At 35.7% G+C, this 60948-nt stretch overlaps 2 protein-coding genes across 2 annotated transcripts; both read left to right on the forward strand.

Annotated features, from left to right (window-relative positions):
* The first annotated feature begins 3534 nt into the window (after positions 1–3534).
* On the forward strand, positions 3535–21242 carry LOC126815704 (cholinesterase 1). The gene is made up of 11 exons (XM_050541590.2): positions 3535–3857; positions 9933–10082; positions 10483–10645; positions 11751–11936; positions 12787–12992; positions 14134–14299; positions 14521–14699; positions 15925–16051; positions 16628–16790; positions 17374–17552; positions 19235–21242. Exons 1-11 carry the CDS (start codon positions 3600–3602, stop codon positions 19393–19395), a joined length of 1938 nt encoding a protein of 645 aa, XP_050397547.1. The 5' UTR covers positions 3535–3599; the 3' UTR covers positions 19396–21242.
* Positions 21243–42117: 20875 nt separating this feature from the next.
* On the forward strand, positions 42118–60613 carry LOC126815663 (transcription elongation factor B polypeptide 3). The gene is made up of 11 exons (XM_050541507.2): positions 42118–42191; positions 44315–44371; positions 44797–46875; positions 48565–48658; positions 49402–49488; positions 49972–50025; positions 51586–51683; positions 53798–53899; positions 55048–55126; positions 55777–55959; positions 57026–60613. Exons 1-11 carry the CDS (start codon positions 42123–42125, stop codon positions 57088–57090), a joined length of 2967 nt encoding a protein of 988 aa, XP_050397464.1. The 5' UTR covers positions 42118–42122; the 3' UTR covers positions 57091–60613.
* The last annotated feature ends 335 nt before the right edge of the window (positions 60614–60948 follow it).

Consider the following 60948-nt stretch of genomic DNA (forward strand, 5'->3'; position numbering starts at 1 on the left):
AATCTATATCAATTTCAATACGATTATTGATTATGGTCGCCTTAGTATAGTAACCTGTGTATTAAACAATCGAAGAACTGAAGCGAGTGTCGGGTTATAGGAAACTTGGGTTGTCTCCGAGAAAGAGGCCTTGGTCTGTGCAGGCCTAAATAGCAACAAACGATGATAATAGTGGTGGTACTTACGAAATAGATAAATAAATAAAGAATTTTTTTAAATATAATGAAGACAGGCTACGCCATAGAGTGTGCTATTGGGGAAATTTTGCCCCTACAGCAATTGAATTCCAACTGTCAATGGTTCTTTTACGTACACGTAACGACTCGATCACTGGACTGTCTTGACATGCTCTCCGTTCTGCACCACTAGTAAGGGGGAACCACGCTGGAAAACCCCGGAGGGAATTTCACGGCCAACACCAAGAACGAACACCGAACCTCTTGGTTAGTGAGCCAACACCTTACTCACTGCCACTGGACTACCGTGGCTCCCTAATCTCAAAGGGACCAGATAATCGGTCATATTCCTCGCAGTGTTTCGTTTGATTAGACCTAATCCCAGTGGGAGTTGCTTCAGGAATATGATAATCGGTATAAAAGTGGCTATAGTCAGGCAGCTTAGGCTTGTCTACGATATCATCCATGGTGGAAGTGGACGCAAAACTCCGAACGAACGGCAGCTTAGGATTTGAGATGTGCGTGAACGTTACGGACAAAAGCTCCTGATTTTCCTCAGATGCTGTCTATTACCTTCGCTTTTAATTTTTGATAGGAACCACTTCCTCCGAATATATTATGGCAGCCATCTTGGGTCTTCATGATTCCCGCTATGCAAGAACCTGTATCTACCAATATCTCAGCTTCCAAACCACTTAGGATCTTCGTCTTGGTGCCTAAACCTACATTTGTAGGGTCAAGGAATACACACGGTCGAACCCCACCCCACCCACCCTGCTCAGCTACATAATTATTTTTGTAAATCAACACTTTTGATTTCTCGGCCGTGTGATTTATCCTTTATCGTCAAATGTGGGACAGGATGGACACTCAAAGCACGAGATAATAGGCGTTTTTGTGAGTCGATTAGATTAGGTTTTGATTTGCTAGTACGATTTGGTATGATTTCGATTTGATTAGCTATGGTCCACAAATGTGAAATTTGATAATTACGATTTGGTAAGATGGCTGCCACCACGGACACCGATCAGAAAAAAAATTGTCTCTGCTAACATGACGAGGGGGGCGTGTGTTTCACGTGTAGTCCAAGTTACCTACAGATTACAGTGACACTGCTGGCACCCAGAGGGCCTAAAATTGCTTAGAGCCAGAGGTGATCTAACATTCTTGTGGACTATAAAGTTAACATTAAAGGAGCTAAATCGCTAACATTTGGGACCTAGAAATTGACAAAAGTGGGTCGCAATGCATATAATACAGTAATATGAATGTATATAAACTGATTTACATTCAATGGTTTCCGTTTTTACTCCAATTTCAAATCCGTTATGTTCGGCGAAATAAGCCAGCAGTCTCAAGCGAGTGCAAATTTCTAGCGTCTGGTTATTCCAGTTTACATACGCCGTTTGATTTGGTGCAATGTGTCTAGCCTCGTCCCTCGAGTCTCTTGATACAACTAGGGCTGAAGCGCATTATGGTACACGATTCGTGTACCAATGGTAAAATGTTTATTTTGTTTTAAATATTGGATATCAAAAGCCCATCTTTTCCCGTTAAGATCACAACATGAATGTTGATATAATTTGACAAATAAATCGTGTTTTCAATGTTGAAGATTTTGGATGATATTGAGTTAGAGACTTAGCTACTTTAAACACATCAAATGCGTTTTAAAAAAACAATTTTTATGGAGAAAAACAACAATAAGCATTAAAAATTACTTACGATGTCGAACATTCCGCCATTTTGAAAACGTCAAATCTAATCGCCTAAACACCTCCTGGGACGATTAGGTCGATTTGCCTAATCAGTTGAGTTAAATCGTCTCACAAATGTAACGATTAGCATAATCAACTTGGTTCACAAATGCGTATAATAGCTAATCGGTCTAATCTAATCGGTTCACAAAAACGCCTAATGATATCGACATTATTTAATATCACAATTAATGCTTTGCATCCATGAAATTGAATCACAATGTCATTGTATTAATTCATAATAAAAATTGACGTCAAACGAGGTGTTGAAGCTCAATGTGTATGTATATACGCCAAAATGACGATAGAGACCATGCGGGAGGGGGTGGGGGGAAGATACATTGTCTCAGGAACCTGCCCCCCCCCCCCTGCAAAAATTCCTGGATCCGCCCATGATACATTTATACCATCAGGAAAAGGATCAGATTGTTTTTATTGCCACAAAAAAGAAAGCATTCATACAAGTTAAAATCATTCTTTTCAAACTTCCAACATTCGTTACTTCCCTCAGAATAAAAAAAATTGATTGAAATTTTCAATATTACTTTTCCATTATCAGTTTTTAATCTGTCAGCCCTTTATCTACATCTAACATAATGCATCTCGAGGTGGTGATAATAATGACCGAGTTCTAATATTACTTTTCCATTATCAGTTTTTAATCTGTCTTCCCTTTATCTACATCTAACATAATGCATCTCGAGGTGGTGATAATAATGATCGAGTTCTAATAATAACACACAAATACAGGCAGTTTTTACCTGGAAAATAAAGCAAAAAAAATTAATAGGTAAACACGGTAAGAAGTAGTCATAGTGATTTTATTAGCTTTTAACGATCAGAACACCGAGAAACAATAAAACAAATTTAAAGGATGTTATAAAATTAAATGGGATTTAACGTACTACTGTTCTGCTCTGACTGGGCTAATGAAGGCGGGCATAGACCATTACAATGTGCAATATTGGGAATTTTTTGCACTACGGTCAACTGCCAAGGAATGTTTTACGTATGCACGCACGGGTTTTCGTCTTGCGCCATTATTGACAAGGGGGGGGGGGGGGGCACGCAGGAAAATCCCGTCAAACTTTCTCGACCAAGACCGGGATCGAACACGGGACCGTAACGTCTTGCTTACTCGCAATCGCGGTTCCCTAAAATGTCAATAAAGGTAGGTAGACGGATTTAATCAGTATATAATTTATCAAATATGAAATCGGAAGAGACGGAAAACCATGTTATGTGTAGAAATTTTGGAGAGTTGAATTGTTAACCTTTAGGCTAAAACGCAGCTGCCCGGGCTAATATACATAGATCTCCCGCCCGCCTCATGCACCTTCCGTGTGTATATGGATTTTTTTTTATGAATACGATATTATATAAAATTAATTATACATTTATTTTTTGTTTGAAACTGATAATCCAGGATAGCGAACAATTGATTTATAACTGTCAATTGATACGAATGTCACATATTTAAATCAGTGATTTCTTTTGAGTCACACCTTGACTGTTATAAACAGAAAACTTGATGATCATGTCTTTACAGGTGACATATTATAATAACTGGAAGATCGAGTGTTTACAGGTAACGGCCCAGGTGTTGTCACGTGACTGTGTCACTGTCGCCGCCATATTAGAAAATGACATCAACAATGTGAGAAAAATGAATATTCATTCGGCAATTTCTCGTTTAACGAGATTAACGGTACTATTTGCCGTTATTTTCATGAAGTTTGGACAATGTGCCTTTGATACACGTTTCCGAATAACGGCAAGGACCACGATTGGTGAAGTGGAAGGGTTTTCGCAGCCCTCCCAGTACATGGAGAAACCAAACCTTTGGACCAATATATTTTTAGGGATTCCCTATGCGAGACGACCAGAACAGTATGATGATTTTAAAAGGGATTTTAGGTTTAAGGTAACTTATTGCTTAATCTTGGTTTATTAATTCCAGAATAAATGTTAAATATAAAACGTAAGACATAATATGTATGTACACAATAAAAATACGTTTTATTCAAAATAGTTTGGTCAATAAATTTTGGAAATCTATCACTTTTTCGTATTTAAAGATGCATTCCCACCGTTCCCATGAATATTTATACGGTAGTTATTTCCAATGAAAGTATGTTAATTTGATATTAACAACATTTATAGAAATTATATTTAGAAACATCCAATAATCTTCCTAGAAAGATACTGGATTGACTGAAAAACATCTAAGGGGTACACACAATTAAGACAAAAATTTAAGTGTATCACTAACTAGTGTCACCTTGTTGTCTGCATCAGTGAATTATTGAGCGCTAGGTACATGTATGTGCTGGTCATATAGCTAGCGGTTGTGAAAACAGTGAGATACTAAATAGTGATGAGTGGTGAAAAAAACTGATGATTTCACTGTATGACTTGAAAGTATAGTTAATTAACTGTATTTTTTTAAAAGTAATTTTATAAAATTCTTAATCAATTCAAATATGTCTATAATGATTGTATTGATGAATTATTTAGCATGGCTCTAAAACAAAATGTATATTTGTTTTATATTAGGTAACCACAAAATGATGAGATAATTGAAGGCCATTGTTTGGTTTGTCACTTGTTACCTTTAGGTTAAGATATCTTTTAATCTAACTGATTGATTGACTGACTGAGTGATTGGCTGCAAATTAGCACTAATCTTACAATATACATCTTTTCAGAAATCCACTTTTTAGGTTACATGTCAAAAAAAGTCTTGCATGGACATAAAAAGTAATAACAGAAAATGTTTAATGCCTTCTTATTCTTCTTATAAATTTGTTAAAACTGATTTAAATCTTTTTTTTGTAAATTATAATAAATCAGATTTGTGTCAGACTTAATTTACTTCTTTGGTGCTATAAAATTTGAGGCTAGTTATTTTAGAAATATTTATATATGCCATGAAATGTAATTGAAAAGTAATTGAAATGTAATTCGCCATTACACGATTTCTGGAATGTAATTAATTACATTTCCATTACTTTTGAAATCTTCCATTACTCATTTCATGGCCATTACTTTAAAAATATAATGATTACATTCCATTACCCATTACCATTACCCCTGCCATGAAACCAAATAGAAGTTACAGAGAACAAAAATTTTACTTTCATGTAGTAAATTGACTTCAAGTAACAACAAATACAACCTGAAATGGACCATCTTTTGAGCATGTCAGTGACAACCAAGGCTGACAAATAATATGGAAAATTCAATAATAAAAAAATGAGAAAGGAATAAAGAAATAAAAAAAAATAATAATATAACAATAATAGTACTAATAGGCCGTATTCTCGGGGTGGAAATCTTGTCACCTTCGCTCCCGCTAAACCGGTCTACAAATCGGACTATCAATAATCGTACAATCAATATGTCAACAAAGTTCTCCAATAAAATTTGCCAATTTAATAGTTCAAGCTCGAAATAGGCTATAAATCGATGACTTATTTCTTTATAGTGCAGAGCCATATTTGCGTAGATGTAAGTTGGATCCTGCGCATCTATTTAAAATTTGGCCAATCAGCGGTCTCGCTTGCGGGGTTGCGGTCAAAAATTCTTGGGTCAAGTGCCAGGTCATAGCATTTGTAACCAAAGCCATGCGAACGATTTATCTTGCAAATCGCTCGCGGTTGGGACGAACAGAGATCAAATGAACCGCAAAAACGTCCAATCCATGTAGAGAAGTGGTGTATGAGAGCCACAAAAGGTATTTTGATCACACTGACTTAAAATGTGGCAGTCAGTCTGTTTTTTTCGACACTGATTAAGGATATTAGACCGGTCTACTTCACTAGAAAAATGCCTTAATATCAAGGGAGATTACAGAGAATGCAACAAGGTCACTGCTTCTATAAGTGTAATTCTAATAAAATCATTCATTTTACATAACAAAATACTTAAAACCTGTCTAGCCTGCTGCCTTCATAATGATCATGGATAGGCTAGTGTATAGCTAAGATTAAGAATGAAAAAACATATTTTGAAATAAAGGTTGAAAACTTAAAAAGTTGCAGAAATATTAAGAAGAAATGCTTAAATAATTTGAACTAGCTCAGAATTGTCAGGGAAAAGCCCATATGGACAAAATAAAATTTTGCATCTACAATGTATAGCTTACAATAGATATATGAATTCAAAATGGGTTTTGTCTGCAATTGCGAATGAACCAGATGCCCCCCCCCCCATCAATATGGGGCTCACCTACGTCATAGTTTACATGTAATCATCGATAAAAGTGCCATACACACTTTCAATGTTGGAATCTTGCTTCTGATTAATAAATATTCTGATTTCTTTAAACAAATCCAAAACTTATTACCTTTGATTTGAAAAATATTTTTGATCACCTAAGATAAATAAAATACAATTTAATGGAGGATTTACACTAAGAGTAAGACACTAACTCATTTAGTAGTTAGAATAAGGCTACCGGTATTTGTTTCACTGGACTTATCAAAACAGCAAAAGTGTTATTGGTGCTTTAAATAAAATAATAAAAATGCTGTTTTTATTTCGCACTGGACTAAATTGTCCCTCTTCTGTATGGCCCCCGCTCGAACATACATGTACTTGGATTTTTTCTTGCAAATTATACAGATCTCTGATAAAACTGACTTCTTTAACTCTGATGAAGTAGTAACAAGTACTGCACCATGATGTGAATCCTTTGGTGATATTAATGAAGGAGTAGGGGTGAATGAGACTCACTTTTAGTTTTTAAATTTGTTGAAGTACTAGGCCTAGTAGTAGGGGTTATGGACATAAAGGCCCTAAACCAAAATGGCTCAAGTATTTGGTCATAATGGTCAAACATTTTGGTCAAAACTACATAACGGTCAAAACATTAGGGTCATAATGGCCAAAAAGAACATTTGAATTTTGATATATTATGTATCAAATGATATTTATTAATATAAATATTGCATAATATAAATACCAATATTTCTTAATAGATAATATTTTCATATACATTTCTTTAATACATAAATTTAAAAACACTGTAGACATTTAATACTTACATGTAATACACTGTATAACTATAACATACATAATTTACAAGGACATCTATTTAATATGGAGGGTGGGTGGCGAATGGTTTAACATGTACACATGAAATCATAAGGTCTGTCATTGCGTCAATGACTTAGTTTCAATTCTCTGCTTGTACATGTACGTGACAAGGACTAGGGTCACTTGTTCAACCTTGTGAGTTTTCTCCGAGTCCCCCAGTTTCCTCCCTCTGCTACAGACCCTTACATGCAAGCAAATTATTTAAATAAAAAGGAACCGTGTCGACTGGACATTAATGTTCAGCTCATGTTATCAGTGGGGTGTGAAAGACTTGATTAGGGATTATCAAAAACTTTGATTAATTAGTATTCCCCTCTTTCCTTTGAATCACAGCATGCAATGTTCTGGGTTGACTTGGATGGTTATATCCAATTCTTTCATTCACAAATTTTTCTGGACTTATGATCTGTAGCCTATATATGATGCACCTTTATTTATTACATTTATTTATTACTTCTACTATTTGGAATAGAAGTGGTCATATCTTGTTGAAGGTTTCGTGAAACCGTGTTTAAAATATTATGTTATGAGTGAATCGAATGATTAATATACTAATAGTAAGTTGTTAAATAATGTTTGGTAAAATATATTATGACCACATCACAGTAATACTAATACTAATAGTCTGTATGTCGTGACAGTTTAGTTTCGGTTGGACTGAATGTAGACGCTGCCTTATCACTGAGTCACTCTCTTTCTTTCTCGCATCATTTAACTGTTTTGTTCTTAAAACATCTATAAAACGTTGGAGAAATCCAAAATCACTGCCGACTCTATCTTCAATATAATATCCTTCGTAATAAAATATCCATTTGTATCGAAAAATGCTGCAATGGATTGGTCATTTCCATCCAATTGAAACCAGTCTATAGCTACCTCACGACATTTATCTCACCTTGTGTTTGTAAAGGGTTCTGCACTTCCCTTATTAACACTGTCTAAGTGAACAATACAAGTTAATTGAGCCTTTGTCGCCATTTCGTGTAGCTTCTACATGTATAACTGCAATGTGTTCCTCGTGAAGCACGTCATTTTGTGTTTACCAACAACACACGCGAATGTAGACAATAACGTGATTGGTCTATGGTGGAAAAAACGATCACGTGACGCGGCGAACAACGCTGAATTCTGTCCAGTGACCTCGCGCACTATGAATTTTACTATCAATAAATAGTCCGGATTTCAACGAAGAATATCCACGAAGAACTATGGAATTTTTTGGAGAACATTACAACAAACGAATATCTCTATATGAACTATACACTGACAAAATTTCTTCTAGACCGGATTTGTAGGAACGAAAATATTTTTGCAACGACAATTTGTGCCCATGGAATGTGGCCTATAAGGGATTTGATGGGGTTTCTAGCACAACTGCTGTTTCAGGCATACTTGCCAGTCTTGAATGACTTGCAGTAAAATTGATTGACTGGAGAACTTAGATTTCAAGCAGTTTACATGGATTTCAATTAGAATTTATACTAAAAGAACAAAAATCTTTAAAATATATTTAAAAGTTGGGATAATTCTACAACTACATGTGTCTTGCTAATCTAAAGTAAACAAGATGCATTATATATTAAAAATTGATAGACTGACAAGAGTTCGAAGTGAAAGCCCTACAACAGACCTTAAATAACATTATCATTTTGTTATCTTTTACTGCTTTATTATGATGGATGAGTGAATATTATTCTGAGTACAGCTGTCATGGAAAAAATATATTTTACCTGTACATTTACAATGCATGTCAGTATAATTTATAAAGGAGATGTACATCTGTTTCTGTATCATTATAGCTCGGGGGATGCTTACACCTGGTTCCCGGATTCATTCACTTGATTTGATGTTTGTTCTTTATTTTTTTACAATGTCTGTAGTTTGTCTTATACACAAGTTTGTCTTGTCGGTTTTGTTTTGCGTGTAGTGCAGTTTTCCTCCACTTACTATTACAAAAGGTTCATGTAGATAATGATAACAGATATGTGTACATTTGTACATGTACTCGGATCAAATTCTTGGTGCTTCATTGAATGGCTATCTTAGTTAAAGAATGCGTTATCACTACTACCAGATAGTTCAATATGATATACATAAGCGTAATTAAAATGTGTTATACATGTACATGTATAGTAAATCTGTCAAAATTGTTTATTTTGTGTGCCAGAATTAGCTGTTAGTATTTTTTTCTAGTTTTCAAAAATGACCAACATTGAAAATTTTGAATTGGAAACCCGGGTTTCCACTTTTTCCACATGGCAATTGCTACATGTATTTCTGGTTTGAACAGCCAGTGACGTCATTAATACAAACTTCACTTTAGTGTGAGCATATGCATATAATTTGATTCTGATTTTGTACATGCATGTAGCTTTGATCATTATCTACATATTGTATCTATTGTAAATATATTGATACATTATGGGAGATTCGATAACGAGTTGGCAGTTCTCACTATAATTGTTAAAAACTAGATCATCTAAAGGCAATTTGCTGGAAATTTCATTCAAATTGATCCACTATGAACCAAGAACAAAGCGATTGAATTTCCGCCTAGCCTTTATCATCATTACTAAAGTCAGTACAATAAACAGCATAGTCTCGATTATCCATTTAATTGTTAAATCGCGAAGGAAAGTTATGCAGTAAATTGGCTCACAATCCACTAAGATCGCAGGCTAGCAATGCCATCTAGAGTTGATTATGGTCTGGATAGGTTAATTAATGTCTAATTAATAATTTAGATAACATTTCAGGCCTAAAGAAAGACCTGCAATAGGCAGATTTAGCTCTTGTATAATGTATGTTTAATCTGCCTGCTGTTATTGAATACAATGTGCTATGAAAAAAAAATTAATTTGTAGATGTGAACCTAAAACTTGGATGATATCGTTTTCAGAAACCAGATAACCCATCATGGACTGGCACGTGGGATGCCACATTTTATCGTCCGTCTTGTCCACAACAGACCTGGTTAATCCGAGAAACACTACCTGGATATTCTGATACAAGTGAAGATTGTCTTTATTTAAATGTCTTTGCACCAAATGTAAGTACAATTTTCAACATTTCAGCATATGTAGTTATTAGAATTGGTTCAAAATCCTGACTTGGGTTTACACAGAAAAAAAACTTTGAGATTTTCTTGCCCAGCTTTCAGCCTGTCATAAATAGCATGTGTGGGAATGGGTTAATATGATTGTCTAAATTCCGTCAATATTGTATATTTTATCTGATTGATTTTCATTAAATATAGGTTTATTTGAACATTTCTCATTTCAAATATATAATATCAGTTTTGCAGGAAAGGTGTTTTGTTGAATAATTATAGCCACAGAAAATGAACAAATAGCATTATGTCCCAAACTAAATTGTATTTTTGGTTAAAAATGAAAGCCCCTTTAGAAATCCACATATGTACACAGTAAAATTTGTTGAATTTATTTCAGATCAAAAATGAAGGCATCTCTACAAATCCACCGCTCTATCCCGTTTTGGTATTTATCCATGGGGGTGGATGGATCATGGGATCTTCTGTTCAATATCCAGCAATGTTAATAGCTGAGAGACTGGTTGTTGTTGTCACAATTAATTATAGATTAAATGCTTTAGGTAAGACCAGGTCCTTTTCAAAAAACATTTCTGTAGATAGACTAATATATTCTAAAATATTTTATCTTAACCAGAATTTGTAGATATCCTCTCATACTTCAAATTTTGTAATATCAGATGTTTTTATAGGTAATGATAGGGAGAACCAAAGTGTGTTGTTTATTATTGTTCTTGAATTTACCAGCTGGTGGAATCTCAAGGGGGTGTTGGTCGAGTGGTGTAATGCATACACCTTAGATCAAATATTGTCTGCTGTCATTCAGTCGTGTGGCATGATTTCGAGTAGGAGTCGGGTTCTGCGAATTGACCTGGTTTGTGTCATGCTGTAAACTCTCAACAAAGTTTTATTATTGGTGAAATGGTTATATGTACATACATACATTTGTATTAAAAAAATAGTAAAATTCAGGAGAACAAGGCAGCTGGTGGGAGTACATGAAGGTCACCTATATGCACCTTTAGAAAAACATGATATTATTTCCATTGGTAGTTGTGTGATTAGGGGGTTGATAAAGGTTTTCTAGTTGTTCATATGTATCCCCAAAAATGAACTCCCAAACACAAATTGGTAGTGCACAGCAAAAATGTCTGGATATTTTCTTCCTCTTGCATTGCTAATGAAATGGGCATTTAACATCTTAGTTTGTGCTCCATTCGGGCTAATGAAGATGGGATATGCCATGTAGTATGCCATAAGTGAAATTTTGCCTGGACAGCGACGCTGTGGCCTACTCTAATTTCCAATTTCATCTGTCAGGGGTTCTTTTACATGCATGCCAATGTGTACACAGTACCTTTTTTATCAATGTTCCTGTCAGACCCCTCCTTCCTGCACCATTGTCAAGGGTTAACCACGCTCTAAATCCTGAGGAACTTTCTTGACCACCACCAGGATCGAGAACATGCATCTGCTAGTTAGGAACCCAGTTCCTTTCTCACTGGGTAACTGCCTTACTAACTCACCCACACTGTGTCTCTCTTGCATTGCACACATAATCAAAATATTGTTTACATGGGTTTGGATGTTGTCTCCCAAAGTGGGTTTCTGCAATTTCCCCTGAACTTGTCAATCTCGAGACCTCTCATTATTTTAATTTTCTTTCAGGATTTTTAAGTACAGGTGACGTCCACTCGCCAGGAAACTATGGTCTTTGGGATCAACTGAAGGCTTTAGAATTTGTGAAACAACATATTGCAGCTTTCCGTGGAAACCCTTATAAAATAACTGTAATGGGTCAGAGCACAGGGGGGGCCAGTGTCGGACATCATATAGTATCACCTAGGAATGTTGGTAAGTAATTTTAAAAACGGATTGGATTAGACTGTGGAGTGAAAAGAAAAATCATGTTACAAATGTTGGTAGCTAATTAATACTTCCAAATATGTAAATTGTGGTATCAATTTGGCAATTTAAGTTTACTGTTTTGTCCAAATAAATTTTAACGAGCTACAAAAGTCAAATCAAGTATTGGCTGGAAGTGGTTCAATTTCTGCCAAACCTCTTTTGGTTTCTGATATCAAAACCATCCCTCAGAGAGAAGTGACAAGTGTAATTCACAGGGCAGTGTATGCTTAATCTAGTGATCACCCTGGGTTTCATTTTCTTTCATCAGATTATTCATTTAAATTTCATACCATATATTATTTCCACCAATAAAAAAAATAAGTCTTCTGATTATTTTTTTTTTTAACATTTTTAATTACCACATAATGACATAATGAACATAAACCTTCTTCTGATGCCTAGTTATTTTTTCAAGATTTTGCAATATAGACCTTTCCAAGAACACTCAAAATTTGACATTATTATTGGACATTGAAGAAGCTTCAGTTCGAGTTTTTCATTTACGACCCATGGCATGATATATGAGTTGATAGACTCAGACTGACTGTCTCCGATTAACAATTGAGCTGTTCTTGATTCATAGCATGTCAAGAAATGTATTATTAAAATTTGTACTGAAATAATTTCATCAGAAATGTTGTTGAAATGACATCAAGAACATGGATAAGACACTGTTAGACTGTTCTTAATTCATAGCTTATTAAGAAATGTATGATACAAATGTTAGTTTGGTCCAAAATCATAATACCCATACAATTAATCTGATCTGAATTTCCTTTTTTTCTTATCTTTGTAGACTTGTTTCAAAGAGCCATTATGTTGAGTGGTTCAGATCTGAGTGAATGGTCAGTTATTCCTAAAGCTGATTCAATTAAATATACCAAAGCTTTGGCTTACGAAGTTGGATGTCCGGTTTCAGAAATGGAGAGATTGATGGATTGTTTGAAATATTATCGAACATACGATGAAATAGTTAATGCTTCGATGAGAGTTACTTTACTGGTAAGTTTTACTTAAATTAAAACGATGAAAATTTTGGTACATGTAGTTGTGACATCTTGCAGAAATCCTTAGAACTAACTTGTTTTTTGTCAGGAATTCATTTAGTGTAACAGTTAGTGAAAGTGTTTTGTTTTGAAAAATAGATAATGTAATGTAATATAAGTTTTTTCAGTCTAATTAAAATATCACATCCAGGAACTATATATGTTACATACTATGAGCAAAGCATTTTGCATGAACATTTACTCATCACCTTGAAGCCAGATCACTAAATTAAAAGTCAATTTGAGTAAAGTGTTGTGGTTTTTATCCAAGGATTGTATGTGACGAGGACTCAGGGTCGACTGCCTAACCTTGTAAGTTTTCTAAGGTTCCTCCAGTTTTCTCTCACATCTAAAGACGCCTGCAAGCAAACGAATTATTGAAATGACCCAGTCTTTTGGCAACTTAATTTTTAATTGTTCAGGGTGTTGATAAATATATTGCCACCTTGTGAACAACACTTTTTTTTAAAAATTTCAAAACTAAAAGATTTTGAGAAGGGCACCCAAGTACTTTTAGTTTTAGATTTTTTTTAATAGGCTTTCTTTCCCAAATTGGCCTCTCCTTAGCATTATAAACCTGTAAATCTCTTTGATCTTTGGGGTTTATTCTATGCCCGGAATACTTGCGATCTGAAAGTCAGGGCGGCTTTGGATATATACAGGGAAATTTGGGGTAATTCTTCTGAAAGTTTTTCTTTAAACCTGTACCGGATTGTTCTTCCAGGGTAGGTTTTTTTTTCCATAAGAAAACATGATATAAGGTTTTTCTTACGGGAATTCTGGGATATTCTCATCTCGCGTAGGCCTACATGTAAACATAGACGGTTTATAAGCAAGATAAAGTCCTTGACTTTGATTATGCTGGAGAAGAAAAACTTCAGAAAAAACCCTAGACAGAAAAACCTCGGCCTGCTGGCTTCGGTTTTTCTTTTTCTCGGGTTATTTTCTTCGGTCTTTCTTTCCCCAGCATAACCTCAGTCTCGTGCTTTATCCTACACAGAACTGCAGTTGTAATTGTAGTGATCCACATTAAAGGGTGCAGATTTGGGAGAAAATTTTAATGCTTTATATATCTTTGTTTTTCTTTATATTAATAGAGAGGATCTGTTGGCAATCCATGGGGTCCAGTGGTTGATGGACAGCTTGTTGGTGTAGATTATGCCTTTCTTCCTGATCATCCATCAGATATACGTCTACAAGGTCGATTTAAACGTATTCCTATCATCTGTGGATTAGTTTTGCACGAGGGTTCATTTTTTATTCGTAAGTTTCGTATATTCATATATTTCATTTGATTTGAAATTTTGTGAATCGTAGCTTTCTGGACAGATGTCAGTAAGAGTCAAAACTTTGTACCTTGTTCATTTTTCAAAAGTCATTCAAATCTGTGCAAAAGGAAACTTGTTTATTTATTCTTGAAAGAAAATGATGCACCAATGTATTTTCATATTCGTATGCTTATTTTCCTTTTACTATTTTTTAAGCAAATCTGCCAAATCTACTGGATGGAGTGACGCCCTCACAATTTGAAAATATTTTACGAGAATTTCTCTACGATCGTTCAGCGAAAGATATGATTACTACCTCAGATGCTTTGGAATTTGAATACACTCACTGGCCGGATCCTAAAAACTTCACGCATGTCAGAGAAATGTTGATTAAGGTATTAATGAGTATGATTTATTGTTATATTGTTTGATGAGGGGGTGAAGGGGAGGTAGATGATGGTCCTTTACTGATAGTTTAAATAATCACAACACTTGTTTTGTTTCTCTGCGACTTTATTCTTAATCTCACTTCACATTTTGGGGTCTCAGTGGCTCAGTCTGTATGGCACCATATTCCGGAAGCAACGACTGTGCATTTTACAAGATCCAGCCGTTGCTACATTAGTCTGAAATTCCCAAACTTTTAGGTAGTTATCTCCCTTTACCACAAGACACACAATACAGACACATAAAGGAACTCATGGAAAATCAAAAAGAAAAGTAACTTTATTAGCATAATGGAAGAACAAAGAGTAAATTAGAAAGGTTCGGACTAAGATGTGACATGGGTCATAGTCGAAGAGCGGAAAGTTCCAGCATCTTGACATTGAATGAACCTTGAACTTTGTAACTTGATTATCACAGCTAGACATTTCAGTTGGAAAGCATGCAACATTGTATTCGCAACGATTTTTTCTGTCAAGGAACTCGAGGTCCCCAGCTGGGTCAGGAACCAATCAAAATTAGTGCCGAAAAATGTAGGGTATTAAGTGAATTTTTTAAGGCTTTGGTAAGATGTACAGAAATAAAGCGAGATCAAGCAATGTCACTGGCTCACTATCCTGGTCGTCCAAGGTTCAATCCTAGAGGTTGGCTGGGAATGTACATACAAATTTTTGAGCCTGGTTTTCAATTCTCAGTGGTGCAGGATGGAGAGCCTAGCATGGAACAGTTTCTAGTCGATTGGATCGGACAAAAAACTTAGGTTCCATATGTACAGTTGAAATTCAATGACAAGGGACCGAATTAGGAAAAAAATCCCTAATATCACACTGCTTGGCATATTGTTGGATTGCAAGTAAAAACCCTTGTCAAATGGGATATATCTGGGTATATCTCTGTCTTCATTACCTCAGCTGGTGCAGAAAATTAGGATGTTCATTTCATTCCTTGCATTCTAGTTAATGCACTTACTTTAATGTATATTCAATAAATATATGTCATGATTAAAGGGAGGTAACTACATCAAGTAGACAAGTATACTATAATTAAGGTCCAAATGTATGGTATTTAACCGACTTCTTCAATTTTCAACTGTCATGGAAAATTCTTTAGTGTAAATTTATCAAATAAATCATTGCAAAGAGTATGGTTAAAATTTTGTTATTTGTTTATTTTCAGTTATTATCAGATTTTATGGTTGGTACTGGTACAAACGAAGTATTGAATTCTCATGTTATATTTAATACAGCCTATTCTTACGTATTTAAATATAGATCATGGAATGACTATCTTCCTCCTTGGAGAGGTAAGTGTAATTAGAACTATCTTGCTCCTTGGAGTTGGAAGTGTAATTAGAACTATCTTGTTCCTTGGAGTTGGAAGTGTAATTAGAACTCTTGTCCTCCTTGGAGTGGTAAGTGTAATTAGAACTATCATCCTCCTTGGAGTGGTAAGTGTAATTAGAACTATTGTCCTCCTTGGAGTGGTAAGTGTAATTAGAACTATCATCCTCCTTGGAGTAGTAAATGTAATTAGAACTATTGCCCATCTTGGTGTTGCAAGTGTAATTAGAACTATTGACTATCTTGGAGTAGTTAGTGTAAAATGAACTATGTCCTGCTTGTATTGGTAAGTGTAATTAGAACTATCAGTCTCCTTGAAGAGGTAGTGTAATCAGAACTATGAGACTACTTGGAGAGGTACATGTAGGTGTAATATTACTGTGCCAATTGCTATTCTAGACTACTTTAATGATAAAATTATGTTCAATTGCCTGGTCCCATAGAAAATTTATTTAGTGTGTGTTGACACTAAACTGTTAATACTACATTAATCTCCATTCCACACAAATTTCCATGTTGTAAAAATTCAAATTTTTCAGGAGTTGCAATGGGACAAGATCTACAGTATATTTTTGGTTTCCCATTCTGGAATGAAACGTATACAAATATGACTGGTCTGTATCCACGACAAGAATATGATTACAGTGATAGAAACATCAGCCAATACATGATCAATATGATTACTAACTTTACAGCTAGAGGGTAAGATATACACCATATGTTAGTCCCTATATGTTTGTTTTAATTGGATATTAATATTATACATTTCTCTCTCTCTTTCTGATTACTACACTATTTCTAAACTTAAGATCAAAATATGAAGATGGGGTTCGCATAAAAATCTCAGAGAACATTTTCCTTTTTTTTTTAAACATTAAAGGTACAATAACATGCTCAACAATTTGAAACTAAAACAAAAAGCCTATTTTTGGAGCCTACAGTAGGTGGTTAAACCCCATTTCATTTTTGGGGCTGAATAAGGGAAGGGGTGATTATAATGTATTTTTGGACAAAATATGTGTAGAATTATTTTGTAGGAGCCACGGTGGTTTATTTGAAAGTAATGGTAATATGCTGACTTGCAAACCAGTTTAGATATTCTGGCAAGGAAGAGTGTCTATTTATTTGGAAAGGATGAAGAATCAAGGTTCCGGGTGCATGCTGGGGTGCCCATAAAAGAACCATTTACAGATTTCCTGGGCCCGTCATTCCCTAACTCATATTGCTAACATTTCACACTTTTCCATTCAAAAAATCTTAAATTTTGCTTTTCAATTGATTTCAGGGATCCAACACCAAGAGATTTGCCGTTATTTGAATTCCGTAATTCTAGTTGGATCAGCTATAATCTACAGAATCATAGCTACCTCTCTATTACTAATAAATCAGAGAATCTTACAAACTTCAGGCAGCAGGAATATGCTTTTTGGAGAGAATACTTTCCCCGATTGTCAGGACGTGATTGTAAGTTGAATTTCATCACTGCAGTGAAATTGTCAGCTTTATAAGGCATTCATTTAAATAGAAGGTTTAACCATTGATGGGGATCACGTGGCTAAGTGGGTAAGACGCTGGCTCGCTAGCATGGAGGTCGGGTGTTCGATCCCTGCATTGGCCGAGAAAGTTCATCCAGATTTTCCGGCGTGGTTCCCCCTTGTCAGTGATGCAGGACGGAGGGCCTGACAAGGACAGCTGTCTAGTCCTTCGGATGAGAAGAAAAACCGAGGTCCCATGTATATATTGGAATCCACATTAAAGATCCCCTGGCAGTTGGAATTCGATATAAGAGTAGGCGATAGTGCCGCTGCCCGGGCAAAATTTCCCTCATAGCACACTGTATGGCGTATGCCCGTCTTCATTAGCCCAGTATAGGAGCAAAACAGTAGGACGTTAAACCCCATTTCATTTCATAAAACCATTGATGGACACTGGACTGTGATTGGTCAAAAATATCACATTGTTGCCAGTCATATCGGCAAACAATTTGCCCATATGTTGGTACTGTAGTGATGTAATAACAGTAACCGGTCGCGAGAGAATATGTAACTTTGGGCAGCCACATTGGTTCGCTAACCTGGAGGATCCCGTGTATTGTCCGAGAAAGTTCATCAGGATTTTTTTCCGGCGTGGTTCCCCCTTGTAAGTGGTGCAGGACAGAGGCCCTGGCAAGGGGCAACATATAGTCATTCGGATGGGACCAAAAAAATGAGGTCCTGTGTACATATTGGCATGCACATGAAAGATCCCTTGGCAGTTGGAATTCGATGTAAGAGTAGGTCGTAGTGCCAATGTCCCACATAGCACACTGCGTGGTGTATGCCTGTCTTCATTAGCCCAATTGGAGCAGAACAGTACGACCCCATTTCATTTCACATAACTTTGAGAACTGTGGATTAGTCACCTGATGTTAGACGGGAGCCAGTTGTAAGATAGTTTGAGCGGTTGGATGACCGAATGGTTAGCATGTGCGTGCTATATCATAAGGTCTGTCATTGAGTCAACTAGCATGGTTTCGATTCCCCGGTTGTACGTGACAAGATTAATGATTACATATACAATAAACATCTTCAGATATATAATTTAGATTTGTCTGTAGTTGTTTTTAATTTATTACCTTTGTGTCTTAAATTTAAAGATAAATGAATATGTTAAATACCAATTTAAATGTATTCGAAATTTAGATTTATGTCCAACCTCGTGGGTTTTTTCCGGGTCCTCCAGTTTCCTCCCACTGCTAAAGATGTGTTAGTCCCGATATGACCTAGTTTGTGTCCAATGGAGGTTAAACCCCATTTCTCTCTTTCTCTCTCTAGGGGGGTTAGATGGTCGAATGGTTAGCACGCGCGCGCTGTATCATACGGTCTGTCATGGATTCCCCGGTTGTTCGTGCCAAGGAATGGGGTCGCCTGTCCAACCTCGTGGGTTTTCTCCGGGTCCTTCGGTTTCCTCCCACTGCTAAAGACCCCTACGCACATGCAAATTATTGAAATATTTAACCATGTGTTAGTCCCGAAATGACCTAGTTTGTGTCCAGTGCAAATATTTGTCCTTAATGTAGGCTACTTCATGTGCATTGTTTAAATATTAGATTAAAGGAAATGTCGAGGACTGGTGCTTATGTTGTTTTGTTTCCTTTTCTTTTTCAGTTTATGGGAGTTTGACTGCTCCATCACCAGAAATAGAAAAAACGTCTCATTATGAAAAGGCTACCTGGTCTCTTACTGCTGCCGCTATTTTATTGTGTATCGTTCTTATTTCATTATTCATAGTTATGTGTTGTAGAGGAAGTAAAAAAGACTATAAATGACCCCATATGACATCAATGCCAACTTCAACCACAAAACGAGCAGATTATCATGAACCCAACAATCAGCAGCGACCTCATGAAAATGTTGCTCTTTTTCATTTCACCAAATAGTGTACTTTTTGTCCCCCGCCTTTCGAGGATAATCAGTTTGATTACTCAATACTTTTGAAAAAGGTAAATGTGCCATTAATTAATGTGTCATCTGTTTTTATTTTTTTTATTTTGGCGGGGGACATCAGCCTCACTGTTGGCTTGTTATTTTTAATGTTTTGTGGATCTTAGTTAGAACGATAAAAATATGGGATCGGCACCAAATTGGATCGAGCATACCTGGCATTGATGATCAACATTGGATGGCAGAAAAATATCAAAATGGAACTTTGAACATTCCAAAATACATGTACTTGGCCAGGCACCAAGTCAATGAACTTTTGTTTCTTTGCTCAACTTTATTATCCCACCCTGACTGAGGTTAATGGGGAGTATATTCAAATCTGATATTGTAAACTAACCTTATGATTTTCTCTAATTGTAATTCATTTTGACACAGACGGTCAAAAATATTTTGTTTTTAAAATATTCCAGATTATAAAACCCTGTGATTTTAAATATAGATCTGTACTTTATATTAGCAAATTGATAATTAACTTCCATTTTATATTTTGACATAGCAAGTTATGTTTGAGACACTAAGCCAGATGGATCACAAATGGCATCATTTGATTTTTTGAACCCAAGCTTACACATTCCTACACAATTACTGGGATATTCAGTTTTAAATGCACATATTATATACATATATTTTTTTTTTAAATATAATTTTGTTTCCTTTTAGATATACAATTGTATATTTTGTATATATAAATACATTTACTAAGAAAAGAACTATAAATCAGTTCTCTAATCTGTACCTCATTTGAATAAATTATCATATCATTTTCATAAATTAACATTGTAATCAATCACATTTACATTCAATTTATTTTTTACAATGTGATTTTTTAGCCTAGTTTTCATTTTATTAATTAATTTATCATTTGTAAATAAAATCATCATCATTAACTTAGTTTAGTTTATTCAAATTAATAAAGGGAAGAAATTCCAATTCTTAATCAATACAGCTCACATGGTAAATGTTAATAAAGACCCATTTGGTAAAAGAAAGTCAGAACTGTGAAGCAGAAATAAATTAAACATACATTATGCAAGAGCTAAATCTGCCAATTTGAAGGTCTTTCTTTAGGCCTGAAATGTTATATAAATTATTAATTAGACATTAATTAACTTATCCAGACCATAATCAACTCTCGATTGCATCGCTAGCCTGCATATTTACTGGATTAGAACCTGGTCTGTTGCTTCTGATTAAATCAAAAACTGGATAATCGAGACTATGATTTTTATCGTATTGACTTTAGTAATGATGATCGAGGCTATGCCCAAAATTCAATGCTAAATACATGGTTCAGGGTTGATCAATTTGACTGAAATTTTCAACAAATTCCCTTTACATTATCTAGTTTTTAATTATTATAGTGAGAACTACCAGCTCTTTATCTAACTACCATAATGTATCTTTAACAATGACATTAACGCTCTTTCTCCATGACATCACTGTTATGTGAAAGCATGCAGTGACATTATTGTAGGTTTATAAATTAATCAGGTTCCCAGAAAATAGTTTCAAATAGAGTAACCTAGTTATTTTTATTCATTTATCATGCACAAATATTAATTATATAGTAATTTATCCAATTTTTATGAATTTCTCGAGATTTCCATTTTAATATAAATGAAAGTGAATAATGATATAATATTTTGTAAAATAAATTTTTCTATAAGAACTCTGTTTTGCCTCATTTATAACAATTTACAAGAAACATTTCTTACCCAAGTTGGCTGTTATATAAAGGCATTATTAGTCTAATATTTGCCCATTTGTGATATTATGAATGTTTTGGGGGGATTGAGCTGTTCTGTAGGATAGATCAGGGTAAGTTGAGACATGGCTTGGGTTGATCCACTCTCTCTACCAGGCATCTGATGTTAGTTTCTGTTTCAATAGTGTTACCTTCTTATTTTAAACTCACTTATCTATCCGTGGTTGGAACCTCCACCCACCCGTATCCACCACCCATCCCTATCCACTCCATCCAACTGGGGGGGGGGGGTGCTGCACACATGTAGAGCCACATGCATCTTGGCGTGTTTAGTTGGCGATAAATGAAGAAGACCTATCCTTTCACCAAAAAATTAATTTCATCAGGACAAGCAATATTTCATTATGGGGGCTATATATCTCGAGTGCGAGACATTAAGTAATATATTGCTATTGTACGAGTGCAATATCATAAGGCGTTTTTATCGACCACTGATTAGCCAAAGTGATTTGCATTCAATCAGATTTTCACCTTTAACGTCCATCTAATTCAAATTGGTTACCCTAATCAACGAATTTATCGACACCGATTTCCGAAGGGATTACATTAAATCGCCAAATCACTTCAGGGTGCGATTTGATCGGGTGATCACATGTTTTTTTCAACTGTGTCCAGCCACAACAATTGTTTACAGCTAATCGGGGTATTTAACGAACCCGCCAAAGTACTTTGAAATCGACTATACTGTCACATGACATCTCCACTAAATTCAAATCGATTTGGCAAGTCGATAAAAAAGCCTTGTATATTACGCAATATCTTGCACGAGACCATTAAACAACTTAAAATACAGACACTATCCAGCACGTGCATTTCAATGAAATGTATCACGCGGGTCCAATATTGCAACTAGTATAAATAATATAAGCTTGGCACATTGCCCGTACTATTATTTGAAATAATGGTACCCAACATCAAAGGAGGACGTCACATATGTATTTTAAGTACTTTTAATGTATCCAGATACATGTAGGCCCTCAAGGTAGCTTTTTGAAGATAGTATACTTTAAAGAATTGCTAATACTTGACCAAGAGGTACATTGTGGATAAGGTGACCTTGAAACAAATAAATGAATTTGAATGGGCTTTTATCCTTTTTTTCTGCACCAACCGGTCTATTGAAGAAGGACATATGCATACAGTGTGATAAAAGGAAAATTTTGCCCGGGCAGCATTTGAATTCAAAATGTCAACCGTTCTCTACATAGAGAGAGAGGGGGGGGGGAGAGAAATGGGGTTCAACGTCCACTCGGCACAAACTAGGTCATTTCGGGACTAACACATGGTTCAATTTTATTTCAATAAATCGCTTGCGCGTAGGGGTCTTTAGAAGTGGGGGACCCGGAGAAAACCCACGAGGTTGGACAGGCGACCCTACACCTTGTCACGTACAACCGGGGCGTTCTCTACATACACACCAATGTGTACAGGGAACATTGATTGTGAAAACTAAGAGGCCTTTTGGGTTGAAATACATTGTCAATAACAAATTTCAGTCTTCACAATTGCCTTTTATATTAGGAGAATAGATTTCATGTTTATCCTTGTATATGACTGGATTATAACTCATCACTGATGAATATCTTATATTAAATTATACAATATCAGCCACGGTTCACTGAACATTCAATGAGAATGAGCTTCTTGTATTATATATTATAGACTTAATATATCACACCTGGTATTAAAGGGATATTCACATTTATTACAATTGAGCTCGGCTTTCTCGCGCATTATATGGGGGGTTGCGTGGCCGAATGGTTAGCACGTGCACGCTACATCATAAGGCCTGTCATTGAGTCAACTGGCGTCGTTTGGATTTCCCGGTTGTACATGACAAGGAGTAGGATTCGCTTGTTAAACCTGGTGGGTTTCTCCGGGTCCTCCGGTTTCCTGCCACTGCTAAAGACCCCTACGCGCAAGCGAATTATTAAAATAAAATTGACCAATATGTTAGTCCCGAACTGACCTAGTATGTAGACGGTAAAACCCACCTCTGTCTGTCTGTCTGTCTCTCTATATCTCTCTCTCTCTCTCTCTCGCGTCCGCTCTCTCTCTCTCTCTCTCCCGTCTTCATTAGCCCAGTATAGGAGCAGAACAGTAGGACGTTAAACCCCATTTCATTTCATCTCTCTCTCTCTCTCTCTCTCTCCCTCTCTCTCGTGCGCGCATTATCTTTTAGATAGACAAATACTTTACTTAAAACAGCAAACTTGGTTACGGTAACATGGATCGAGAACAAAAAATTGTGATAGTTACTCATCGTGCTTATATATGTAAGTATGTACGTCGTGATACATCCACACAAGTCATCCACTGACAGAACAATGCATAAAAGCATGCTAAATTTTGCCAGGGCGGGTGTGTTTCTTCTCAAGTAGCCTTCTTATAGGGGTATCTTTACGTATATTTCGGTGATACATCCCCGCCAGCTACAATAAATCAAAATCTGGGAAAATAATACGTTCTGATGAACGACTGTACTTGCCATCCAGTGATGAACGCTTTCCCAAGCTTTAAATGCAAAAATAACGACAAAATAAATTCGAAATGCCCCAATGACCATAGAATAGCACCCAGTTTTCAATAATTACCTGAAGAATTCTGCCCTGAATTCGTGTTCACATAATTAGAACTAAATGATAACTCCGCGATTTGCTATCCAATATTCTGCTGTTCGGTCTTATTTTCTTACCCAATGAATAATCCTTGAAAAAATCCCGGATCTATAAAGTGTTCTCAAAGAACACTCCGGTTGACGGAACCATAGACCTGCGGGATGTCGATGACGTTACATAAAAAACAGTACCTCCAGAAAAGTGTAAAAATACCTTTAAGGTGTTTTCTTTATTGTAATTCAATAACACCCCTAGGTCCATAAAATTGAAATCAATATCTGACCTATTGTAAAGTAAACACGATCAATTTCTAATGAGTGCTCCTAGGTGTGATGTTGATGCAGGGCCGAGTCTCGTAAGAATCATACAGTAATTATGTAGGTATTATTTTTATATGCATGACTTACTTAAAGATACATTATGGGAGATTCGATAACGAGTTGGCAGTTCTCACTATAATAGTTAAAGACTAATGTAAAGGCAATTTGCTGACAATTTCATTCAAATTGATCCACTATGAACCGAGAACTAACGATTGAAATTTCCATCTAGCCTCGATCATCATTACTAAAGTCAGTACGATAAACAGCATAGTCTCGATTATCCATTTAATCGTTAAATCGTGAAGAAAAGTTATGCAGTAAATCGGCTCATAATCCACTAACGATTATGGTCTGGATAGGTTAATTAATGTCTAATTAATACTAGGATAACATTTCAGGCTCAAAGAAAGACCTGCAATAGACAGATTTAGCTCTTTTGCATAATGTATGTTTAAATATGTTCTTTTGAACTACTGGGACTGTAGTAATACTCGTAGTTATAAAATATAATTTAAATTTACTTATATTTGTTCATGTTATTTCAAAAGTGTAAGATCCTGTTAACACTAAGTAAAATGAGTATTGATTAACGAAAAAGGTGTGTTTTAGTATGTCATCTTTTCCCAAGACAATTCTTTCAAAACTAAAGATAACTCTTGAAGCATAGCATTAAAGTAACAACTATTTATGACTGAGTAATGGAGAGCACTTGTCGCTGTAATAGCACATTGTATGGTGTATGTCCGTCTCCATTAGCCCAGCCCCCCCCCCCCCACTGCTAAAGACCCCTACGAGCAAGCGAATTATGGAAATAAAATTGAAGCATATTATTATGTTAATCTCGAAATGACATAGTGTGTGTCGAGTGGACGTTAAACCCTCGCTTTCTGTCTCTCTCTGTCTCTCTCTCTCTCTCTCTCTCTGCCCAGTCGATGTGGAGCAGTAGGACGTTGAACCACAATTCATTCCTAACCAGTGGTTCAAATAATTATGAAGTTCTACGGATGAATGCTGAAAAATCAAGTAACGACAGCAAGTCTTACAAACTATTTTATACAATGGAACTACCTCTTGTTGCTATCAATTGTATGAGCTTATATACAGACCAAGATAGCGGGGTATATTCAGTAGAATATAATAGAAAAAATAGTTGTTGAATAATTGGTTAAATAAGACTGTTTTGTTCCCCCAGAAACTTTTGAAAACTTTGATATTAATACGCCAATGTATCTGTTATCGCTCGTCACTTCAGTCAGTTATATAGAAGGATAAGTCGTGTTTTCCTTTTGGTTTCGTCACTTCCGTTTCTCCAAATCTTCATTATGAATCTATCGTAGGAATGATCTCTCTGATGAAATCATATTTGGAATGTGTTTAACCAGTTCTATCCCATGTGATAATGGCTGACACCAATAGTGCCCTTTAGCAGAAACTTTAAAGTTGCAATTTCATATTTTTACGTTATATTTTTAAAATTTATTAAAATAAAGCCTTAAAATAGATGATATCTATAAACAGTCCTACTTTGTTAAAGAATAATCCTATTAATCCTATAATTCACTACTGCTGGTTAAGAAATTGGCAAAAATAACATTTTCCTCTTCAAATTCAAACGTTTGAGGATAGCTACTCCATGGTGGAGAATAGAAAACAATGGGGGTAATTGGGAGGTAATTGTGTTATTATTTCCGGTGTAAATGAGTTTTAAGTGTGAGAATGACACCTATGATCGTATAATAGTGAGTTGACAACCTATTGAGCAAAAGACATAGAAATAATTATGTTTTGACTTTCTTAGAAAATATGAAATTGTAACTTTAAGGTTAAAACGTAGCATATAGTGGCACACTCCACCAGCCATATAAATAAAAAATGCACATGCCCTAGTTGTCAATTGTATGTATCAATTCCTTTGAGATGCATTATGTAATTACTATAAGTATATAATTTTTAACCACGTTTTGGGAACGAGAGCTGCAAATTAGTAAACGTCTTTTGTTTCCTGACAATTTACTCCAAGTTAACGATGTGTATATACTAAAGAAATAGGGTGGTTAAGGTAAACAGTACACGAATGCCTAAAGGTTAAGGTACATGAATGCCGAAGGTATGAACCCCCCGGTCATATAAATTATATATCACAAGTTTACTCTAAAGCTACAAATTATATGATTAGACATTTATCAAGTAGTGTATTTTAAAATTCCTATCTAACATACTAAACTTTCTCTCAAAGGAAAAGTGTGGCTCAATTTTCTCAAAGGTGTTTTCTTGTGTGGTCGTGTTAATTAGTATTTTGGATAATTTAGTATATTGGATAGAAGTAGATTTTGTGTGGTCGTGTTAATTAGTATTTTGGATAATTTAGTATATTGGATAGAAGTAGATTTTGTTATTATTTTTCTCTGTGTGTTTAAATAAAAGATTGTGATTTGTAATCCAATGGGCACGGATAGAAGTAAGTATTGACGTTTTGAAAATTTATCTCGTGATTCCTTGATTTGCATGCTTCTTAATTCTAGTGTGGTGTAACCATGGGTGATGAATGGTCTGTCCAAACATTATCACAGTTTGTTGGCTTTTTTTGATCTGCCATTAAAATTTACGTCGTTAATCACCGTTATAGGTCAGAGATGACGTTTTTTTAATCAAAAATTAACATGAACTAACATTCAGAGAGTCGACGCAGTTGGATATACATTGATCAGTACATTGATTTTTGCACCTCCACTATTTAACATCTGAAATAGATGCCGAATATGACGGCATTTACTACAATTAATTAATCTAAACGGGTTTGCCTTATATCTATATGTGCGAAATAATTATGACGTCCTCTACTATAATAATTAAGTCTACGACGTGTTTGCGATATATAAAGACCCTACAAGTCTTACTAAAACATACTTATTTTTGTGCTTTCTTTCAGGATAAGATATCGTTGGGATGTTTAATGATCCCGGAGTTAAAGCAAGATCGATCAGAAATGGAGCCACTGCAAACCTCTACCAGTTCAGCGACCTTCAACCAAACTACAATGGTGAACATCTACGATCACGAGGGTGCTATGAAATACATAGTTATAACTATCCTCGTTTATTCTCTAATGGGTATAGTCTCCATGTTGTTGATGCGGATACGACGCCGAGCTATGAGGTCCGTCTATAAAACCCCAGGCAACGGCGACCAATCTGTGCAAGATTATCTTAAGGAACAACCAGCATTGGAGGTCGAGAGTTTCAGATACAAGCTAAGATGCGAACAAAAGAAGCGACTTGGAAGTATAAATTATCTAAAACAAAATATGAAAGATTCGTGTGACATAGACATAGAAGTAGCTTCGCTAAATCCCCAGGATTATTTGGATAGTCATGTGAAGCAAACAGTTATAACCACGAACAGTTCTAGTATACCTTTGGGAGGGGCGTATGCAGATGATTCTACCCATGACGGTGAATCTCTAAGTCTTTCTAATAATACTTTATTTGAAAGCAGCCCCCACAACGGGTCTTCCATTCAAATGTATGAAGATCGGCAAAAAACATTAGCCAGGTATCAAAGATGTGATGAACATGAATTTTACCAGAATCACGATAGCCAGCTGAATTTAATACAGACACATTTAGGCCTACCCGGCAACGCAAACAACATTTTGAGCGGAACTGAAGACACTCTGGAGTCAGCTAAAAATGATTCAGTTATTATAGAAATGAAGGTATATATAAGCAATGAAGACAATGACGATGCCATTGCTGAAATGGATTATTGTGAGCAAGGCAAGGATAGACATCCGATTATTAAACTTAAATAAATCACTTTACTCATGAGTAATCCAGCAAAATGTGTTAACCAAAATGTCTTTTTAAATATAAAAATGTTTCAGACATGGATTTTAGACACCGAAGCTAGAAGGTAGGCGGCACAACCCCGTGGCCGTCTAAAAATAGCCCGTTTTATGCACATCCATAATTCAATCTGTCTTAAACATAATAAATTATTTTGACAGATTACCTCACCAAGACTACTAATGTGCGATCAACGTATTAAAAATCCTCCTGACGAGAGAGAGAGAGAGAGAGGGGGGGGGGCCTTTAGCAGTGGGGGAAACTGGATGGCCTGGAGAAAACCCACGAGGTTATACGAGCGGTCCTACTCCTTGCTACGTACAAGCGGGGAATCGAAACCACAGCACTTGACTGGATGACGATGGCAGGTGTTGTGATTTAACGCGCAAGAGAAGGGTCCAGCTATATAACCCTTGTTAAATTTTGTTGCGTTGTAGTGAAACAGATTGACCATTTTTATTATTGTGGCATTTAATTGGCATATTTAAATGAATTTTATCAATACATATCTTGTGAGGAACCTGGAATCAGTGACGAATGCAGGATAATCGGTATGGGGACCTGGGGGGTCCTCCGCAAATGTTTTGAAACATCAGTGATTTGTGGCGCGTATCTGGACCTGAAAATAGTATTCAATAACAACACCTATATCACCATGACAAACATAAGGCTCCAATTCACACGTTTAAATATGAATAGTATGTGATGGATAATGGCCTCAGACTGTCCATTATGTAAACAGAAAGAACAACTGAGGGGCGTTAACCCCGAAGTTTTTCTTTGTATTTACATAATGGACAGTCTGAGGCTATTATCAAACTTAAAACATAGCACCATAGAGATACAAATAATGGATAGTTTTCTAAAAGAACAAGCCACAAAATAATAGATATATTCTTAAAACAACATGCACATGCTCATGAATGCATGGGACAAAACACTCCAATCATACAATGCAAGCATACACAGACAGTCCAAAATATTCGACATGGAGACGACATGTTTATAGCACAGTCGAAAACAAATATTAATAATGAGAATAATTTATGTGATAAGCATTTGGATACTGATTACATTTGGTAATGTACTCGATATGGAAGATAATGGCCGTAAAAGTTGTGATGTTCTTCATATGGGGGAAAATAGCCGTCAAAGTTGTGATGGAAAGGCTGTTCACGAAAATGATTTAGATATTGATAAAATTCTTAGTACTGTGGTTAATATGGAGGGTCAAAGCCGTCCAAATTTTGATTTGAAACTTAATATATATACTCTGATATAAGTGACAGGACACAGGATCAAAGGTACAAACCAATTCACAAAATTCGAACTCAACTGGCATTATGGTGTAACGGTGATATATTTGAACGGTTTTAAAAATCGGATAAAAATTGTGACCTGTATAGGTTCCACAGGCTCAAAACAAGTTTTTTGTTCAATCAGAGACCATAATAAAGGAAGTTACGGTCCGATATGCGCCAATATCGCAAGGAATCGAAATCTTTGGGCTATAAACACACATGTTCAGTTTCATCAAAATGGGCTAAAAATTGTGACCTTTTAGTGTGTACAATCAGGGTCATAATCCATGAAGTTACGGTCCCATACAAGCCAACATCGAAAGGAACCGAGATATCTTTGGGATATATACCTTTATTTTATGATCAGTAGTGGAATACTGCGTTGTTTTTACCTAAAATGATTGTAAAATCATAAAATAAATAGAACATTTGTCGTTTTGTCGTGAATAACATATTTTATTTCATCTCTAAGCAAGAAAACGTTTATATTTTCACTCATGCTACGCATTCGTGAAAATATAAGTTTTCTTGCTTCTCGATGAAATAAAATATGTTATTCACTCTAAAACGACAAATATCCTCTATATATTTCAAGTTATGACCTGTAGAGTGTCCACAAAGAAGGTGTGAAAATGTGGGCGTATAAAAACGTATCATCAATCTAGTGCCGAATGTACTATTAAACGGACAAGTGGCATATAACTGACGGATTTAAGTGGAATTCTTTATGTAGATAAACACGTGAAATCAACATTCGGTCATGTGACATTTTGGTAACTATGAGGTTTTAATGTAATTTCATGTACTGTTATTTAATTTGTTAAGAGAATAAAAAAATACATGTTCATTTTTCAGATAAGTGTCCATTATTGGTAAACCTGTCCATTATTTTCAATAAATAATGGACAGTTTTATAAATAATAAACGATTGTTTAGGAAAGCGTACAAAGGATGACGTCATATCTATGTTTTAAATAACGTTATTTATGGTGTCTTTCACGAGAATGTCCCTGTAATACGCTGAATGGTGATAAACAGTTACATACATAAACACAGACCGATGTTTAGTCCAGTTTGTTGATCTATACCCAATACAAGTATGTTATGGTTTACACTTAAATTAATGGATATTCGAATGTAATAATAACAGGAAAACGCAGCAACGAGACATAACAATATGCATTTGTGTATGACATGTGAATAAATATAAAATTTAGGTAAACAATTCCAAAAGTGGCACAGTGTTTGTTCAGTTGTTGATCAACACAAAACCCAATTGATTTAGACTATTGTGTTGAGGACAACAAGGTATTAGATACATTTCGGAAATATTTATTAAGCGGATGATATGTTCATTAGGGTGTCGTGGACCCACAACAGTGTTAAAATACAGAAATGACAATTGGTGTTCATGTGCGTATGCTGTATATTGAAATGTGGTATATATCCCAAAGAGCAAAGTGGAATACTTTATGGAAGTTTAAATTGTGTGTGTGGTAGTTTACTTGCAGAAGTCTAGCGATTTATCGGCGCAGCAAAAAGTATTGATAAATATCTGACATCTCAGACAATGTATCAGTAATTTCTTTTCGGATGAAACGTATTTTCATATGTTGAAATGGTTGAATGTGTGTGCGAGTTGTGATCTTAGAACAAATATTATTACTGGTTTTGGAATATATCGATTTCCTGCAATTCTTTTAGTGCCTATATAGATTATGCATAGCCTTAAATGAACCATTGCTCAAGTATTTCTTTGAAAATGTTCTAAAGAATGAATAATTAATATGAAGGGATTCGAAATATTTTCTAGGACAGCACAAACTTAAACAATGTGTGCATCTCATGGGAAGATAGCCACCACTGAAGCAAATCAAAATACCTCAAGCTTAAACCTATTTGTTAGTGTTCATTGATAGCTGTGACAGGCTTTGGCGAACTCGTTTAAAAGAAAACTGCAGGGACTAAATGTTAGCTTTTAAAATTCATCCGTCCGGCATTTTAGACGTATTGGCATGAAAGCGATTCATGCATTATGCATTTTCTATGCATTAATAAAATATATCCAAGGCAAATGCTGCTTCGGCAATAAGGTTCATGATATAGAAAGCGAAGATTCTAGTAATTTATAGACCAAAGGGTAAATAAGCTTCTTTTGAAGACATTCTATTATTATACGCCATTTTAAAGCCTATAGAAGCTTTGGGAATTGAGACTCTACCCATGGGTGGTAGTTGTTATATTATGGTTGCGTAACAGTAGCCTACCAATCAAACGGTCGATTAAATCTAACTTAACTGGCTTACATATAATAAGGAGGGGTAGTTTTACTTATTATGATAAGCCACGAAACCGTGATTGGGGGTGGATAATAATTTCATTTACTTATTGATACTAATGAACTTGTTGCATAATATTGAATATTGAAATCGACTGCAATAGTGCATGATTTCATTTACCCTTTCGATCCTGTCCCAGGATGAGAGAATTGTTAATATTATATTAAAGACTTCGGTTATCTGTCGATTTAATAGGAAGCGCCGGTTCTTTTGCGGCATAGTTTCGAAAGAAGAAAAAGAAAGCACAAGACTTTGGTGGTGAACTTTGCGTACTTTTGTAAATAACTCTCATTCAATTGATGATGCGAAGTCCAGAATGGAGTAACAGTCCATGAAGTGAATTTGGTGGAAGTGATCACATTATTCAACTGGGCCATGGTTTAAAATACAACTTTATCTATTGGCGCACCGACTTCTTCCATGATGGTGAATATAACCGTTTCTTCTGATACAAGAGTGAACACCTCGGACTTGGCGACAGTTTCCGTTTCGTATGATGGTTATGGGGCAATGCTTTTTGTGACAATAACAATTTGTGTCTACGCTCTCAGTATTCTAGCTTTTATTCTTGGTAACCAAAAAAAGACTAAAGGAGATGACAATGATAAGCAGATATCGAATTACATGAAATCTTCAAAAAGGATCGAAAGGGAAGCAGCAAAGGATTGCGTTCTTAAATTCCGTGCCATGCTTTTAGCCAACTCTGTGATCACAAATAACAACAAATTTGACTCACAACGTTCGAACTCCCGACTAATGATGGAAGACAACCACGAATCGGAAACAATGATAGATTATTCGACGGAAGAAGGGATTCGTGGAGAAACGGACAGTTCTGCTGAACAGATGTGCTCAGCCACTGTTAATAGTGTTCGGTTCCTCTAATCCCAAATTCTCCATTCCATTGCATATGTATGTTTGTCGGTCATGCGCACAGATAAAGCTCCTGGTATTTGGGGAGATTGAGATAAGAAATAATCAGTTATGGATTTGTTTTTTTCGTATAATTGTTGTTGTTAGTTAGTTGTATTTTACGTCCGCTTCCACCGAAGTATAAAATTTGTACATATTTTTATATAAAAAATAAATGCCTTGATTGGACTCCATTTGAGTACTGTAGAAAATGATTGAAGCATTCCTCAATAGTGTCACCCAAATATACAACTTGGCATCTTAGACTCGCGCTTAATTTTCTAAGACGTCGTTCCTAATGAATAGAATTGGGTTCAACGTTCTAATTTTCTGTACCAAACGAGCTTTAGTAAACGCACTTTTCTTTGTCTTGTAGTGCATGTAACAGGCACAGTTCAATTAAGGAATTAACTATCTTATTGAAGAGACGTTGAACGCCATAGCGTTAAGGAATTAACTATCTTTTTGAAGAGACAGACGTTGAACGCCATATCGTTCCATTATATGGCTAAATCTATTTGTTAAAGCCAGCTCAATTTTCGTCAAGGTCTCTGAGATGTAAATAAGGTTAGGGCACGTGATTGTTGGCGAGATAATAGGCTAGGCTAGGTTAAGCATTAGGGGTAGGTCCAGGGTTAGGGTTGGCGTTAGTGCTAACCCTGTTTACATCTCGTGACCTTTGGCCAAACTTGAAGTTGGCCTTATCAAATAGATCTAACCCCATGTCAGCAAAAACTGTGAGAACATAGCCGATGTCAACAGCAGTTATCTCCCATTACACAGCATTTTCACCCCATCAATACCCCATATCATGTATTTTAAAAAAAAAACAACGATGCAGCTGCTACTTAAGGGTACAGTATGGGCCTCCAACAAATCAGAGTATACATCCTTCTTTCCTGAAGGATCCTATGTCACTTTGGTCATCATTGAGAGCACCATGTTCACGAATCTGTACTGTTCTTCCTGACATTGAATTATAATTTTTACACTGTAAATACCGCCCCCCTATTTCTTCTGTTAAAATCCAACCTAATTAAAAAAAAAAACCCACCTCAGATCCATCCCGTGTACAGATTGGCGTTCACGTAAAAGATCCCTTGATAGTTGGAATTCGATATAAGAGTAGGCTGTAGTGCCGCTGTCCGGGAATAATTTCCCTCATAGCACACTGTATGACGTATGCCCGTGTTCATTGGCCCAGTTCGAGGCAGAACAGTAGGACGTTAAATCCCATTTCATTTATCCCCTCAGATCCACTCTTATACGCTGTGATTTCCAATATAGCATTCAAATTAAACCACTGCAGACGAATAAAGAAGGTGGAGTGAAATTAAGAGAACAAATGCTATAGAGGTGACAGTTTATTTTGGAGGTGGCATTATACCCGTGTTTAGTTTATACTTCCCTGTCTTTGCTACCAGGCCCGGCGGAGTGAGGGGGGCTAGTACTCTTTTCTCCAGGTTATTGCGGCCCCTGGACCCACGCCTATATGGACCTAGGATGGAAGCCCCCCCCCCCCAATCAAGAACTGCTTCCGCCGGCCCTGGCTACTGAATGTATTGCTTTAGGATTCTTATTAATTTCTTCCAATTTTGGTCACCAGGTCTCGATATTTCGGATCAGTACAAAATAACTAAATGACAAAAAGAATAATAATTTTTTTACTAATAATCTGTCAGCTAGACGGGTAAATAGTTCGTTTACACAGGAATGTTAAAACAAGGGAAAATCCGGGTGGTGAGATTTGGGTGTTGCTTCCTGTGCCCCTCATCTTCTGAATATTTGTAAAACATTAAAGCTATACTTAAAGTCCTGGTCCGAATATTCTCTTTGTTAGTGCTTGTAAAATATGATATTTCATTGCTGAAAATAATACTATGTACATTTACACGGCGCACTGTTCCTTGCTAGTAGGCGTGCTCAAAGGCCCTACAAGTCTATGTGCCATATAGGCCGTAAATAGAAGAGTTTTTAATTTAGCTTTGAAAGTTTACATTATAGGCTGGAACGAATACCACAATTTTTAAAAATGATCTGTATCCAAATGATTTGAATTCACATTTTGGAACTATAAGAAGGTGTTCTTGTTCAAAACAAGGTACACGTCCACAAGTACACAAGAGCTTAAAATCTGTTTGATGGGTAGCCAATAAGATTCGAGATCCATCAGAAAAATATATTAAGTACTTAGCTAACACTTTTCACTTCTAAAAGAAAAAAATTAGCTTAGTTCTAATGTTAATACATAAATTTTTCAGCTTTGTCCAAATTCATATCTTGTAAGTTATGTCTTTTATATTGAACATTTATTAATCCTGAACGTCGTTGTTTCTGTTTTTGTGGAGTGGAACTGGGTTTGGAAGACTGTAGAACTGAATGTTGATCTTCACAATTATCCTCTGTGGTTAAAAGTCGAACAGATTCGTCGGATCTTGGATATGTAACGCTGGTTTTATACCGATTGCGAGAAGATGGTACATTGTCCTTTCGAAGCGTTTCAGAAATCCTCGTATCATCTCGTAACTGATCTTGTTCATTCGCTTCATCAATATCCGGGGTTTTAGTAATTGCCGGTAAAACTATATCGTTACTGGAACCACTGTCACTATCCAGTTTCAGACACAGGGTAGAAATCCGATTTTCTCGGTCGCGTCGCCTACAAGACAAGCTCCGAACGAATTGACTATCGGCAAGCGGCTCGATGTTTTCTTGGATGTCTTTATGCGCACTTATAGGATCTAAAGAACCTTTCCTTACTGTAAGACGTTTTTTGTCATGGAACCTGAAAGACTGAGTCCGTCTGTTTTTGGTAAGCTTTCCTCTGGGAACAGGAAGTTGATGGTTTCTGCTGGGTTTTACATTCCCCGAAGAGATGTGAGCATTTTCTGCTTTGGTATAGTGAACAGTTGGCAGAATCTCTGCGTCACTGTCTTCTTCGCTATCCTTAATAATATCTGAAGGATACAAAGAAAGTCGTGCATTTCTGGCCCTTTGTCTAGGAATCCGATTTATGTCCGACTGGTTCACAAGCGAAGGCAAACCACTATCCGAATAGTTTCTTGGAAGATTTTCTGTGCTTGGGTCTCGGCTGATGTGCAGACTTGCTCTCTTGTGATATTTCTTCGGTTTGCGTCTGGTGCCATGTATATGTAAATGTTCACGTGATGGGTCATCTTTCAAATCGGGGTAGTCTTCTTTAGGAGCAAGATGTCCAGATCTCTTGCGTCTTCTGGTCGTGATTAACTTCTTTTCCCCTTTTGTGATGCCCATAGCGGGCTCTTCTATAATTTTACTGGGGTCTACTTGTATTTCGTAGATGTATGGAGTTGCGGTTGGATACTGACTGGATTCAACTATATCGACATCCATTACTATTGGGTCGAAACTGGATATATCTTCACGTGGGGAATAAATCTGAGTTTTGGGAGACGTTAAGTCATTAGTAGTATCCTCACTATTCTGCGTTTCAATCAAAGGACATGACTCATCTTGTTCCTCTTCTTCCGAGTCTGTGTCATAGGAATCTTCACTGCCACCATAAGTGGGTTCATATACTCGTTGGAAAGTCAATAAATCGCTCTCCTTAAGAGCAATGGAAATCCTGGATACTCGTGGAGAAGTATCTGCACTAGAATTCGCAGTCAAGCACCTGGTCAAATTCGGTTTGTTTATCCTACTGGCACGCCTAGGAAAGCTGTTTTTGGCCTTGCCGATACGGCTAGCTCTCCTGTACGTGGCCTGCATTGAATTGCGTCGTGTCACGCTTCCTAAAATAGACAGCTGAAGAAGCTTTGCTCGAATGCGCTGTTCCTCTTCCCGCATAGCACTGTTTCGAAGTTTTTCGTACTCTTTGAGGTACTTTCTAGTTTGATTTTCTTTCTCTCGGTCTACGGGACTTCGCATCATTTCAGACATGATGTAGAAAATTATGCTCATTCCGTAAACCAAAATGGTCACAATTGAAAATACCATAGCCCCCTGACCTCCAAAATACCAATCTGACGATTGAGAAACTGTCCCATTTTCTGTAGCCACGGTGGATGCCTCGAGCGACAATGTGAAATACGTCTGAAGAGTCACGTTAATTGGTGGCATTTTAAAGTAGCTAGTTATTGAATCAACCTTTTCAATGAAAGACACAATTTATGAAGGAATGTCCTAATTGCGATAAAATATTAACTAGTTTTCTCATCTACGTGTCATCACAGGGAGCATAACACAAAATATTATTTTGATATGTCAATTCTTTAAATCTTATCCCGATCCACGTGAAATGTTTATCAACTAATACGTCCTCAGTTTGCATTTCCACTTAGGTGGTGTCACCACTCAAAGTATTTTCAACCTTTGTGGTAAATCCATTATAACATTATTCTAATAAAAGTTTATTACACATGCAGAATGTGGATAAAACCGCAATATAATTTATGTGTTTAAAAGAAAGTATGTATTTATGTTTTATATCGATTTTCAATATTATGATTGTATATCCCTATATGAACGAGACATCTGTGGATTCCATTAGAAATATGACATCTAATATCCTAAAGTAAAATGAAATAGGTCATATTTATATACTGTGAAACTCTCAAATATATCCTGATAGTTGTATTGTAGTGTAGGGTGTCTAAATGGAGACGTTGTAGTTAAAATGGACAGACGTATAAATATACATCGGCACTACTTCATAGACCACAGAGGACACACTTTCCTATGGAGCACGATAGAAATGACCAAACAGCTGAACGGGCTAGAAGGGCACTAGTAACAATACATTTATAATGGAACATTATCGAACAAAACAGTTTGAAAAATTCATCAAGTATTCCATAATGAATATGCGTCCCCTTACTCACGTAAACTGGAGATTGTGTTTTGTAAAATGGGTTAGCGATACTCCGTTCTCTTGAACTTTCATAAGCAGCACTATCCCAATCAAGCTGCCGTGGTCTATGTTTAAAATGTTCAAAGCTTTTTACCATACACATTCATTTTGAATGCCCAGTTAACAAAATACCATATCCCGATCACTTTGTTAGTCCAATATTTGGTTAGTAACTGCTATAATTCAAGCACTGATTCCCCCTCACACATTGGGCTCGTGTGAAGTAAAACTCGTGGTTTGCTAAACGTAAACGTATTGCATAAAAATAATATGCCTATACTATCAGTTTAATATCGCCATAGACTAGTAAATTGGAAGATATGTTATGCACAACTATGTTCACCTCTGTCAAGTGTAAGCCAAGGGGGGGCCATACTATATATCCATTCAAACGGACAAAAGGCCTATAGAAAAAGATCCTTAAGCCTTTTGTAAATCTTTTGTATTGGATATAAATAATGAAAATCTGTTTGACATTGTATGATCTCTTTCTTATTGATATATATTTTAGGTAGATTTATGTACTGAATTGCCAACCCTTTATACAGGGAAATTTGAATCCCGGCAATCAGGGCCGAAAAGACTCGTTTCTTAGTTCGAAAGGACGTCAGTGTGGTTATCAAAAAACGTATCTATAGTCGTTTGGGTTGAGCGAAAAACCCACATGTGCAAATTGGTGGTGCATTTCGACATTGAAGACGAGTATTATGATACTCTCTATAGAAATAAAGAACCGTTTTCGTACTCGATTGAAATTACAATGCACTTTCAATGACTGCTTTAAAATTAAGAAAAACCCACCGAAATGCCTTATATTACACACCTTTCCAAATCTGCACCTTAGATCGTTCTACTGTAGGTATATATTGGTGACAAGACTTTTACAGTGGACTCTGTCCAACCCGACATCGTATGGGATCGTCATAATATGTCGGATTATGCAGTGTCCGAATACTCAGTTTTCTCAAAACCGGAAGTATTATTATAATGTGGCTTCGAAACCCTAGAACGTTATTCCCTTTTTTGGCTTAAGTATTAAGGAAATAAATCGGGACATGAAAATGATGTCGGACTTCACAGAATGACATAGTATTCAGATGTCGGATTTGACAGAGTCCACTGTAATTGGTCTCTTTTCTTGGCGCTACAGATCACAAATAGCTACAACTGACATGTGGATATCATTGCACGACACTGACTCTATATCCGATGAGCGTTCCGTGGAGTTTTGTGCCAACGGGCTGCCACCCACCCCCAAAAAAAGAAATAAATTAAACCAGTGGTTGCCAGGCAAGATACGGCCAAATTTTGCAAGAGACGGAGAGAGAACAAGCTTAAAAAAGTGATTTTTCATACAATCAGGAGCTATAATCCAAAAAGTTATGGTCTGAAATGCGCGTATATCGAAAGGGTCTGAGATCTTTGGGATATAATTATAAAGATATATTTTAAGTTTCATCAAAATCAAATCGGGCAATTTTTGTCCGATTTCCATGTAATTTGAACTTAACCGTCATTATGGTGTATCGGTGATACATTTAAACGTATTTTAAAATCGGATAAAAATTGTGAGCTCTAGAGGATCCACAACGCTAAAAAAAAAACGTGATTTTTCGTACAATCAGAGGCCATAATCCAGGAAGTTACGATCCGATATGAGCAAATATAGAAAGGAACCAAGATTTTTGGGTTATAAACAGGCATTTCAAGTTCCATTAAAATGAAATGAAAATTTTGCCCCCTAGAATGTCCGCAGGCTAAAAACGTAATCTTTCGTACAATCAGGGCCCATAATCCATGAAGTTATGGTCCGATACATGCCAATATTGAAAGTAACCGAGGTTTTAGGTACAAGTTTCATCAAAATCGGATAAAAATTATGACCTGTATACTGTCCACAAACAAATTGTGGACGGACGGACGGGCGTCCGAACGGACAGGGGCGATGGCATGAAAATGTGGGCATATAAAAACACCGAGTAAACCAAAGAAATGTTCAGATATTCTTTTTTGAAATACTTCTTGTGTCGATTTGATGCCAAAAGGCATCCTACAGAAACAATATCTTCCGAATGGCGCATTAAAAGTAGCGAGAAACTGACTTGTTGTATCTAAGGCAGTCTGCCAGTACCCACTATAAGCATCTAGTTTAGCAAACCACTTGGCCTCGGACATACGCGCAGTAATATCTTCAATGGTTGGTAAATCAAAATGCTCTCTTTTGAGATCGCAACGTTTAAGCGTCTAGGGTCGAGCCACCAAGTGAGTTAACCAAGTCGGTAGGTACATCACCTTGGTTGCTGTTTTTCACGAAGCGCGACTGGAACTTTCCTGGCAGGGTTTATCACTTGAATTAGCCTACCAACGGGTCAATTTCAATGTGATGTATGGTCACTTTAAGCAACCTAAACCGTTGAAAACTGTAGGGTACTGTTTAACAACATTCAATACTACAGTATATTGTTAACATTCATAAACCGCTTTAATTACTTAAACCCAGTTCTTGAGACGACCTGAGCCTCAGTAGTGGAGATTGGTTGGATTATGTTACATAAAACTCCAGGTTTTTATCAATCTGATTAAAATACAGATCTATATTGTTTTATACTCTCTGAGGCCTACACTACATGAAGATCTGACAAGTTAGACTCGAAGGTCGTGTCAGGGGTCATTACGAGTGGCTTTTGACCCTATGACGTCAGACACTGATTAATCAATCAGCGTTGACGTTTCTAGTTGTTTACCCACAGTTCCGTGCATGGCACGCCAAGAAGTCGCCGTAATTACAGACCGTTTCATTGTCTAATCCCTCACTTCAACCAAACCGCCGGTATAACAACTCTTCCAGATCATAGTGTAGTGAAGACAAGTAAAACGAAATTTTGAACTTTAAAAAACGAAACGAAATAGGATCTGTGTTTTAATCAAATTGGGTTTTTATTTTCTACTTTTAAGTGACATTTAAACTTCGTGGATATTATCAAAATCTTCATTTATGTCTTTTCATGGAACTTATCAGGTCCATGATTTCTAATTTGTGCTTTTGAAAGTTCATCCGCACAATCGATAAAGCCTTGGCCAAAGTCAGTTTTTCATGATCTTTTCGTAACAAGCCCTCTTTAACCTTTTGATTATTGGTTCCACAAATAATTCTGTCAATTATTAACCTAATTGATCAGTCAAATGTTCAAATTTACATATTTTTGCAATTAACTTTATGTCGGTCAAATTCGGTTTGTTTTTACCTTGCAACAGCTATCAAATTTCTCGATCAAAGGCTGCAGAACAGTAGGACACTAAACCCTATTTCATTTTATTTAAAGGAGCTAAGTCGCTAATATTTGGGACCTAGAAATTGACAATAATGTAATATGAATGTATATAAACTGATTTACATTCAATCATTTCGGTTTTTACTGTAATTTCTAATCAGATAAGTTCGGCGAAATACGCCAGAAATCCCAATCGAATGGCTCTTTCCAGAGTCTGGTTATACCAATCTACACCGAATTTATTTATTCCGCATGCTCTCCAGATAAGAATATAGCGTCATCGTTTGACATGACTTATGGAATATGTCTAGCCTCGATCAAAGGCTGCAGAACAGTAGGACACTAAACCCTATTTCATTTTATTTAAAGGAGCTAAGTCGCTAATATTTGGGACCTAGAAATTGACAATAATGTAATATGAATGCATATAAACTGATTTACATTCAATCATTTCGGTTTTTACTGTAATTTCTAATCAGATAAGTTCGGCGAAATACGCCAGAAATCCCAATCGAATGGCTCTTTCCAGAGTCTGGTTATACCAATCTACACCGAATTTATTTATTCCGCATGCTCTCCAGATAAGAATATAGCGTCATCGTTTGACATGACTTATGGAATATGTCTAGCCTCGTTCTTCGAGCCCCTTAATTTGTTACAAATGTCTGAAACGCACTATGGTACACGATTCGTGTACCAATGGTAAAATGTTTATTTTGTCTTAAATAGAAGCCCACCTTTTTCCGGTAAGATTACAACATCAATGTTGATTTAAATAGACAAATAATCAAATAATTTAAAATAATTTGTGTCTTAAATGTTGAAGAATATGGATGGTATTGAATTAGAGACTTAGCTACTTTAAGATAAGGGTCAGACCGTAAATGGGGCGGGGGGGGGGGGGGGTGCGGAATGATTAGCGTGTGCGCGCTGTATCATAAAGTCTGTCATTGAGTCAACTCGCGTGGTTTCGATTCCCCGATTGTATATAGGCCTACGTGACAAGGAGTAGGATCGTCTGTCCACCTTCGTGGGTTTTCTCCGGGTCCTCCGGTTTCCTCCCACTGCAAAAGACCCCTACGCGCAAACGAATTATTGAAATAAATTGAATCATATGTTTGTCTCGAAATGACCTAGATTCTGTCGAGTGGACGTTAAACCACATCTCTCTCGCTCTCTCTCTCTCTCTCTCTCTCTCACCGTAAATGGGCAAGATCATAAATTAAGCCTTTGACTGAATAATCGAGACTTTCTAAACAAGAGTTGTCTCCCATTAACAAAATTTCAACATGGCCGACATCAAGCACAAGTTGAAAAAATACAAGCAGTATTTTGAAGCAAACCCCGATGGTGATAAGGTAGACTGTCTAGAAAATAAATGGACCTTGTCGACCCAATGAATATTTAGTAATATTCCAAATTTCAGACCCATGAGTAAACTATTTTGGGAGATATTTCCACTAGAAGGTCGGCAAACTAGGAATGGACAAATTTTGACCAGGACGACACGACAATTCACTTGTGACGTGCATGATTATAAACATAGAAATAATTTTGCTTATGTTGCACTTTTTCTTTCATATATTCAATTGCAATTGATTTGAGTCTATGCAGTGGCTGCGAAGTTCGACTGAGTTCTCGATTTGCCTTTCCTTTAGCCTAGTGGAGGCCATGTTCATGTCATGTTTAATGTTAATAATGTTGCGGATAAATTCAAGAATCTAATATTGGCTTCAAAATTATGAGACATAACGTCCTGTCATAGCACAAGTAACATAAATAATACAGCTTTAAAATTATAACTCAATCTTCCTTTTTATGGTATGCCTTTGTGCGGTCAAATTGTTTGAGAAATTCCAAAAAGTTTAATATAGCTAGACTTGCCTAGAGAAATACAGGGGAAAAAAAAGCAATTGCGACATTTAGATTGACCCAGTCTTTCACTCCAGTTAAACATGCACTATGCAAGAGCTAAATAGGCCTTAAATAAAAATGTTATCTTTAAGTTGTTAATTAGACGGGGGGTTGGATGGCTGAATGGTAAGCGCGCGCGCGCTGTATCATAAAGTCTGGCATGGTTTCGAATCCCCGGTTGTATGTGGCAAGGAGTAGGGTCGCCTGTCCAACCCCGTGGGTTTTCTCTGGGGCCTCCGGTTTCCTCCCACTGCTAAAGACCCCTACGCGCAAGCGAATTATGTAAATAAAATTAAACCATATGTTAGTCCCGAAATGACCTAGCTAGTTTGTGTCGAGTGGACGTTAAACCCCATTTCTTTCTCTCTCTCTGTTAATTAGACATAAATTAACTTATTAAGACCATGATCAAATCTTAATGCCATATTAAGTGAATTTGAATACTTTTTGTAATGGATGATTTAACGTAAAAGTGGATAATCAGGACTCTGTTTATTATCGTACAAACTGTAGTAATGACGATTGAGACTAGCCTAAAATTGAATCGCTAATACTGTATCTTTGTTGAGAGTGAAGCAATTTGACATAAATTTCAGCATATACTGTTTTCATTATCAATTTTTTTAACTATTATAGCGAGGACTGTCAGCTCTTTATCTAATCTTAGCTAATTTCCCTTTAATGCAGAAGTATCCAAACTAAAACAGGTCCTCTTCACATTGTATACAGTGCATGTAAACAGTCTAAAACTGCCAAACCATAATTAGAATAAAAGTTAGTTGCTGCCTTAGTTAGATTAGCACCTGGAAATTAAAGTCTCAAAAAATATTTAGGGTAATACTGCATGCCTACTTAAATAACAAATGCCAGGCTGACTAGGAAGATGTGAATATATCTGTTGGATGGCACAAAAGACCAATATCTCTTGGCTATATTAGTGGCATTGAGCACATTGAGAGACAGAGAAATGGGGTTTAACATCCACTCGACACAAACTAGGTCATTTCGGGACTAACATATGGTTTAATTTTATTTCAATAATTCGCTTGCGCATAGGGGTCTTTAGCAGTGGGAGGAAACCGGAGGACCGGGCGACCCTTACTCCTTGCCACATACAACCGGGGATTCGAAACCACGCCAGTCGACTCAATGACAGACTTTATGATACAGCGCGCGTATGCTAACCATTCAGCCATCCAACCCCCCTGAGCACATTGAAACACAACACAATTTATATGGAAATAACAATCACTGGTTTGTACACATGTAGCACAACATTTCAACAAGTATCCTCTTGGCTGTTAGAATTTAAAGAAGTGTGGGTTGAAAATGGTGGTTCAAAAAAAAATTCTTCTGTTTTCATTTTATCAGAAAAATTTAATAATATATTATTATATGTTAGTTTCAAATTAACCAAAGTTTCTTGTAGACAATATGGTGAACAAAATTCTTCACTTTAATTGGCTTAAATATTTAAGTTGATATGAAGTTGAACGGTTACATTTTATTTTTCTAGAATTGATAAACAAATGATAATTTGTGTAATTTTTATTGTTTGTATTTTCAGGTGTTATCAGTATTAAGAAAGTTAGATGCTCTGCCTGTATCTATTGCACTGTTACAGGTAAGAATCATGTGTGCATTACATGTACCATCTATAGATTACGGTACTGTTTATTATGGTACTGAGCGACACTATATAAGAAAATATCTCAACCAACAATGACTGCTGAAACACTTTAGTTGTGTTTAACTGCATCAAGATTCTACTCACACAACCTCCTTTGTTTGGAGTGACAGTACTGAATTGCCTGTCTCTCGATTGCAATTCTGTCAATTTCATATTGACAACCGAGCATCCCTCTAGTTACTTGTTTATCACTAATTGTAAAGATAACATGATGAGATCAAATAAAATAAAATTAAAATGAGTATTTTGTGACCATCTGGAAAAAATTTGTTGGTCTCAAATTCACCTCAATGATGACTATATGGGATATGATTTTCGGAAAAAAATTACTTATAAATAAACCTCTTTTCTTGTTTTAGGATACAGGCATAGGAAAGGTGGTCAATAGTTTCCGTAAAAAGCCTGATGAAATTGGTGCCTTAGCCAAATCCATTGTAGCGAAATGGAAGACGCTTGTTACTCGAGAAGCGAAAAAAACGACACAGCAAGTAGAATTGAACGAAGAACAGTATGTTCCTGATTCGAGTCGGAAACCACAAAAATATGAAGTAACTTATAAGCCTACTCCAATTGGAGAAGAGAGTCCATCTGGTAATGAATACAGTCCTCAACATGTGGAACAAAGTTACAGCCCAGAGCGTCTTCCAAGAGAAGAGTCCATAGAACCACACTACAGTCCTGGTAAACAATCTGAAGAAAACTCAGATGATGAGGAATACCATCCTAGAAGTCTGTCTCCAAAATATTCTAAAAAGGTTGGCTACAGTCCCACAAGAATAGGTGATCGTCCATCAGAAGGTGAGGATGAAGAATATGACCCTGAAAATGTAGCAGTTAGCAATGATCAGGTGTACAGTCCTAAAAGTGTTTCTGACAATGATGCATATGATGTTGCTACTCCAGAAGCATCTGCAAGTGAACAATCTGCATCTGAAGATGAAGAGTACAATCCGTCCTGCGTAACCAAAGAATCAAGTAAATATCAAGCTTCATACACACCCACTCCTATATCGGAATCAGACAAACCACATAAATCTAGTAAGGACTCTAAGTATAACAAAAAAGACAGTTCTAGTTCAGGTAAATATCAAAGTAATAGTTCAGATAGAACAAAACATAGTTCACATGGTGATAAACATAGTTCACATAGTAAACAACATAGTTCACACAGTGATAAAAGTAGTTCACACAGTGATAAACATAGTTCACACAGTGATAAACATAGTTCAAAAAATGATAAACAGTCCACTGGAAACGATAAATATAGTATTAAAAGTCATAAACAAAGTTCCAATCAGGACAAACATGATAGTTCAAAAGTTAAACAAAGTTCTAAAAATGATAAACAAGACAGTGAAAAATATAGAAATGGCAGTTCATCATCCAATCAGAGTGTCAACACATCTAGTAGTAAAAAATCGTGTGATAAAAAGACTAGCAGCTCTGATAAAAAGACTACTAGCAGTGATAAACATTCTAGCTCAAATGCTAAAGATTCTAGACATAGCGATAAAAAGTCTAGCTCATACGATAAAGATAAATCTTCTGTTGAGGGACATAAAAAGTCTATTTCAGTTAACACACTACCTAGTTCTAGCGATAAAAGGCCCAGTTCTGGTGATAAACATTCTAGTACTAGTAATAATAAGCCAAGTTCAAGCAGTAAACATTCTAGTTCCAGTGATAAAAAGTCTAGCATCAGTAATAACAGACCTAGTTCTAGCAATAAACATTCTAGTGATAACAGAACTAGTTCTAGCAGTAAACATTCCAGTGATAAAAGTCCTAGGTCTAGCGAAAAGCTTTCTAGTTCCAGTGATAAAAAGTCTAGTAGTGATAAACTTTCGAGCAACGAAAAAGCTACAAAAAAATCTAACCATCAACACACTGAAATTAAAAAGTCTAAATCGGACAAACCAAAAAGTGAAAAACGAAAAATACAACCTATGGTTGATACTTCAGATTTATTTAGTCCAGATGAAACTGCGGTCATTAAAAAAGTCAAAGCTGTGCATCGAAAACCGGAAGAAAATACGAAATCCACGAAAAACATATCACATGATGAGAAAAAGGACTCTAAAAGTAAATCTTCATCTTCAAGTGCTGTTAAATCACACAGTAAGGCAAAACTTGATAAAACAAGCTCAGATTCAAAGTCTAGTTTTTCCACTAAAGGAGAAAAAAGAAAAAAAGACGAAGATGGAGATGAGATAGAACCAGCAAATGACATCACAGAAGGGTTTTCTTTTGATGATTTCTTAAATTGTGATGTAAAGGCTGTAAAAAAGAAACCCAGAAAAGATGTTATCCCAGATCTGAAGCCAACTGGAACAAAATGGTCGTCCAGTCTCGTGTCATCAAAACCTTCAACATCCAGACGTGCCAAGAATGATGATCTTCCTTCAACAAGTTTCAGCATGCCTTCCCCAGCGAAACAGGTAAATCTTTCAATTAATTTAGAGCATAAAGATATAGAATAGAATTTTTGGACAAGCCACTGGTCCCTGAGCACTACTAACATTGTTGTTCTTGGTGGTGACAATCTTCGAAAAAAAAAGCTTTGGGTTCCACCAATTTACATACGATTGACATGTTCCTAGAATGAAATGGGAGTTTAACATCCTACTGTTCTGCACCGACTGGGTTAATGGAGACGTACGTACATACAGCCATACATCGTGCTATGAGGGAAAATCACCTGGACATTGGCACTGTCGCTTATTCTTATTTTGAATTCCAACTGTCTGTATTTGTTTTACGTGCACATGAGCTCGGGTTTTAGTCCCATCCGAACAACGAGACATAGTTCTTGCCAGGCCGTCCGTCCTGCACCACTGACAAAGGGGAACCACATCAGAAAATCTCAATGAACTTTTCCTGCCAACCCCGGGATGTAACAGAGGACCTCCCCTACACTCTTTGATGATTTCTGTTAAACGGTTTCACCTAAAAGTCCCCGTATTACATAGTCAACACCAAATATAAATTTGTAGACAATAGTGCAATAGTAGAAAATAGTCCTACCAAAGAGTTAAACAATTATTAAAATTACTCATTTAAAGATCATATTACTTACTAATGATTCCAGGCTGCCATCTTTATTTCTTTGTAATGATCTGCCGTAGTCTCAGTCACCCAGAACCTCCTAGTCTTCAACGTACGGAGTGTCTGAGACCGTTGTCAATATTTGACGTAAAGTCCATTGTCCATGCGTAACCAGGAGTTTGGTTTTTAATGTGGTTGATTATCCAGTATCTTTGACCAAGTCAAGTAAGAGTTGCGCCCCTTCCGCAATAAATCCCATAATTCTTGCATTAATATAAACAAACATGAATCGTGACATTATGGCCCATGAAGAGAGAAATTTTACAATAAAAAAAATTATGAGTGTTGGATATTGAACTGGCATGCAATCAAATGAATTATTTGAAATGGCATTCTTAAATTAATTTCATGGGCGTCATCATCTTGTTTTAGAACGAGTTATCTCCCTTAGACGTTGTTGATGATAATTTAAATGACGGGATAATCTAGCCAATGACCTATTATTCTCAAACGTTGACAATGCATCCAGACTAATATTCGTAGAATATTTTCTGGATGATAGAGATTAGATCTGCCGATGTCTAGATTAAACCTCATTTCTATCCACAAAACACAAACATCGAGGTGAAGATGATTTCTAGCCTTTCTTTTGTTTTTATCATCTAAAATTTTATCCTTTTTTCGAATATGGAAAATGATGACAACTCATTTGCTGTTTGTGCTAATTCGAATTTACATGCATGTATCTAAGCCACTTTTAAAGATTAATGGGGGGTGGGGGTGGATGGCCGAATGGTTAGCACGTGTGCGCTGTATCATAAGGTCTGTCATCGAGTCAACTGGCTTGGTTTCGATTCCCCAGTTGTACGTGTACGTGTACAATAAACATCTTCGGATATATAATTTAGATTTGTCTGTAGTTGTTTTGAATTTATTACCTTTGTGTCTTAATTTTAAAGATGAATGAATATGTTAAATACCAATTTAAATATATTTAAATTTAGATTTATGTATATTTGTTTTGGATTTTTGACCTTTTGTCTCATTTTTTGTATAATATGATATGTGTCTTTATTTTGTAGAAGATTGATATCCATGAATCAGATATTTTAGATTTACTCCCAGAAACTAATGCACATTACCGTCCATTATCCAAAATTCCTGAGAGAAAACTAGGTTTGTTGAAATATATTATACTTTAGTTTGTTGTTTTAAGGGGACATTGGATTCAAAATGGGGTTCTTATCCTTTCTTGGGTTAAGAGTACTGTGGTTATTTACCAAGACTAATTTTCAGGGGGGTTGGATGGCTGAATGGTTAGCCGCTGCGCTGTATCATACGGTCTGTCATTGAGTCAACTGGTGGGGTTTCGATTCCCCGGTTGTACGTGACAAGGAGTAGGGTTGCCTGTCCAACCTTGTGGGTTTTCTCCGGGCCCTCCGGTTTCCTCCCACTGCTAAAGACCCCTACGCGCAAGCAAATTATTGAAATAAAATTGAACCATGTGTTAGTCCCGAAATGATCTAGTTTGTGTCGAGTGGATGTTAAACCCTATTTCTCTCTCTCTCTCTCCCAAGACTAATTCTCACTTTTCTGCTTCTGAGACTGAGAAGGAAAGTAAGTTCTTCGTTCAAATGGGACATGGTTGAAGTCTCTGGGTGATGATCGTGATCAATTTTATGTTTATTTAGTCCATTGATTATGTTTATAGCTAGTCAGCATCAGTATAGATATCTACAGAGATGGGGTCCAGACAGTAAAGAGATAACAATTTTTAGCATTATAGTATATTAAAATCCAGATTTAAGTGTTTTTGCAGTAAAATGTTTAGCTACATTTAGTATCCGATTTTATGAGTTGGAACTGACTGACCTTTTTACAAGCTGATTTGTTTAATGACTAATTATTAATTATTTTAGATATGGCCACGTTTGATCCTATGGTGATTGGAACTAAAACAGGAAAGAGAACGATGGTCTACTCAGGAAAAAAACACGGACTGACAGGTACATACAACAAAGTTTATATATATGTATATTTGTAAACCTATTGCTAAACTGGAGGTTCAATGTTTGTTCCCTGTGTTGGCAGAGAAGTTCATTGGGATTTTCTGGCTTTGGTTCCCCCTTGTCAGTGGTGTAGGACTGAGGGCTTGGTAATGGACAATGTATAGCCATTTGGATGAGATGAGAAACCGAGGTCCTGTGTACACTTTGGCGTGCCCGTTAAAGGAAATAAGAGTAGGCCGTAGCGCCGCTGTCCAGGCCAAACCACATCTTGACAGATTTTCTTTCAGATCTAATCATGCCATGAATAGGACATCTTGGTGACATTTTTCAGATGTTGTTCCCTTTAGCAGGACTGACTAAAAAAGTGGATCACTATTTATTCATTCAAATGTTATAAAAAAAACCTGAGGTCTGCCAATGTACACATTTAGGACTTCAGTAACACATTAAAGAGAACCTTATTATTATTTTTTGTTGCAGAAATGAAGCCATTGTTTGGATTGTGTATGCAAGTATTAATAGACAATATTGATGGTAAGTATTTCTATTCTTTATTTAAATATAGATTGAGTTTTAAATATATATGAAAATGTCAGTTATATTAGTTATGATACTAATTTACTTTCATATGGTTTCTGTATATTTGAAATATTTTGCACATAGATTCAGCCAATTTTGCTGTATTTATTAAAGTAGCTAAGTCTCTAACTCAATATCATCCAAAATCTTCGACATTGAAAACAAGATTTATTTGTCAGTTTAAATCAACATTCATGTTGTGATCTTACCGGGAAAAGATGGCCTTCTGATATCCAATATTTAAGACAAAACAAACATTTTACAATTGGTACACGAATCGTGTACCATAATGCGTTTCAGCGCTATGTGTAATAAGGGACTCGAAAAAAGAGGCTAGGCATATTCCACAAGTCATGTCAAACGGTGAAGCTATATTCTTATCTGGAGAGCATGCCCACCAATAAATACTATCGGCGTAGACTGGAATAACCAGAAGCCAGAGATTGAAATTCGATTGAGAATACTGGCGTATGTCGCCTAACCTAACTGATTAGAAATTACAGTAAAAACAGAAACGATTGAATGTAAATCAATTTATATACATTCATATTACATTATTGTATGTGTTGCGACCCATTTGTGTCAATTTCTAGGTCCCAAATATTAGCGACTTAGCTCCTTTAAGTCAAAATTTGCTGCATATTTATACAAATGTTGAAGATGTACTTCAATGACCACTGTAGCCACATGAAAAATTTATGCGGCCAAAGTTATTGTCAGGTTTCGTTATTGGAATGAGAAGAACATTCAGGATTTTTCGAGCTTCTATTCAAACTTGTCAGGACTAACAAGGACATTGCCTGTAGTCTAACCAATTTCATTGGAATGACAACCAGTATGTTTTCCCCTTCAGTGGTGTAGGAAGGGTGGCCTGGTTAGGATCATTGTCTAGTTGGTTGGATGAGAAGGGAAAAATACAAGGTACCATGGATACATAGCTGTGCAGTGTGCACATAAAAGAACCCTTGGTAATTGGAATTCGATGAAGGGTAGGTGGAAACTCCACCCTCCAGATAAAATTTGCATTCATGAGCCCAGTAGTACAATCTGATTAAAATACAGATCTATATTTCGTTTCGTTTTTTTTATACTTTCTATAGCCTACACTACATGAAGATCTGACAAGTTATAGCGATAGGTCACGTCAGGGGTCAAAAGACCGACTTATGACCCTATGACGTCAGACATTTGATTAACCAATCAGCATTGATGTTACTAGTGGATTACCCACAGTTCCGTGCAAAACACGCCTAAAGCTCGACATAACAGACCGTTTCATTGGCTTATCCCCGACACCATTCAGAATACGAGTTAAAGAACAACTCTTCCAGATCCTAGTGTAGTAAAGACAAGTAAAATGAAATTTTGAACTATAAAAACGAAACGAAATAGGATCTGTGTTTTAACCAGATTGCCTAGTAGTGCAGAAAAGTTTGAGATTAAAACCTGTAGCATTGTCAGATGAGATATTTAAACCAGTATTACTGATTACATTCTAATTTTTATAATATACAGCTTTAGATTATGTTGGCTGTATACCATATGAGATATTAAAACCAGTATTAGAGAGATGTACAGTACAACAATTACTGAGATTAGAAGATTTAAATCCTGTAAGTTTTTTTGTCCCCCGCCTTTCGAAGAAAGCAGGGGACTATTAAAATGGGTTCGTCCGTCTGTCTGTCTGTCTGTCCGTCTGTCTGTCCGTCTGTCTGTCCGTCCGTCTGTCTGTCCGTCACACTTTTTGGGACACAATAACTCTCTTCCTAATTGAGCTAGAATGTTCAAACTTGGTGTATGTGTTTATTAGGTCAATGCCTTGATGGAGTTCGAAGATGAGCATTTTCCGCTTAGGGTAAGCAGAGATAAGCAATTTGATTGGTTGATGCTTTGGGACACGATAACTCTCTTCCTAATTGGGCTAGAATGTTCAAACTTGGTGTATGTGTTGATTAGGTCAATGCCTTGATGGAGTTCGAAGATGAGCATTTTCCGCTTAGGGTAAGCAGAGATAAGCAATTTGATTGGTTGATGCTTTGGGACACGATAACTTTTAATTGAGCTAGAATGTTCAAACTTGGTGTATGTGTTTATTAGGTCAATGCCTTGATGGAGTTCGAAGATGAGCATTTTCCGCTTAGGGTAAGCAGAGATAAGCAATTTGATTGGTTGATACTTTGGGGCACGATAACTCTCTTCCTAATTGAGCTAGAATGTTCAAACTTGGTGTATGTGTTGATTAGGTCAATGCCTTGATGGAGTTCGAAGATGAGCATTTTCCGCTTAGGGTAAGCAGAGATAAGCAATTTGATTGGTTGATGCTTTGGGACACGATAACTTTAGTTCTAATTAAGTGAGATTGATGAAACTTGGTGTATAGATTTATTATATGAATACCTTAACTAAGTTCGATAATGAACATTTTTTGCTGAGGGTAAGCAGAGTGATAAGCAATTTGATTGGTAGAAACTTTGGAACACAATAACTCTCCTTCTAATTGAGGTAGAATGTTCAAACTTGGCATAGGTGTCTATTAGGTGAATGTTTAAACTTGATGTATATGTAGATGTTCATTAGGTGAATGTCTTGACTGAGTTCAATAATTAACATTTCGAGCTGAAGCTAAGCAGAGCTAATCGATTTCATTTGTCGATGGTTTGGGACAAGATAATCTTGATTCTATCTGATAGAGAGTGATGAAACTTAGTGAAAAAAATAAATGTGCGATTAATTAATATGTGTCATCTATTTATTTTGCAATTTCGGCGGGGGACATCAGCCTCACTGTTGGCTTGTTATTTACAGTAAAACCTGTCTGTTATAACACCAGTTGAGTTACACCACCTAAAAAATGTTTTTGTGTCTCTTGTATAATGTTTTTTATTCTTATATGGTTTGGTCATAGTAAATTATAGGACCCACAAAATTAATTTATCCCCCAATAATACATTCTACAGTAGATATTGCTTGTGTGATCCATTTCATAATCTACTGCGATATCTCCTCAGGAGATATCGCTTTACATGAATTTGATTGGTCAGTTAAAAAGTAACTTCTTTTTTTTATATTAAAAATGAACTATTATTATTTAATTGACCTTGATGGAAACAATGGGTCAATATAAAGGACTTTGCAATGGTTGAATTGCTGTCAAAAAATGATGTATCACCCTGTAATGTAATCAGGTTCAGTAAAAGTGAAATCTATAGCAAAGAATTATATTTATTTATTTGTGCATGTAAGAAAGGATTTGGGTGATAAATAAAATCTCCTACTCATCCTTTTTTATATTAAAAAGACTTGTAGGAGATTCTCTATATCTCAAGAACATTAGTATAAAGATCTTTTAGATAATACCAGTAAGGTCTAGTTAAACATTAATAAAAAATGAAAACTGTTCCAAAAAAATGTCAGGCTTTCTCTAATCAAAGATTAGGTTTTCTCTAATCAATGATTTAAGCAGATATCATCATCTTTTATCATTGAGTTTACTTACAATTTTTACTGTCTTCTTACTTTTCATTCTGGCAAAATGTGCCAGAAATTTAAAGTCATCTGTGTCACAGTATTTTTATATTATTATACAGTAGTTTAAGGGAGATTTAAAATCCCTCAGATTTAACTCGGCAGTACCACGATCTAGCATAATTTATATTACTGTATGTTAGAGAACAAATAAAACGTGTACTTGCTCGCATTAATTTCCTGATTACATGTTTCATTTTAGCATTTTGTCGGAGATACTGAAGAGTTATGGGCTATACATTGCGAAAGAGATTTCAAAAGAGAACAGCCAGATGAAATGGAAGCATGGAGAGAAATGTATTTGGTAAGAATATTTGTCATGTCAGTGTATGAATAGGGGTTCTTAATCCATTTTGAAACGAAGGGTTATTATAAGCTCCCATTCCCGTTAAAGCTACAATTTCATATTTTTAAGTTAAATTTTTAAAATTTATTAAAATAAAGCCTTAAAATAGATGGTATCCATAAACCGTCCTACCTTGTTAAAGAATAACCCTATTAATCCTATAATTCACTATTGCCAGCTGAGAAATTGGCAAAAATATCATTTTCAACTTCAAATTCCAACGTTTGAAGGTGGCTAAAGCATGGAGGCAATAGGAAAACAAGGGATGTAATTGTGTTATTATTTCCTGTGTCAATGATTTTTAAGGGTGGGAAATAATGCCCATGGTCGTATAATAGTGAGTTGATAACCTATTGAGGAAAAACATAGAAATAATTATGTTTTGACTTTCTTAGAAAATATGAAATTCCCGCTTTAATATAACCAGACTTGAACGAAAAAAATTCTTGGTAATTTGTTATTTAGAATGTCATATTTGGAATAGGCTAATAGTAATCTGTTTCACAGAGGTATTGCGAAAGTCTTCTAATAACTCTTTAAAAGATGACTGCTTTCAACATGTGATGTCACATCATGCAGCGACAATTATTGGCTCAGTGGCACGTGCATTGTTTACATAAGACGTTACAGGTCCGGACAGAATGGTGCCTTTTACTCATTTTAACACCTATTTACACTAAATAGGAAATATGTTTTACTTATATATACTTCAAAACCTTTATTTTTTTTAATGCTTAAAAAAAAAATGTTCTATAATTATTTAATTTGCAGAAGGAAAAAAGTTAATATTTGAGACTCCTTAAGCCGCACTGATGTCACCCCTATCAGTGATTGTAGCGGCCTAGCGAAGATTCACTGCTGATCGGTGTGGGCTAATATATGTGATTACCACAAAAAATATTTGTAACGTCAGGGTATATGAAAACTATGAATACATAGGTAGAAATGTGTATTGAATTGTTATTCAAGGACCATGGTAGGGTATGACTATCAAAATATAATACATATTAATTTGTTGCAGTAGGCCTATGGTTGTATATTAAATTGTTGTTTTGTATATTATTTTGTTTTGTGTATATTAATTTGTTGTATATATATGTTAACAGAGATTACAAGAAGAACGTGAAGTTAAGTTAGAGAGATTACGTTTAAACATGAACAAACAAGCTGCTGCTAAACCAAAGGGTAAATACTGTTATTATATAGTACTTGAAAACATATAAACACCTCAGTAAAACTTAACAAATTGAACTAGACTGAGAGTTATCTTTATAAAACTTGAATCTGGTTTATTGAGACTATTCAACACATTTACTCAGAATATTGTTAATGTCATTAATCTTTCCTAAATATCATTCTCATAGTGAAATGATGTACCAGTAAATTGTTTCAATGGCATTTATTAATTGAACTGGAATATATACATGTCACAATTCTGTGGAATACAATTACTCGATTCAAACTCGAGGTGTGGAGTGGTAGGACTCGAGGTGCAGAGACGTGGGACTCGACTTGAGGTCCAGCTACTTGTTCCCACCTCTGCTTATTAATGAAAATAATTCAGCAGTTTTGGGATCTCCGTCATTAGAACTTTCATGGTCACTATTTCAATTATTGAGGTTTTCTCCGGGTCCTCTGGTTTCCTCCCACTGCTAAAGACCCCTACATGCAAGCGAATTATTGAAATAAAATTGAACCATGTGTTAGTCCCAAGATGCCCTAATTTGTGTTGAGAGGATATTAAACCCCATTTCTCTCTCTCTCTATCTCAATTATCATTTTCTGACAACCTGTATAATAGTGTATTGAACATTTTCACCTGTATATTTTGCCAGGTCGTCAAGTACAGTTAGCATATGTAGACAATTATGTCAAGCCACCTAGAGATGTGTTACGTAAACAACAGCGATATGGAACAGCGAAAATGGTTGCTCCTAGCAACAGTTTACATGGTGCTTCAAGCTCGGGTAAACCCCGTTCTAGTTATAATCCTCATGTAGCTGTACCCCAGCCTAGAAGTAAGAATTTATTTTTATATTATTATTGAAAATGACATTGATACTGTGTGGGGGTATTTTTTAGAGATATGTTTTTATGCCATAGCCAAAATCTTAGAAAACTTAAGTCTCTTTTTGTCGTTAACTGTGAGGCCATGCAAAATAAATATTGGCAGTTATCTTCACTGACGAAAAACATCAAATGTAGCAAAAAGTTATCTCGAATTTAATCAAATGAATGTTATTGTTACAAGACGGACGAACGGCCACCTCTATAGCCACATATTTCCTATCACAAGACAAAAACAAACAGATAACAGATACCGGTAACAAAACAAAACATATATACAGATACAAAATACACATATAATTTAGTTTAAAATCATAGTATACATACAGATTGTCATCATTTTACCCCAATGTCCGTCACCTAGACTTCATGTCAGTTTGACGTTATATACAATGTCACCAAGACCATCATTTGCCATTAAAGACAAGAAAATTATTATGTCACCAAGACCATCATTTGTCACCAAGACAAGAAAATACACATGTCAACAAGACCATCATTTGTCACCACGACAAGAAATATTCACCTAGGATTTTTACAAGCACATTTAAAATTACACGGAACAAACATTAGACATGTCGCTTACTCCCTACTATACTTCGGGAACAGCAACTACTAAATTCAGAAAACCTTCTTAAATACCCTACCTCAAACTAAAACTCACACACAGCAGGATTTCCAGACAGTCATATGTACACATGCACATCACTCGTGGTTTTATAATTAACAACCAGAACACCTTGTTAAATTCAATGCCTTTATTTCAGTCTGGATAATCAGTAAACAATCTATGGCAGTAAACAAGGTCAATGAGTACATTAAAGAGACAGTACCCTATCCTCTATAAAGGGGCAATACCTCACTCAAAGCATGATTTTGTGACAGTTATAAGAAAGGATAATTCTCAGCTAATACAAACACAAATTTTGTCACAAATAGCTAGTACCTATTTTCTATTGCCACAATAGGTTGCTAAAATGGAAGTAAAACAGAAGTTATTTTTGTTTATCTTTACAGTGACAAAATCAGTAGCACCTATGATGCAGAAAATCAACAAGTTAATCTCCAAGCGAAGACAATGAAGTGAAACGCCATAAAAAATATTATTTTACTCCAGGTTGTAAATCCAGGTTGTTGTTATCAGTCAACACTCAAATGGCAGCAGTAGGATTGTTAGAATTATAAAACTCTTCAGTTAGAATAGAACTATAGAACTATTTTATATGGTTTTATTGATGCTATGGTAGAAGATCCACTCCTGGTTTTAAAGTGCTTGTTTCCACAAGTCAGGATCATGTACATGATCTGAAGTTGAAGTCTGACTATGAAACAAACATAGCCTTAGTGCAATAATAGGCCAGCTTTTTATTTTTTGGCCTTCTGGTTACGAATGACCCACCAGTAAATATGTGCAGGACTAAATTCTCTATGTATTGGTGCATGCTGTTGGTCTCGCAATGAATGAGGATAGTTTGTGAGATGTAATCTTTATATCAATTTGTTTTTTTGGGGGGGAATGACATTATCTTCCAGCCTTAATGCATCGTCTCACTTCTCTAAATTATCAGATGTCTCCTACCCAAGATCTCAAATGTTGATTAGTGCTAAACAGAATTAAGAAGTAAAGAAAACTTAGAACCCAAATGAAACCATTTGGGAATCCAATTTTCTATTAACCAAAATTGCGTTAATGTTTTTTAAGGTTTTAATTTTTTTTATAAATTTATCTAACTTCCTATTTTGGGAACATAGTGTGTGATATAACCCTGGTGGGAGCAGACGTTAAACTTGTTTATTTGGTTAATCTATATTTATTATATACGTAAATTGGTGCATCTATATTTGTATGTAAAATGATCATTGAAAGTTTGAGATTAATTAGGATTGGGTTAAATATAGTTGAATGCACAGATCTGAACTTGTCTCAGGTCATACTTTATTAATTAGAATTTCTCTATTTTAAAGAGACAATATCACTTTGAACAAGAAAATTAACATAATTTATTTGATATATTCAAAATAACCATAAGTTCATTTAAAGGGACAATAACACTCTTGCTGACTTGACAGCTCCAGAAAATAAAAAATAGCCTTATTCTAAGTACTAGATGTGGTGTCCTACCTGTTGTGTAAATTATCCATTAAATCCTATTTTACTTGTCCAGAGGGTTCAAAAATATTTTTAAATCCAAGTCACATTTGAAAAGCTTTACGTCAGGCTTTCAAATCATTTAGTTGAATTTTTCCAATTTTTTAAATTAGGTGTGTTAAGATGAAATTTGTATCATCAATTAATTGGAATATTGTAAAATAGTGCAATTCGTTGACCAGAATAAAGATTGGGACATATTATTCAGTGGTATTGAACCTTTAATCATTGAGAATTCAACTGAACTTAAAAACCACTGTGGGCTATAATAACTATGACTCTTTTAAGACAGTTAAAAAACAACATGGGAACTATGAATTCAGCAAGCCCTAACAGTAACATACATAAATAATGTTTTATATTAAAACTAGGGAAATATTGTGTGTTATTCTTTATACATCTTGTCTCATAAATATATTTAAAGTGAGAGAATGAGTAGAATTATTTTGTTTTCTTTATCAAATGATATAAAATGTTTTCTATAACAATCCATTAATTAATTAATGGGAATCATTATAATTGACCCACCTGCACTATTTTTAATACATGCACAAAAGTTTTGACTATCTTGTGTTATCTAGAAATGAATCCAAAACCACTATTGATTTTTTATGGCCAAATTTCAAAACCAATCCCAGATGCTACACTGTGTGAATATTATGCATAAAATCTGAGATGTAAAAAGTCAACTGGAAATATAATTAAAGGATACAGAAACCAAGCTGACGATGACACCCTACAGTTAAATGTTGATATTGTATTGCATGTTTGTTTATAAATAACACAAGTGAGAAGGAAAATGAACATTTCTTATAAACCTTGTATCACATATTGGTGATTTATTTTTTCGTAATGTCCAGTAAGATGTTGTGAAGCACAATTTTCTGTCATTTTCTCCCTTTAAATTTGGAGTATAGATGAAGCCACATTGAACATTTTCAACATGGTAATTTATGTACATATAATAATATTTTTCTTTGTATGTAATGTAAATGTGTGAATGGGGTGATTTTATTATTATTATATGTTTACATATGTTCTTGAACCTATGGCAGGTGACCATAAAATGTGCAATGAGGGATATCATCCTCAAGCAAAGTTTAAAAGAGGTATTATCGATCACTCCCACCAAGAAATAAATGTAATTCATTTTGAACAATGTCATACTTGAAATAACTGTAGACCTTCCTGTTTATAGGAAATCAAACCAATGACCTACTTAATTTATAAAGTCAAGTATTTTGTGCAAACATTTGTTAAAATATTTATATTTTTATTAATAGGTTATGAGATAATGCCTCTTTAAATAAATTTTGAATTAGTGCTTAAAACCGCAGTGTGCTTATTATATCAGATCAAGGGGGGTTGTTGGATGGTCGAATGGTTAGCACGTGCGCGCTGTATCATACGGTCTGTCATTGAGTCAACTGGTGTAGTTTCGATTCCCCGGATGTACGTGACAAGGAGCAGGGTTGCCTGTCCAACCTTGTGGGTTTTCTCCGGGTCCCCCTGTTTCCTCCCATTGCTAAAGACCCCCACGTGCAAGTGAATTATTGAAATAAAATTGAACCATGTGTCAGTCCCGAAATGAGCTAGTTTGTGTCGAGTGGCCGTTAAACCCCATTTCTCTGTCTCTCTCTATATCATATCAAAACAACAGGATCTGCTTGTTTAACTCAAAATAGCATGCTCAGCTTGTTTGATTAACTAAAAATAACAGGATCGACTTGATTAGCTCAAAATAAAAGGATCAACATGATTAACTCGAAATAACAGAATCTGGTTCTTGGATCAAGTCAAAATAAAGTCTTGAATTCAGTTTCTGTCATGTTATTTGTATAGTGATGATCTCTTTCCAGTTTAGTTTTCGGATGAGTAAAAATGCTCAATTTACTGATAATGATCTTGTTTTGCAAAAATGGAAAATTTGAACAAAAAGTCAACTGGAGTGCAAAATGTATCATTTTATGATGTAAAGTCAAATTTGAGTGTTATCTGGGAATCAAAATTTGACTCAAATCCTGTTTAGAAATCTGTACTGTATTTATATTCAGTTTTTATATATTCTCTTTTATATCAATGTGTGTCCATAGAAAAATTGTCTCCACTTTGACTACAATGAATATTGGTCAATTGATACTGGTTTTTCCAGACTGATATTTGTAGCATTTAAAGCAAGACAATTTGGACTGAATACAAGAACTGAAAGAGCCTTTTAGCGACTTCTGAAATATTCATCTTAACTGTCAAACAAAATAGGTAAAACAGATGATAATTACATACATATTTACCTGTAATTTTAGAATGGCTTAAAGACAGTCATATTTTTTGTATATAATATTAATTTATTGAATTATTTATTTTATATTTTGTATATAAGATGATATTTAAATGGTGGAAGTCTTTATACCAAATGAACAACAGTGAAATTGTTATACAATAAATGTGCTTTTGTGTGTAAACCGAATATGTGTTCTGAATTTGTAGCAGACAAAAAGAATGTGTGATCTTTCATTTTTCTTTTGAATTTGCATGGATATTGTCATACTTATATTGATATAACCCAAAAGTATAGGATTTCTTTCATCCGGAATCTACAAATTCTTCTGCTCTTTGATTATATTTGAACATATGCAACAGTGTTTGCTTTGCAAGTACGGGGGGTTGGATGGCCGAATGGTTAGCACGTGCGCGCTGCACTGTATCATAAGGTCTGTCATTGAGTCTGTCGATTCCCCGGTTGTACGTGACAAGGAGTAGGGTCACCTGTCCAACCTCGTGGGTTTCGATT

Source organism: Patella vulgata, chromosome 1 (assembly GCF_932274485.2).
Source record: "Patella vulgata chromosome 1, xgPatVulg1.2, whole genome shotgun sequence".
Lineage (NCBI taxonomy): Eukaryota > Metazoa > Mollusca > Gastropoda > Patellidae > Patella > Patella vulgata.

Coding starts and splice junctions, on each gene's coding strand:
- LOC126815663 (XM_050541507.2), top strand. CDS start 42,123: ATGGCCGACATCAAGCACAAGTTGAAAAAATACAAGCAGTATTTTGAA. Junction 49,489..49,971: donor AAAAAAACACGGACTGACAG/GTACATACAACA, acceptor TTTTTGTTGCAG/AAATGAAGCCATTGTTTGGA. Junction 51,684..53,797: donor GATTAGAAGATTTAAATCCT/GTAAGTTTTTTT, acceptor GTTTCATTTTAG/CATTTTGTCGGAGATACTGA.
- LOC126815704 (XM_050541590.2), top strand. CDS start 3,600: ATGAATATTCATTCGGCAATTTCTCGTTTAACGAGATTAACGGTACTA. Junction 14,300..14,520: donor CGAGGGTTCATTTTTTATTC/GTAAGTTTCGTA, acceptor CTATTTTTTAAG/CAAATCTGCCAAATCTACTG. Junction 16,791..17,373: donor ACTAACTTTACAGCTAGAGG/GTAAGATATACA, acceptor AATTGATTTCAG/GGATCCAACACCAAGAGATT.